Consider the following 62,782-nt stretch of genomic DNA (forward strand, 5'->3'; position numbering starts at 1 on the left):
TCGATCATAAAGTACGGAGGGATAATCAGTTCAGTTCAGTTATAAGTTATTAGGATCCAGTCCCTTCATTCAAAGTGATTCATAGATTACTAAGATTAGATTTTGTTAGAATTGGTAGTTAATTTATATGGTATTGGAAAATTGAAATAAGAATTGATATTTAAAAAGGCACCACCGGTTTCGATCCTATTAATTGATGGGTAGCAAAAACATCAAAAAGTAGGTATAGAGAAGTCAACATCAAAAGTCAGTGTGGCACATCCACGTACAAAAAGAACACCCACGGTGCATGCAGTGCCCACTTTGGAATTGACGCGGATAAGACCCCCATTTACAGCACCGCTGTCACCCAAAGACCCCATACTTTTTATGATCACATGCTCTGTCACCCGAAGAAAGGCCCCTTAATTTCCCTTTCGATCTGTCACATAAAGACCCTTATATTTCCATAGTTTTAATATTTTGCTCTCACCGAATGCCCATTAATGTAAAAGTGCCAGCCCTACACCTATATCCATTTCAAATTGAAGTGTCCCCCTCATCCCCCTCCCCGGGTGCAGTGCATGTTTTACACGAAATAATGTTTACGAAAGTCTTTTACGGTCTGTCTTTTGTGCTATTTTCCCCCCACGGTTTTCGACACATGGCGCTCTAGCTGAAATACAGTAAAGTAAGAAAATGTCAGATTGTAATGTAAATGGAGGCACCTGTTTATTACGCCTGATATTAGCAAGAAATTGATCTGATTTTGTGACCGCCATTTTTCTTTGTGGCACCCGCCTAAAGAGCGTCCGTCGGTACGTTTTGTTCAAATTTGAGATACCGTCCATCACTAGTCATGGTAAATGGTCAAACTTAGACGTGTGAGAAATCTAAGGCATGTAAAATCTTACGCGTCTAAGATTTCATTGGGCAATCATAGAATACGCTTACGATGATTGGCTGTTTGGGATTTCTTGCCCTGTGATTCGTTGATTTAAGTTTACCGCGAATTTCTTAGTTAGACGTGTAAGGTTAGGCGTATTATCTTAGGCGTATTTAGATGGTATCCGCCATCCATACTAATGAAGTGATTTCAAAGGTAGTCCAGGTGAGTGTTTTCTGTCGACTTCAAATACAAGACGTTCTGACCAGGTTTGAAGATGTTGTAGACGAGTAATAATAAGTAGATGGTGATGAGGAGAAAAGCCCAATAGTCAAGACGAGAAAGTATCAATGAACGTGCGGCATGATGAAATGTAGGTCGGTCTATACAATAGTTGCCTAGTAAGGAAGTAAGTAAGGAAGTAACGACTATCTCTTGACCCTTAATCGTGCCTTATGTATATTTTCTGTCTGTGGAATCATGGTGGAACATGCCGACTGACAGCTGAAACATTAGTCGCTAATCTCGTCACTATAGCACAGCAACAGAGACATGAGGCTGTACAGTTGCCATTGCATCGCTGTCCTCTCACAGTTTTCCATGTAACAATGAGAATGTTTCCTGCAAAATAGGAGAACAAATTCATTAATTGGCATCAATAATAATGATCATTTGGAACTAATAACAATACACCTTTTCAAGTGTTCGGTTTTGGTCATGATGCAGTCATGTCTACAGTAAATTCACCACGTCCTTTGCAGGACTTACTCGCCATTAAAAGCTATTAATCCAAGCCCACACTCATTGAAAACAGCTCAACTATGTTAAATCAGATCTTCTCTGGTTAAATCCACACACACATGTGTCTGTTTTGAGCAATGAGCTGGTATTATAGTTTCAGTTGGGTGAACGATTATAAAGCAAACGCAAGGTAACAATTACTGTGTGGCCTTTGTTCACGAAATGAGACAATACTGTGCATATTGTTAACCACATTCTTGAAAATGAGAAACATAATGGCTGTGGGCCGTAACACGGTTTGGAAATAATTTCTTCATATTTTTTGGTGTTATCTGTCGTTTACATATCCTTCCTAAAACACCAAAGTACGAATATTTCCAAACACCTAAATTAGCTAAAAATTTAGGACATGTTACAAAACTATATTTTCTAGAATTTCAGAAGAGTACTTTTAATATTGGCCGGTTATTTTCGCACAGCGACGTTAACTAGGCAATGTACTATTACCTATAACATACACTAAAACACCAAAGTACGAATATTTCCAAACATCTAAATTAGCTAAAAATTTAGGACATGTTACAAAACTATATTTTCTAGAATTTTAGAAGAGTACTTTTAATATTGGCCGGTTATTTTTCACACAGCGACGTTAACTAGGCAATTATCCATACTTCTAATATACGCTATTTGTAGAGGTTACGCGTCAATGGTAAGAGCATTGTGTATTGTGTATAGGAAAACGGACAGTAACTGCACTATGTTTCTCTCTACTGTTGAGAAAAAAATTAAGTTACATCAGTATCATAAGTATTCGTTTCAAATTACAATTTTTTTTAGTAACAACGGTCAGGATTTTTTTTTTGGAAAATTCTAAGACAAAATAAGTACAAGTTTCTATGGCTTTACTAAAATGGCAAAGGATTTTTGCTCTTTCATATGCTTTTGATCATACTATTCAAATATTTAACGCAAAATCATAGCCATCAAAAAGTGTGATTTATCGCAAACATAGCCAATGTTTTGGCTACAATAGAGGCTCTTTGACGCATTTATCAGTTTATGTAAAAACCATATTAAATTAAATTAAAGTTGCACATGTCATACTCCTGAAAAGTGACGCACCCAAAATCCGACATTATTGTGGCAAATTGATGACCTGTGACGGAACCATGAAATTATTTCGAATAGGGTGTAAAAAATTAATTAAAATATGTATTGTGTGAAGCATTATTATAGGTGATTTAATGTCTTAGTTAAGGGTCGGTCACCTACCTTTGCGCAGTATTTTTGTGGGACCTGAATGAGCATCAGACACACAAAATCGCATTCTAAATACCAGGATTGTCCTTCTGATATTAAATAATTTTGATTTTTTGAAATCGGCGATATAATAGAAATTTTATGCCAAAAAAATAAAAATCGATATTTTTGACATTTAACAATCCTCGAAGTAAACTTTATTAATCTAATGATATACACAACGATATCGTATGAACTATCAAAATGTGATTATACCTCTGCTCGTGAATATTAGATCACATAATAAGAAACATACTGCAGTTACTGTCCGTTTTCCTATACACAATACACAGAGCTCTCACAATTGACGCGTGACCTCCACAAGTAGTGTATGTTAGAAGTATAGGCATTTGCCTAGTTAACGTCGCTGTGTGAAAAATAACCGGCCAATATTTAAAGTATTCTCTGAAATTCTAGAAAATATAGTTTTGTAACATGTCCTAAATGTTTAGCTAATTTAGGTGTTTGGAAATAGTCGCACTTTGGTGTTTTAGTGTATGTCATAGGTAATAGGACATTGCCTAGTTAACGTCACTGTGTGAAAAATAACCGGCCAATATTTAAAGTATTCTCTGAAATTCTAGAAAATATAGTTTTGTAACATGTCTTTAAAATTTTAGCTAATTTAGGTGTTTGAAAATAGTCGCACTTTTGTGTTTTAGAAAGGATATGTAAACGACAGATAACACCAAAAAATATGAAGAAATTATTTCCAAACCGTGTTAAGTCTGCAAACCACCATGCTTCTCATTTTCAAGAACACTGGTTAACAGTAAGCAGAGTATTGTCTCATTTCGTAAACAAAAGCCCACACAGAATTGTTCTCTAGCGTTCGCTTTATAATCGTTCACCCAACTGAAACTATAATACCAGCTCATTGCTCATTACACATGTAAAACAGACACATGTGTTGTGTGGATTTAACCAGAGAAGATATGATTTAATCAGTTGAGCCGTTTTCAATGAGTGTTATCTTGGTTTAATAGCTTTTAATTGGGTTTAAGTCCTGCAAAGGTCGTGGTGAATTCTACTGTAGACATGACTGCATCATGACTTAACATTAGCAAAGTTGAAACAGTTGAAAATTTTTGAAAAAATAACCCCGCAAAAATTATAACATTTAAAAAAAATTACTATTTTTTTCATTGCTTTAATATCTAAAAGTACCTAAAACTGCTTGAATAGAAGAACGGCACTTAGAGCGTGTACACGGACACAGTGCTATAATTGGACGATTTAGTCATCGCCAACTAAGCCACATTAAGGGGACTCGATCTTTTGTGCGTAATTATAGAGGGCCAGGGATTCACTCTATCATTAAAAAATCATTTGAAGAAGTCAAAGAGCCCTGAGAATACAAACTGTGAGTGTAATTCACGCCAGACACAATTTCTTTATATGACAAAATTAATTTTTGTAATCGATCAAAAAACAAACGTTTTATATCAATTTTAAATTTATCCTGAATCCGTAAATATGGTACCTCTCGCCCTTTTTTAGGTCAAGGCTGTTTTTACCATTATGCAGCGAACCATTGTTGAAGCTATTTCACATACATGAAAACACTCTAGAGAAAGAATGATGCCATATACTGTTGAAATATCTTTTGTTGATTTCGAATGATAATGTCATGAAGTCGTAAATTTTAAGGTCAAATTCTTAAAACCAAAACAAAACATTGCGACGCAGATATTTCCCGACTTACGCAATTTCATCACCACATCAGTGGCTTTATTATTTGATTGAAACCTTTCCCAAACGTTCGTGCTCTTTATGCATAAAACGACTAATCTATCTTTACAAAACGCGTCTTTTTTAGTAAACAAAAGGCTAAAGATGGCATTATGAGATTTATCATTTATCATTACACTCCTCCACTCAACTGCCACCGTAGCCGAACGGTAAAGCGCTAGACGCGTAATCGAAGGAAATTTCGAATCGCTGGTTCGAATCCCAACGAAGCCTGTGGAAACCTTTTTTTTTCTTCAAAATTCATGATCGTATTCCGAAATGAGTCACTTGTCGGTAAATCCTGTATCGTATCCTTAACATTGGATAATAAGCAGGCAGCACGGGCCACCCAGTGTTTTTCTTCCAACTTTATTTCCAATCTTCCACGATTGTTGTGTTACAACTTGCCTGCCATATTTGCAACTTATACTTCGCACGGCGAGCAAGTGCTAAATTCAGGTTCTTCAGTAAACTTACCTACAGCTAGGAGCACAACTGATATGTTGACTAGAAGGATGAAAACAGTCATGAGCGTCTGTCTGTGGTCGCTGTAGGGAACCATAAAATATATTGCTGCTAACAAGTTGAAGAAAATGGCCATGAGTGACAGCATCTGGAGCCAGTGTTCAAAGTTATCTTTCATTGGCTTTACATATGCGTGAATTACAGTGTAAACAACCGAGATTGAAATTGATAAACCGAGGGTAAAAGGATCTTCTGAGCCCCACAAAACTACAAGCGATGTTTGAACCAATTTACGCGACAATTCAATGATTTCCCAGAACCAATATTTGGGTTTATAGTTCTCGCAAAGAAATCGAATGTGCAGTGGGTCACTGATAGGAGAAGGGGTGACTTTGTCAAGTAATGAGGCATTCGATCTATCACTCTCTGTTTTATCATCAATGTTATTGTCATTTGATGGTTGTCCGTTGATTGATAAGAGCTCTCTTCTTTCGTCTTCCATGACTGTTGAAGCCGTACTGCTTTCACCACGTTCTTCCGTTGTTTGAGTACTTCTAGTTTGGACTTCACTTTTTCTGTCGTAGAAACATGTGCCTTTATAAGGAATAACGTGCTAATTGGAAATCCGACAACGTATATGAGACCGATGTATGCTGCCATTTGGAAGTTCACATGCGTCGGACTGTTGCAGTTTATTGTGTAATGAGATCGTAATTTCGTAACATTGTACGTGCAGTTCAAGTTGGCAACAAGACAAAAGTTGTCGCAAGCGGGTGGCATAAGCCCCAAGATAACCTGACATACACTTGGGAAGGTTATAAACAGCAAGACGACTACAGCGAAATAGCATTTTGCTCTTTGTTTTTTCATCCAGTCATGGACTTCTTTCGGAGTGTCAGTATGACGAAAACGACAAAGGTTGTACAATTTTAGAAGTACATAAACCGTGTATGGCAAGAGGATAGCCACAGCACAAAATGTCATACCAATTACAAATTCACCATAAATGTTTAATTGCAAGACATCTAAGAAGCAGCTGGGCTTAGCTAAGAGCTTAAAGATGTTCAGTTCTAAGTATCGGAAGATGTTTGCTAGCTGTGATACTTTCAATGGCCATTGAATGTTGTGAATAGATGTTAAAATTGCTCCAGCAATTTGGTAGTAAACAAGAACAATTTTAAATCTGCCAACTAAAGTATCTAGAAGAGAACGCACTGATTTGTCTTTTTTCTGTAATCCCAAATTGCAACACCAATAATAGCAACAACAACGACAATGACAATGACTAGCTCCAAAAGCTAACCACGGCCACGACGGGCATTTTAAGCAGTATTCAAACCATGGGTAGTATCTCTTGCTACAACTAGAACACAACCATCCTTCATAACCGTCTCCGCATGATGCATTTATGCTATCTCCAGGACAGGCTTCAATTCCTTGAGGGCACTTGAATGGCTTAGGTATCTTACCATTAAATTTTGTGGTTTCTTTGTCATAGCTGTCATTGAAGGTACAAATATTCTTCACAAAATCTCCGTAGCTAGATAGGTTTATATAACCTGCTGTTTCATTCCCTTCAAAGTTCCATGTCCACCAGTACCCTTGTTTCAATTTCTGGTACTCCAAAGAACAATCAATACCTTCATCGGGACATTGTTCGCAAGCATCAAACCTATCTGTTCGGAAATATCCATCTAAACAAGAGCATGCGCGAAAACCAGCAAATTTAGTTTTTTCAGTTCCTGTAGGACACACTTGGCAATCTTCAGCTTTTGTCCCCGGCGATTGTTTTAACGGAACAAAAGTTCCTGGATTACACTTTTCACAGCACATATCATCGTAATTATCAGCATCTTGGCCAATTTTATCCTGGTAGAATCCACCTGAAAAGAATAATTCATCAAGTACGTAATTGTGATTTCTGCTTACTGTAATACTAGTAGTCTCCGAGCGCAGTTACCATCATGGCAAAAATGTTTTTACACAGTACAAACGATGGAGGGCAATCCGGCAACCTTAAATCAATATGGCAACAGGCCAAATCGATTTAGGTTGAAAACATTATTGTTTGGTAGCAACGGCCTGGCACTCACAATAATCCTGTTTGGACACGCTACACTTTATATGGCAAAATTAATTTGACACTATGTTTTCCCTCATCATCAATATTTCTCCTCATCTAGATTTTAAGTGTGCTCAAACTATATTTTGACAAAGCAAGCTAGTAACAATATATAGGTGTCTATGTATTGCTCAATTTGTTCGTCATGCAGTCTAATTTTGTGTTGAATTTGTTTATAATGATATTCCAAAATAAGAGATAAGGTTGAAGAATTCGGCAAACCTTTGTCCTCAAACAAGTCCCATGAAATTGATATAAGCACTCAAGCAATGGGTTATTTATTTCCTTTGTGAGCAGAGAGTGTTTAATATAAATTTAGTGTGTATGAAAAATAGCAGTCGTGTGTTTTCTATCCGATACATTTCTGAAATACTCGTGCATATATTCATCACAGGTTGTAACGAGTCACCAACAATTTAGGCCGAGTCAGGTCATTGGCCTATTTTTAGCTTGGTCCAATTCAAATCACTCGAGTCATTGTGCAAATTCAATGGGGTCGAGTCTCTGAATATCACTCGAGTCATTCGCCTCATTTTACATTGCGTCACAAGTCATGACTCGTTATATCTCTATCAGTATAATAAAGGAGTTTACAGTTATCTAGGGTTCACCAGATAGCCGTTGTAAGTATTTACCCAAGGGTGGTCTCTGTAGCCAAGGGGACGGGGTGTTGGTTTCAACTCCCCTCCATGAAGTCCCAAACCCCCAAATATGCCCTTGTTTTTGCTTGGTTTCAAACCGTTGACCCCTATTGGTAATTTCAACCTCCAAATGAAATTTATCAAAGACGACACTGATTTACTAAATATGCCCGATTTTAATAATCTGTTTAAAAGGCATGGCTTTGGCACATTTCAGGATAAAATAGGTAATAAATCGTAGCAGTATTTAAGGCTTGATATCTTTTATGGATTATGTTTCATAAAATTATTTGTACCAGACCTTTTTACACCTTTATAAGTTTACAAAAACATTGAATCTGTTGACAAACCAAATAGAATTGCATCTGTGGGAATAACGATATGCATTTGGGTTTTTTAGATATTCTTACCAACCTGTGGGACATGATGTACACGGCGCATAGAAATGAGCATATTTGTAATGTTTGGCATAGTATCCAACTCGGCATGGTACACATTCCCATACATTTCCTGATCGTGTTTTGGTTTGGTAGCAATCAAAGCCCGACTCTTCAAAGGCTTCAAAAACTTCAATATTTTCAATTGTCAATTTGGCATCCTCTGCGTCAGTACTAATAAAAAAGCTAATAACAAATATAGACAGAAAGCAAAGAAATATAATGTAGACTTAAAAAGTTTTTTAAATAGACATTTAAAAAATATCGCTCTATCTCTCAAGAAAAAAACCCAATAAAAGCGATCTAAAGTCTGCACAAAAAGTTACTCAGCTGTTACAAATACGCCTATAGATTCAGAACAAATAATTGTTTTCACAATATTTCAACATAGAGGATGATTTATTTACACGCATTTTGATACCCCATTAGTCAAATGTCGTTCAATATTAACAACACAGTAGTGCTTTTACAGAAAAATACCTGAATTTAAAAGTTGCAGTTTACAGCGATCAATGGTTATAATGCCAGCACTGTAAACACGTAAAGCCCGCCATTATCTTTGCGCTTACTTCAAATCAATAGAAATAACTGCAACTTTTAATTTGGTGTATTGTTTTTCTAAACACTGCTGTATTGTCAATATTGAACAAAATTGGACAAATGGGGTATCAAAATGCGTGTAAATAAATCATCCTTCTTTTTATGTTCAAATATTGTAAAAACAATTATTAGTTCTGAATCTATATATTACACCACAACATATACACCGAGCTAGTTACAGTGACCTAAAAGGCTCAAACTAAATATGATGATCAACTAGTTAATACCCTCAAGTTAGCATAATAAAATATGGTAAAAAATTAAAATAAACCTACTCAGAAAATTACATACAAAGTACCATACAAAGTTTGATGTGATGACAGAACGGGTGCGTGTGCTATGTGTGTTGGTCGTCTGTCAGGGAAAATCTGTTTGAGTTGAAATGAGGTATGTAGGATGTGCATGCTTGTGAATAATAGACCAAGCACCTTTGAAAAAAAAAGGGGGGGTATGTACTGACAAAGGGGACACGAGTGTTAGGTTCCTTCTTCTTGTATTGGAGAAGATCAGCCCGATTGATTTCCCTAACCGCTGGACTTGGCTTTTGATCTTGTCAGTGTATGGCCTTCTAATGCTCTAACTTAAGTTGGGCCTCAGAATCTTGAAGATTGGAGCATAGGTCCATAGAATAGTACGAGTGGTACACCATCATTGTTCATACCATCTAGAGAAAAGATATAATAGACCTAAAATTTTCTAGGGTCAAGAAGAGAATATGAGCTTTCTAGGAGAAACTTACATGGCAATGTCTGGTGAACATATCGGCCACTGGTATAGATGTTCACTAGATATATATCTATTAGTTGTAATGTGAGTAGAAAAACGATATATGAACGTTAAAGAGAATCCACGTTGTCAAAAAACAAAATTGGAAATTAGATCTTAGCCTTGATTGAATGATTGAATGAATGATTGATTGATTGATCGATTGATTGATTGATTGATTGATTGATTGATTGATTGATTGATTGATTGATTGATTGATTGATTGATTGGATTGATTGATTGATGGATTGATGAATTTAATGAATTTATTCGAATTAACAACATTAAAAGATAACAATACATATTAAAAAATACATAAAAAAACATCTTAAAAAGAGGCAGATTTCAAACGTAAATGTTGTTAAAACAGGATAACCCATGAAAGTCATAAATAAATAATAACGTAGTTCTAATGGGGTCCTAGAAAAGGGGCTAAAATTGAAAACAATAAGCAGGCACAAATTTGAAGAAAAAATATTAAACATCATAAACATCATAACTACTGTTAAATTGCACATACATTGAAATAAGTTAATAGAAAATGACTGATGCAGTTTCGAAAGTCAATGGATATTTTGCCAGATGGTTTCTGATTGCACAGTTGAAGTGATTTAAATGTTTTATTTGTTGTTGTTCTAGAAAGGACCCACTAGATAGCAACAACAACATCTGATGACGGCGTATATGGTCGTACTAACGCACCTATGGGGCCTTTCTCGATGGACTAGACAATTTCCGTAAACTGAAAATGTATAATTGATCAATCAATACGTATTAGATAAAGGGTGAGAAACAGACCATTATCAGAAATAATGGGCGTGTTGTTCATGACTGGTGAGATGTTAGTTGGTTTGAGGTTGACCGTTGGCCGGGTATGCATGATGCAGTCATGTCTACAGTAGAATTCATCTCGACCTTTGCAGGACTTAACCCCATTAAAAGCTATTAAACCAAGATAACACTCATTGAAACAGCTCAACTGATTAAATCGGATCTTCTCTGGTTGTGCACAAGTGTCTGTTTTCATGTGCGATATCGCAATAAAGCTGGTATTATAGCTTCAGTTGGGTAACCGATTATAAAGGAAACGAAAGGAAACAATGGTATGTGTACCTTTGTTCATGAAATGAGACAATTGCCTGCTTTTTGTAAACCAGCATTCTTAAAAATGAGCAACATAATGATTGTTGACTTAACACGGTTTGGAAATAATTTCTTCATATTTTTGGTGTTATCTGTCGTTTACATATCCTTCGTAAAACACAAAAGTGCGACCCTCTCCAAACACCTAAATTAGCTAAAAATTTAGGACATGTTACAAAACTATATTGTCTAGAATTTTAGAAGAGTACTTTTAATATTGGCCGGTTATTTTTCACACAGCGACGTTAACTAGGCAATGTACTATTACCTATAACATTAACTAAAACACCAAAGTACGAATATTTCCAAACATCTAAATTAGCTAAAAATTTAGGACATGTTAAAAACTATATTTTCTAGAACTTTAGAAGAGTACTTTTAATATTGGCCGGTTATTTTCACACAGCGACGTTAACTAGTCATATCCCCATACTTTTAACGTAGGGCTATTTGCAGAGGTCACGCGTCAATGGGAAAGAGCACTGTGTATTGTGTATAGGAAAACGGACAGTAACTGCAGTATGGGTCACACGCGTGGCTTGCTATAGCCGTTCTGCTGCTTGGCACCCGATGGTCAGTGGGTCAAATCACTGGCGGGGAAAACAACTTTTCTCTTCATCTTCTTTCTTCATTCATTCCTTTTTCCTTCCACTTAGGCAAAAAGCTCCTTGATTTATTATAAAGCAACATGTTCAGTATTTGAGCAGTTTACAAGGGCGAGTAACTTAAAGTGAAAGTAGCATGCCTTTTTAATTCGTAATTAACAGCATGTGTCATGAAAGGTGAAGAACTTATAACATGCAGAGCCAGAGTCATTGGTGAAAATAGATCATATATGGCCGCCATTTTTAAATTCCAGATGGATGTTGATCTCATTGTTCCCATATCAATCTAGCACCATGTTTATAGACTTGTTTGTATTGGCAATGTGGGTATTGCCACTAATATTAGACTCATAGGATATTCACAAGTCAAGTTATAGTAAAAAGTACTACACTCAGCACAGTGTTGTTCACTCTACAGCCTTTCCGTCCAAGGTCAAAACTAGCCGAGCGTGAGCTGCTATATTTAAAAAGGATGGTCTTACACTCAACTCTGTATTATAGACGCAATGGTGATGGGTTGAAATCAACCAAAGAACGAGCTTTCCTGTTCATATTCATAAGTATTTCCAAACTTATTACTAAATGAATATACTTTTTGGGCGAGAAACGCACATCTCGCGCTATTTGCGATGGGTTTTGGCCTACTTTCTCCTCACAGCGTTGCAGAAAATAATCGTGCTGTCTATGTAATCAGGAAACTACAGAGGCGATAGTGTACATTTAAATTTGTAATTATTACTTCATTTTGATATTCAAACAGTGCTATAAAGTCGTCTTAACAAGGAATGAGTTTGTATTAAAAGAAATAATTGTTATACGACTTGGATGAACTAGAATTACTTGTATGCAAATCCGAAAATTGCAACAGATTTTTTTCATTTCTTTAAGATTTAGCGGTATTGCCAGTTTTTACGTACAGTTGGGCTACATTAATAGCCTCATTATAGTTTTATCGATACTGGCAAAATACTTGATTGCATGTGCTTGCTGTTTTATCTATAGCGTATATAATCTGTTAATGATACGATATGTAAGAGGTAGAAACCTTATCACAATAGTATTATTAGCTAATCCCATAACGAGTCACTGTTCAAATATTTATAATACAAATTTTTTACGACGGGAATTCATAACAATTAGTGGGTTTTTTAGCGGGTTCGCCGTCGGACAAGTTTATAACTGTCAAGCTTTAGTCAGGAGTAGCTCTGACTTCTTCAGGACAAAGTACCTAAGAATGAGACATGTAGACTGTCCCTTGTCTCCTGATGACTCTGAAAAGAGTCGTTCACTGAAGACTGCCCCTTGTCAACAGAGAACAAGCAGATCTCGCCTATCTGCTAATAAACGTTTTGGTGGCTCTGAAAAGAGCCGTTCACTGAAGACTGCCCCTTGTCTACAGAAACAAGCAGATCTCGCCTATCTGCTGATTTGGTAAGTTTTGGTGGCTCTGAAAAGAGCCGTTTGCTGAAGACTGCCCCTTGTCAACAGAAACAAGCAGATCTCGCCTATCTGCTGATTTTTTGTAAGTTTTGGTGGCTCTGAAAAGAGCCGTTCACTGAAGACTGCCCCTTGTCTACAGAAAACAAGCAGATCTCGCCTATCTGCTAAATTAAAGGTTTGTTGGCTCTGAGAAAGAGCTGTTCAATGAAGACTGCCCCTTGTCAACAGAGAACTTGTAGACTGCATATACTGTAGTAGAAGTATACGGCTTACCAGGAACCGTTTGGCCACTCATGGACCGATTGATTGATTGCATGCACGATGAGCGTTCATATCACTTAATTGCGGACGTGGTACAGATTAGGCTCTGTGATTGGTTGTTTGAAAATAGAGAGCGCCACATACGATGTGATAAAGATTAGCGGCTCTGTGATTGGTTGGTTGAAAATAGAGAGCGCCACATACGACTGATGTCTTTGCCGTCATTTCTATTGATAGTATAAGTTTCATTAACTCTGATTTCAACGCTTCACGGGTCAACCTCATCCCCAAGTGAGAAACTTGTGCCGGTTTTGTTGTTTCGTCCCACAGAGGTTCATGACCTTCTTTGCAAGCATGTTCAGCTAATGCCGAGCCTTCTTCTTTCTTTTGTCTTGTGGCTCTTCGGTGTTCAGATATTCTGACCTTTAGTGGTCGCTTGGTTTGGCCTATGTATTGCTCACCACAACTGCAAGGTATAGAGTACACACATGGTGCACGATCCTTGGGCAGAGGATCTTTTGGGTGGCTTAGGATGTCTCTTCATTTGGCCGACCTAGAGTAGAATGTTTTGACCCCTGCACGGTTTAGAAACCGACAGATTTTGTCTGATACACCTTTGATATATGACATGAAGGTAACGCCTTTGTGTTCATCGTCCACCAATTCTTCTGATCGTTCTTCTGTCTGTTTCTTGATTGCTTTGTGTATGAGGTTTGAGGGATAGCCATTCTTGTTCAACGCTTTTTCAATGTGTTTGAGTTCGTCTTTTCGATGTTCTTCATCACACAGAGTCAGTGCTCTGTGAACCAGTGTATTGACAACGCTGTTCTTGGCAGACATATGGTGGCTAGAGTTGAAATGAAGATATTGATCAGTATGAGTGGGTTTTCGGTATTATGGCGAAACTCAAGCTAGTGTCAGATCTCTGCACTTTGACATCAAGGAAAGGTATGCCACCTGCCTCCTCAATCTCCATGGTGAACTGGATACACTTGTGTTGATTGTTGAGATGACTTAGGAATTTGACCAATTCGTCTTTGCCATGTCGCCAGACGACGAATGTGTCATCAACAAATCTGAACCAAGCAACGGGTGTCAAAGGATACGTATCTAGTGCTTTGGTTTCAAAGTGTTCCATGAAGATATTCGATGTTATTGGGGAGAGGGGTGAACCCATTGCCTGACCCTCTTTTTGTTCATAGAATTTCCCTTGCCACTTGAAGTACGTAGATGTGAGGCATAACTTCATAAGTTCTACGATCTCATCACTTGTCATGCGTGTTCTGTTTTTAATTATTTATTAATTATTTATAATACGTTCATCATCATCATCAGTCGGCTGCGGAGCAGGCGACTACAAGCTTTCTCCAACTATTGCGATCTTGGGCAAGCGAAACAATTTTGTTTGGCTGCAACATCCCTTCAGTATCTCCCAGGAGGTGCTGGACATACTGTAAGTACAGTGTGCGCAGCCGTCCCGGTTTCCTATTCCCATGTGGTGGAATGTAAATGGCATATTCTTTCACAGGCTCGTCGTCTTCAAGACGCAGTACATGGCCGAGAAATTTGAGTTGATGAATCTTGACTCTGGCAACCAGTGGAGTGGTGTTAGTCAGATTGTAGATGGTTTCATTTGGAATCCGATCCACACGCTTAATGTTTAACATGACTCTGTAGCAAGATGTTGCAAAGGCATTGATTTTGTTTTCCATGTCCTTGGTGATTACCCATGACTCACACACGTACAGAAAGACAGTAACACGAGTTGTCTCAAACAGCTTGATTTTTGTTTCGATTGGCAGAGATGGGCTTCTCCAAAGGCGTTCCAGTTTCCAGAAAGCCGCCCAGGCTAGTGCTTTTCTTCTTTTTAGGTCTCCAGCACTAGAGCCCATCTTGGAACCCAAGTACTTAAAGTCTGTGACATGGTTGATGGTACTATCATAGACTTCAAGTGCTGGTTGGGCGTTACAGTTTGCAGTCATATATTCTGTCTTGGGTGCACTGATGACAAGACCTAGATCTGCTGATGCAGTTGCAGTCCTAGTAAGCTGCGACTGGGCCCGGGCTGTGGAAGATTCCAACAGGGCAATATCATCAGCAAAATCCAGGTCATTCAGCATCCTAGCAGGATACCTGCTTGACCGACGTGGGTAGGTAACAATTCCAGCGTCAATTCCAGAAGTTGATATCTTCAGAAGGTAATCTACCAGGATAATGAACAGGAATGGTGCTAACACATCACCATGAAGCACTCCAGTTGTTACTTGGAAAGGCTCTGAGATACTTCCATCTACCATAACGGCACTATTGGAGTCCTTGTAGAGCACCTGGGTGGCATTTACCACAACCTTTGGTATTCCATAATGCCGCAGCACTGAAAACATGACGGACCTGTTGATGGAGTCGAAGGCTTTTTTGAAGTCCACAAAAGTGACTGTCAAGGGAAGTTGGTACTCCTTGAAGCCTTCCATGATCCTCCTCAAAATGTGTATTTGCTGAGCACAGCTGCGACCTGATCTAAAGCCAGCCTGGTTGCTTCTCAGTAGAGGATCAATGTGAGGTCGGATCCTGTTCAAAAGGATCTTGTTGTACACTTTTGCGGCAATGGACATAAGCGAAATACCACGGTAGTTTGTCATGAGAGAGAGGTCGCCTTTCTTTGGTAGAGGAATGATGCAATTTGTGACCCATTGACAGCGTTGAGAATACTTCCATGCATAATTTGAGAATCATATCAATCATGCTATCCCCTCCTCCCTGAAGTGCTTCAGCAGTTATAGCACAGTCCAATGCTGCTTCCTTGTTGGTCCTCATGGCTGCTATTGCTTTGACTACTTCTTCACGAGTTGGGGGCTCAGTGATGATAGGAAGATCTTCAACAGCTGGTGCATGAAGTTCTGAAGCTGCTGTTCCACTGTCGTTGTTAAGGAGTGAGCTAAAATATTCCTTCCATTCCTCAAGCAGTTCATGGTCACTGGTTGGGGCTGTGCCATCCCTCTTTTTGACTTTCACCCCTTTCCTTGAGTTCTTCCCAGAAAGCGAGTGTATGATTTTCCAGGTGGTGGTGTAATTCCCCATCTCGTCGGCCAGCTTCAGGTCTTCCATCTGCTTATTGAGGGTAGCATGTTTTAATGTCAACAACACCCCTCACTTAACAGACATTAAGTCTCAATCGGCAGGATCCATAAGTGCTAAAGTAAATATATTTTCTCTTATCCTGCCGTAGTTACCCCATACTCTTATTAAGTTCATGTTAATTTTATGGAGAAACCCCACTTATAATTCTTTTGTGTCAGTTCTTTGATGTTTAATGCACGATAAGCATATCTATGCGCAAAATGGTAAAATTTAATTAATCGGACATAACTTTTGAACCCAAGCTAGTAAAGAAACCAACTAAACGTCTTCTTTTAGCCAAGATATTACTGATTGTATTGCATATAACATTTGTGCCATAACTCTTTTAATTTTTCCTCAGAAGTCGAAATGCAATTGTATAAATTTTATTGTTACACCCTGTATAAGCAAGGCTATAGAGAGCATCTCTACTTCCTAGACATATTTTTTGAAAAGTTATGACTGAATTTCAAAAAATATAAATAAAATTGAAAAAACCTCAAAAAAGGAAGCGGGAGGGGACATGAAACATGCTAATTTTTTTATTTGACCTTATACGTTTATGAACATTAAGAAATAGATGTATAGAGGATGTTAAGCTTATGAACATGATTTTCAACATTGTTAACAATTGCTAGTATGTCAACAAATGAAAGTTCTGTAATTTGTTTTTCTTCAATACTAAATTCTTTTGGATGTCATCAAATTGTAAATCTCTAGTCAAATTTTCGATGCATTAACAACTACCTGTTATTAGTTTGTAAACACTTTTTTTTTCATAAACATCATAGTAGGATACCCAATGCTACTTATTATGCTAACAATGAACGTTCATTGACTGTTAGGCTAAGGGAACGTTACAGGATAATATGTATTTAATTTCTGCCTGACGGTTCCTGCTTAAATCGTGTTCAAGAATCAACTAAGAAGTAAGATTTATTTGGCCCCACCTTTTGCCAGTAAATTGGCTGTCCAGTGTATTTTTACTACGTGCCCGGCCTTACCAATTGGTACACAATAGCTCACCAATCTGAAAGCCTGTTTTAATCACATGGTCAGAATCAAATAGTCAAAATGATTCGGACAAATAGGCTACACTGTCCATACACTGTACAGTCTCATTGCAAGATCATAGTCCTTGTCATTTGAGGCACGTAAAACATACTCATTATGATCGATGCGAATTATGGAAACAGTTCAAACAATAAAATAACTACACCTTTATCTTGACACTTCCTCATTTGCTCGCCCTATTCCTTTTTAATGGAATTTTGATCTGCACCAAAAAGCTTTGCGATATTATCTCAAAGCGGAAACCATTTTTTATACTGTGGAAATGAGGCATACCAACATAGTATTAAATTGTCATTAAAGGCGACGGTTTAGACATGTCAAAAGAGATCTTGCATAATTAGAAAGAGTGGGCATAGCACTTGTTCAGTGCGTAGAGGACCGTAGAGGATGTCCTAACCTACGCGCTCGCGGTCGTTCTCTACTGGGCCCCTGGACTGGAACCAGTTCTAAGTGGCATTTTTAATCGCTAAAGTACCGAAACCTTAAAAATTTAGACGAGAAAAAATATTGATTATGAGGAAAAGAAGAGTGTCAAGTTAAATAGTACATGTGCCTGAAAAGAAGAGTGTCAAGTTAAATTTGCCATAGCTACACTGTATTGCACCCAGAATGCATTCTTGTGTGCGCTAGGCCGTATAACAGTATGTATATAGAAATGCAAAGAATAAGTTTGAAATGATTACTTACACCTTTCCTCCATATGCTAGCCAGTCAAATGAATTATCGTCAATTGTTGATATTGGATTGTAGTACATGTGCCTGCAATGATAATGGTTAATGATATTATGTAGAGTGAAACATATACCTATATAAAGTGTGACCCAGAGGACAAATTTGTATTTCAATATTAAATATATTTTGAATGTCTGCTCTTTGTTATGGCTATTGCTCATCAACTGACTCTGGCTTTTGTAAATAACAACACACTTGAAGGAAGTGCATTTCTGATATGTTTCGTAATCATCTGACATCACATTGTCATGGTCCTAATTTGTTGTCTCTTTCAATTCGAACAAATCGCATGCTAATCTTGGTATATCGTCACCTAAATCCCTTCGCCTTTCTTTCCTTTGTCTTCCTCTTTATTTCCTTTTCTTTCCCTTCCATTTTCCCATGCCACTTTTCTTTCTCCCATTTCCTTCACTTTTCGTCCCGTCACTTCCCTCGCCTTTACATTACTTTACATTTTTTTGAAATGGATACTTACAGTGTCGTAACAGATCGCATTGGTGTCTTTAGTGACGTGCTGCCAACGTATGAAATGTTGTTATCAAATAAATACCTTATATGGTGAATAAAATACTCAATCAATAAATTTACCTCCTGTTAGTACGCAACCCACACACCCCACATTTTCACGTGTTTGCTCTCCACCACGGACCTTTGGCAAAACTGCAACAAATATCAATTTGCAGCAAAAACTTATAGTATCTCTACGTCAAAGTCATTTTAACGTTAATCGCAGTCGATTGCAGCTATTGCCGGATAGGTCATCGTTTCACTCGCGAAAAAACTTGTCCGTCCTCGTTTGACAGCAAACACCAACATAAATAGCATACCATAACCCACACATACACACCCCTTGTACCGGGTGTCCCAAAAAAGGTTACATGAAGATTTTTGAAAATAATCTTTGTTAACGTTAACAAATATAAATGTCCTTTTCATTACATAATCTAGGTACCCTCTTCTAGTATCTCTACGAATGTCAAGTTCACACCGTGCGTACTTAGCTCGCATTCAACGCATTCCTGAGCAAGCTGTCTACGTGACATAATGTAACACGGGTTCTACCGTCACATCATGCATTTGGTGGGGCATTTGAGTAGGCCCAGCTATAGCACGGTAGATGCAGTATTTTATTCTGATGAACAGATAATAAAATTTGTGTTCAGTTTTGCTTCAAGAGTTCAGTCAGAAATAACACAGCGGGCCTAAATGCGAAAACTGTTATTAATTTCTGTGCAGAAACGCCTTTCACCAAAAACGTGTTCTTCTCCTATAACCATCTTTCTTTTTTGTTTTCTTTTTTGCCTACAAAATCGTTAAACAGAGAACTTTTGGCTGCATGGCCTCTCTACTACTACACACTCACCTGCTCGACGGCAGTAATGATATTATAGCTCTATTTTACACATAAAACATGGCCTACTTACAAGGTTTCCAACTTCGGCAAGTGTTTTAGTGTCGGTATTTCTGTAAGTCTATTTTGAAACAATAATCTGTCATAAAAGATAATAAATAATGATAAGAATGATAACAACAATAACAACAACAACAACAACAGCAACAATAATAATAATAATAGTCTTCTTTCGGCGTAGTATTTACATTCCTCAGGTCACATGACCTTTGCCAAGAAAGAACAAGCAAAGGAATTTTGGTTGGGCTGTTCTTTCTTTCTCTCATTATGCAAGTGTTTGGATCTGATCAATGGGTTTTTTCTTCCCTTTATTCGTGGTCACACACATGTTTTGCTTGCTTTTTATAAAGTAGCACTGCATTTTCTCACACTTGCGAAAGTGTTAGACTCGGTACACATACACCCCCCACCCGACACCCCCCCCCCCAACGCACACCCACATGTATCTAGTAATGCGGAGGTCGTTGGTTCGAGTCTTCCTGGTAGTCACTTCATTTTCATGATTTTCATGCTACGCTACGATTTGTTCAAATTTCTTTCGTCTTTGTATTTGTTTGTCGAGCAAATCAGCTTGTAGGGTTATTTACGTCACAAATTTCTCTCGTAAAATATATTGTTCCGTGAAGTAATAGAATCACCGTTAAAGAACACGGGCGATCGCCTTAAGTTTGCGGCATGTCACAGACAAAACCTGCATAGGTCTCGATCCTCGCCACTAGATGCTGTCATAGCTCAGTGGTAGAGCGCCGCGACTAGTAATTCGGAGGTCGTTGGTTTGAGCCCTCCTGGCGGTCAGTTCATTTTTGTGATTTCTTCACCCAAAATTTTCAACTTTCGACTTCAAAATTATTTTACTACTACAACTCTACTACTACTACTACTACTACTACTACTACTACTACTACTACTACTACTACTACTACTACTACTACTACTACTACTACTATTACTATACCTCATAAATATGAAGGCCCAATTGAAGCCATTTGTCATTTTTTAGATCAATTTTATTGGGTACTATTTTAGTTTGAAACAGCCGCAAATTGGTGAAACGAAAGCCTAATTAAAGCCATTGAAAAGTTTTCACAATTATTGTATAATATAAACAATTGTTTTAAAAATAACACGTGGATGTCCATAGCAGAAGCAAAAAGGAAGACTTGTCCATTTTTCTCCAATGAAGATCCAATTGAAGCCATTTGCATGGGGACTGTAGGGCCTATTAGGCCTGGGCCTATTGTGTAAAAATTTAGTTTTAAAAATGGAAAATTTGGACACTTGTTTTTGGTGCATCATTTTTACACTATTATTGCCTTAAACAAAAAACAAAGAAGACCCGAACTGAATTTGCAAAATTTAAAATGTTACACTGATCCACTGACACTTTAAGATATAAGACTTCAGACTCGTAATTTCAGGTAAATCATGCATGGATTGATATGTTAAAGTCAGTAATAGACCTAAGTCCGTCTTAAATACTGATTTTGGTGACAAAATGGGAGTACAAAATGTCACGGGCCCTACATATCGACGGGCCGGCAGTAATTTTCACAGGCTTTTGGGCCAAGGAACGACATTTAAAGCACTGCCTATAATAATCACAGGCCTATACTTAGGCTTACTATATACTATCCTGGGCCTACTCAATAACATACAATTTAACCTTTTCCATGTTTTCTCTTCTTTTTTCTTTCTTGCCAATCACTAAAACTGGTAGGAATTTGATATTGCGTCCTCTACCCTTCAGAAAGTGCCCCTCCCTCTACATGCTCAATACTACTTACATGCATAGGCCTACTAAATTACGTGCAATTTAACTTGTTCTCTTCTCTTCTCTCTTCAATTTTTCTCACTTTCTTTTCTTTTCTCTCCTTTCCCCTTTTTTTCTACTTGTCAGTCACTAAAGTACTGGGGGAAATATGATATTGCGTCACACACCCTTCAGAAAATCCCCCCCCCATGATTGATGCACATGTTCGCCATAGGCCTACATCCGGCACAAGCGCCTACGAAACCTTGCAAACACCTGCAAAACGAAAGAATAACGAACAAACCCAGGGTATATATACAGAACTGTACGAACACACATCGGACAACTTCCGAACATGTGTATTCGAGCACACTCCGTTTCAAGTTTTGTGCATGCACAAAACTTGAAACGTATTGTCGACGGACTAAACAAACATCACCTAACACGAAACGCATTTGGCGGATAATAGCAGGACATATGAAGAACATAAAACGAACATTGACGAACACTAACGGATTTGCTAAAATACCATCCGTTTCTTATACGGAAGACCGATCCGGTGTAGTGTGACACTAACACGGTCTGGGTCAACGTACATCACCGAATGCAAAAATATGCTATCCGGTGGTGAAGGCCTCACAGGAACGTATTTGCAACGAACACGGGCCGAGTGCAACGAACAAAGAACGAACATGAACGAAAGGAGAGCGAACAAACTCCGGCAATATTCAGCACCATACGAACACACATCGGATAAATACCGAACATGTGTATTCGGTACACTCCGTTTCAAGTTTTGTGCATGCCGACGGACTTAACGAACATCACCTAACACGAAACGCATTTGGCGGGTGATAGCAGGACATAAAAAGAACATAAAACGATCATTGACGAACAACAACGGATTTACTAAAATACCATCCGTTTCTTGTACGGAAGACCTATTCGGTGTAGTGTGACAGAAGCATAACGCCCCCGCTCCTGTTGAGTGACGGTTGTTCGGCTCGTACCCATACTGCTTCTTTGACTCCCCGTTCAAACCAACAGGGTTTACGGTCCAAAATGACAACGTCGTCAACGTCGTCAATGACAATGACCCTAAATCATCCACCCAACTGAAGGCCAAAGGTTTTGGCCGAAACGTCGGCGATTCCATCTGACCAAAAGTGAGTTTTTCTGGTTGACCAGATTTAATTATCTACTAATTGCTATTTGAGCTGGTACCCATTTGGTCCATAATACAACTCGTCTATTACCAGAAAGGCTAATTACCACTTAGTCTAATAATAGGCTAATGTCCACTTAGTCTAATATTGTTTAGTCCACTAATCATATAGACCATTTGGTCTAATATTTTATTAATAACCAGTTAGTCTAATACCATTTTGTCTTTTTGCGCATGCGTAAATTGAGATTAGTCTCTTATGTTAGCTTCCTTTGATTTAAAGTAGTTGTGCAGTGCCTCTTATTTAGTGCATTTATGATATAAAAAGTATACCATTGAATTGCTTTAAATGTTCACATTAAAAAAAACCCAGGGAGTACAATTGCCAATTTCGGGCAGTTTGTATGGCAATCTTAGCAAAACAGGACTTTTTTCAATTGAATTCATGAATACAAAACCCACCCAAGCCCATACTTTGGCCAAATTGATTTAAGCATGGGAAATTGTTGCTTATACATAGGCCGCTCATATGTATAAACGTTTAACCCAAATCCACCCTCTACGTGCGTCTACGTGCATGTGAAATCCAGTGTGGCCTATACCCAGCATATATGATACACATTTGTTTTTTCGTTTTCTCAGAATCACTTTCCATGAACTTGGGAGGGTTTTGTATTCAGGTATTCAATTATTTTAATTGCTTTATTCTTGAATTACAAAGCTTTTATCACATGATGTCCTTTATTATTCAAGAGTACTTATATGTGAGGGTAATCGTGGAAGTCACAGGGTGGACAGTTACCATAGCAACACTCATTTACGTCCATTTTGCTCATATATTTTATATGCCATTGAAATTGAACAAAAATGGCAGAAGTTTTTGTTGATGTGGTAACTGATTACCCTGTGATTGCTATATCTACCCTCAAATTGAAGTTTTCTTCTATCAGGAATAACAAGAAAAACATATGACAACTTACATTGAACCAACGAATGAACTGTTCGGACTAAATATTCTTCCTGACAAGTTTCGCAGACAATCGGATGAAATTGTACTGCAAACAAAAATTAAAAAAAAACCTGCTTATTAAATGCCAAAAGGACATGCTACAGACTATCATAGCATCGATAAAATATCTTTAATTCTAGACAAATGGCGGCGGAAGCATTAAAATGTAAAGGGGGCGGTCGGGGGACCAGCATAGTCTCTTCCGATTTGACTGGTAATTTTTGTGTGTTTTGCTACTTGATAGGTCATTGTGCAATTATACCCTATTTGGGCCCAAAACACGGTGATTTTCGTGCTAAAAAGGAAGATGCACAGGGCAATTATTGTTTTATTTTTACTTCTATTGTGATTTTTTAGGGGGGGGGCGTCAGACGCGCCCCCCCCCTTCCGCCGCCTATGTTCTGGACAAATAACATGTGTCTCATCCAATATATTATGGTGTAAGAAAAGTTAGAAAACGCCCAAATGACTTGAGGCAATCGTGGGATGATCGTTCGCAATCAAATGAACGAAAATATCGTAAACAATCATTTCACATGTAGGAAATGGTTCAGGATTTATTCGCAGTACAAATGTACAGTACAATAACAGTGCAATAGCCATGATAAAGAGTATAATAACAAACAAAAGAATTAAGACATTTCAAGAAGGCCAATACGGTCAGACTGAGACATATATAGCCATCAAATTAAGTAACAAAAAAGTTGCATTCCATATACAGAGAACAGACCACGATCTAGATATGCTGTGGCATAAAACCACGCAGCCGTGCCGTTTGTTTCCTCCTTTGACTGAAAACAAACAACATTGAAAATTAATATCAATGCAATTGAAGGGGTGGGTGTAATATAGTCCTAACCCTCATCTATTTTTCAACTTTGTTACTGCATTCAAAACAGTTGCGTTTAAAACACATTTGTAAAGCTGGTGTTTAGTTCATTATCAACAAAAATCATCTGATCATTGCGCTTATCAACACTATGTGCTATATAATCAGGAATATTAATGATTATCTAAGATACAGCATGTACAATCAGGTTTAAACGAGTCACTTCTATTTTGGGTTACACTATATTGCACCAACATTTCAGTGCAGTTTCTCAGATCATCTAGAAACACTGAAAGCTGAGTCTCTGTTTGGAAACACTAAGAACATGTTTGTTACATCCCAAATTTTTAGATTTGTCATTTTCTTATAAGAAATATCCAATTTATTTAGCGTTTCCAGGTCTAGAAAGAAGGTAAACAAAAACAACTATATTACTACATGATCTATTATGCAACATAGTGTTAACCCTCAAATTACAAGTGACTGGTTTCAAATTAATAATTACACAAATAATTCCAGCAACTCACATTATCTGTTGCAAAACCCATGTACGTTATGCTTTATGTACTTAATGCATCTGATTTTACAACTATGTGGTCAAAAAATGGTTTCTCTTAAAACCAGTAACATGTGTTTTTGGAGGATTAGAACTATATTACACCCACCCCTTCAATTGTGCAAGGTGCGCCACTGTACTAGGTCATTAAATATTTATGGCAGAAGATGAATTCTAGAAGTATTCAGTCTCATACCGGAAAAGACCTGTTAGTTACCGTTGACCCGAAATGTTGACCCTGAAAACCCCATAGGCACTAGCTGTCAATGACAATACATACCATCGGCCGAATCACTATACGTATTTGCAAAATACGCATTTCGAGAAAATCGAATTTGAAAATTTAGCGATTTTCATTTGCTGCATATAATCTTGATTAAAACATTATTGTCAATTAAAGGAGTGTTTCGTGATCCTAGCATCCTCTTTTTATGACATTTTCAGTACATATCCACGAAAAAAGCCTATTCCCAAAATTTCAGTTGATTCCGATTTTGCGTTTGCGAGTTATGCATGATTATGTGTATTACACTGCTCCATAGACAATGGGTGCACCAGAACGAAATTCAAATTTTACGATATCTTTGCAAAACGAATTAATCTGCAAGAAATATTTTGTACATAAACATTATGTAGCCAGAGGTTTCCAGTGATATAAAAATCTCAACTTTTTGAGAAAAGTGGGGGATGAGGCTGTGGATCACGAAATGCCCCTTTAAAACCGGGTTAAACGTAATGCAAATATACCACATTTTCGATGTAATTCGCTTATCACTATCGCTTATCACTATCAGAGCATAGCTTATTTAAACAATAAATTTTAAATAAAATACGTCATGCAAATACGTCACTATGTGAAACAGTTGCGCAAATACGTCAGTATGTGAAAAGCACAAATCACCAATGTTACCGTGCAATTACAAAGTCGCGCAAATACGTCACTATGTGATACGGCAAATTCTTCAAATTGCAGACACGACATACTGGGCTTGCGCAGTATAGATGATCGGCAAATACGTTGTTGTGTGATACACACATTTCAAGGTTTTGCAAATACGACATAATTACATTAATTAATATCTTACTAATTAAGCCACTTTGAGGCATGGTTTTTGGTGAATATATAGAGTAGAACATAACAAACAAGTATACTAATTTTCTCAAAAATGTTAAAAATGTCGGATACGTCACTATGTGATGCGGTAGACTGTGTACTATTATGCGACCGAGAGTGTTTTGGTGCGGAAAAGGCATGATTTTTGGCATGCCGGAAGGGAGGATAAGCAAAATTTTCAGTTTCAATATACAGTGGAATTTTGGCACAACAAAGCCGCTTTTACACCACGTATTAATACGTTCAAGTATGCACGCAAAATTGGCGGTTGCATGGCAAACATAGTAAAAAGCAAGGCCATTTAAGGTTTGGAATATACCAAAATTAAGCTTAAAGAATCCAACTTTCAGCAAATCTTATCATTTAATTATTATTATTTTAATCACTATTTTATTCGGTAAATTTTTTATTTCGTCTATTTTTTAAATGCAAGCTATGCTTGAAATATGTATCCTCTTGTTATCATTTTTATAACTTCTACACAGTCAGAGATCGTCGTCAGAGAGCCTATTGCCATAGAAAAATGGCGGAGTCTTTCCTATCTACGATATTTGGCTGCAACGCTCACTCAAGCCCACACAAGCTTCCTCGGTAGCCCTGATGTAATCATTGACACTGTTGTTTTCCGTTGCGACTGCATATTTCAAACCCTTCGCGAGTAACTGGGTTTGGGAAGTAGTCAGTTTATGCTTAGACTTATTTATTCAACCATTTCTTAAAATGCGCATTTTATTACTAATAGTGTTGCTCACATCCAATTGGGGACTCTTGCGAGATCTTCTTCAATTTTTTTGTAACCATTCCAACTTCTTAGAGAAACGATAGGACCATTTGGCTCTGGAATTCAAAGAACACAAAACTGAAGCGGAAGAAGCTTCACAGAAAGCATTCACCAACTCACAAAGACAGGCCCATTTGTTGGTTGAAGTGTGGAATGTATCAGTTTCCCAAATGCATGAACTGTTCAATATTAATCAAACCGTTTCTGTAGTGTTGTTACGACTTTCCTAAATGAGACAAAGTTTAAAAAGGTTGAAAAGTCACAAAGGAAAGTGTTGTTTTAACTTTGGAGCCTCTTGTACGTTTTGTAAAGTTTTTGGTAGATATTGATGCTTTAAAAAAACACCTGATTTTTAAAGAAACACATTGCACGTTTTAAAACTAACTTTGAAATAATAATATGACTGTTTACTAAGTGCTGTGTGAAATATTTATGGCAGAAGATGAATTCTAGAAGTATTCAGTCTCATACCGGAAAAGACCTGTTAGTTACCGTTGACCCGAAATGTTGACCCTGAAAACCCCATAGGCACTAGCTGTCAATGACAATACATACCATCGGCCGAATCACTATACGTATTTGCAAAATACGCATTTCGAGAAAATCGAATTTGAAAATTTAGCGATTTTCATTTGCTGCATATAATCTTGATTAAAACATTATTGTCAATTAAAGGAGTGTTTCGTGATCCTAGCATCCTCTTTTTATGACATTTTTCAGTACATATCCACGAAAAAAGCCTATTCCCAAAATTTCAGTTGATTCCGATTTTGCGTTTGCGAGTTATGCATGATTATGTGTATTACACTGCTCCATAGACAATGGGTGCACCAGAACGAAATTCAAATTTTACGATATCTTTGCAAAACGAATTAATCTGCAAGAAATATTTTGTACATAAACATTATGTAGCCAGAGGTTTCCAGTGATATAAAAATCTCAACTTTTTTGAGAAAAGTGGGGGATGAGGCTGTGGATCACGAAATGCCCCTTTAAAACCGGGTTAAACGTAATGCAAATATACCACATTTTCGATGTAATTCGCTTATCACTATCGCTTATCACTATCAGAGCATAGCTTATTTAAACAATAAATTTTAAATAAAATACGTCATGCAAATACGTCACTATGTGAAACAGTTGCGCAAATACGTCAGTATGTGAAAAGCACAAATCACCAATGTTACCGTGCAATTACAAAGTCGCGCAAATACGTCACTATGTGATACGGCAAATTCTTCAAATTGCAGACACGACATACTGGGCTTGCGCAGTATAGATGATCGGCAAATACGTTGTTGTGTGATACACACATTTCAAGGTTTTGCAAATACGACATAATTACATTAATTAATATCTTACTAATTAAGCCACTTTGAGGCATGGTTTTTGGTGAATATATAGAGTAGAACATAACAAACAAGTATACTAATTTTCTCAAAATGTTAAAATGTCGGATACGTCACTATGTGATGCGGTAGACTGTGTACTATTATGCGACCGAGAGTGTTTTGGTGCGGAAAAGGCATGATTTTTGGCATGCCGGAAGGGAGGATAAGCAAAATTTTCAGTTTCAATATACAGTGGAATTTTGGCACAACAAAGCCGCTTTTACACCACGTATTAATACGTTCAAGTATGCACGCAAAATTGGCGGTTGCATGGCAAACATAGTAAAAAGCAAGGCCATTTAAGGTTTGGAATATACCAAAATTAAGCTTAAAGAATCCAACTTTCAGCAAATCTTATCATTTAATTATTATTATTTTAATCACTATTTTATTCGGTAAATTTTTTATTTCGTCTATTTTTTAAATGCAAGCTATGCTTGAAATATGTATCCTCTTGTTATCATTTTTATAACTTCTACACAGTCAGAGATCGTCGTCAGAGAGCCTATTGCCATAGAAAAATGGCGGAGTCTTTCCTATCTACGATATTTGGCTGCAACGCTCGCACTCAAGCCCACACAAGCTTCCTCGGTAGCCCCGATGTAATCATTGACACTGTTGTTTTCCGTTGCGACTGCATATTTCAAACCCTTCGCGAGTAACTGGGTTTGGGAAGTAGTCAGTTTATGCTTAGACTTATTTATTCAACCATTTCTTAAAATGCGCATTTTATTACTAATAGTGTTGCTCACATCCAATTGGGGACTCTTGCGAGATCTTCTTCAATTTTTTTGTAACCATTCCAACTTCTTAGAGAAACGATAGGACCATTTGGCTCTGGAATTCAAAGAACACAAAACTGAAGCGGAAGAAGCTTCACAGAAAGCATTCACCAACTCACAAAGACAGGCCCATTTGTTGGTTGAAGTGTGGGAATGTATCAGTTTCCCAAATGCATGAACTGTTCAATATTAATCAAACCGTTTCTGTAGTGTTGTTACGACTTTCCTAAATGAGACAAAGTTTAAAAAAGGTTGAAAAGTCACAAAGGAAAGTGTTGTTTTAACTTTGGAGCCTCTTGTACGTTTTGTAAAGTTTTTGGTAGATATTGATGCTTTAAAAAACACCTGATTTTAAAAGAAACACATTGCACGTTTTAAAACTAACTTTGAAATAATAATATGACTGTTTACTAAGTGCTGTGTGAAAATGAGAGATTTCCATGACTTCAGGGCTGAATGAGCCAAAATTGAAGGCAAAAACTGCCCTTTTCAAAAGTCACAAAGTAGGCCTATGCTTGTCACAAAAGTTGATTCATGGCTTGTTACTAATGGGAAAACCCCATGTGTTTGAGTGCAGTTTAAAATCCTCACCAAGTGAACATTTACTGTAATGTGTATCGATTCTTGATCATTCAGCCATGCAAATCCCCTTGGTGCAGAGTTCAGCACAGCGAGTTGTAAGATGGTCAGTTCCATTCCTTGTCCCAATACGCCTTGCAGTTTATAACAAGCATAGGCCTACTTTGTGACTTTTGGAAAGGGCACTTTTTGTCTTCAATTTAGGCTCATTCAGACCTGAAGTCATGGAAATCTCTCATTTTCACACAGCACTTAGTAAACAGTCATATAATTATTTCAAAGTTAGTTTTGTTGGTACAAAACGAAACCTTACGATGTTATGACGACATGTTCAGAGGGGGACTTATTTCTTTTGAGGTGTTTAGTTCAAGTCCATAATAATCCTTCAACAAATGTCCGACTGCCTTTCTGATCATTACGTAAAATTAACTAGGCCACACGATGTTAAGCAGTCTGCTCAATGAATAAAGTGCCGATGTGATGATCACATGATTCAATTAGCTAATCAGAATCCCATTTCTGAAGAACTTTGCCGAAAACTGTAGTTTGACCAGGACAAAACTCACAAACATGATCTAATAATTCATGCCTTTCTTTTCAAAAGGACCAAAAGTTCTTAACAAAGCAATAGTCCACATATCTACTTACATATACTCAGCAACCGTAAAATCAAACAGCACAGGTTCAATATAACAAAGATCTGGTGCTCTAATCACTCTGAAACATAAATAAAAACAATATAAGGAGCGGTTGATTGGCGCTTGATTTGTTTGTTTGTTTCTTCTTCTTCTTCTTCGTTATACTGCTTAACTTCCCAGCGAAGAGATAACACAAGCAGGGATGTGGTGTGCGCAGTTTGTTTAGTCCTTCAGATGACTGTCCTGCTCACGCAGGTAGTCTATGGTGACAGCTTTAAATTGATCTGGGCTGGATATTGAGGAGATGGTATCAGGGAGATTGTTCCAATCCCTTATTGTTCGGTTTATGAACGAATATTTGTGGCAATCAATCCTAGCGTGTTGTTCAATATAATTATTGGTTCCAGATCTCCGTGTTTGCCTTTGGGCTGGCGTCAGGTAGTTTTGCACCGGTATAGCGAGGTGCCCCCCTATGGCTTTATGTAGAATTCCAAGTCTGTTTGCTTTCCTTCTAGTGGACAAGTTGTCCCATTTCAGCTCCCGTATGAGTCCCTGAACACTCGTCTTCCAGTCGTAATTTTTGTAGACCATTCTGGCCGCCCTTCTTTGTACTTTTCCTACTTTTTTAGTAAGATCTTGTGTGTATGGGTCCCACACAGCCGAGCAGTACTCGACTGTGGGGCGTACCAGGGTCTTGTAGGCTGAAGACTTGATCTCCTTGGTGCAGGAACCCAGATTACGACGAACAAAACCTACAGTTTTGTTTGCTGTTGAAGTGATTCTGTTTATATGTGTATTCCATTTGTTTGTTTGTTTCTACCTATCTCTGATTTCGTGCTTTAGCTTTCGAGCTCAAGCACTGGTTTATAGTCGGTTTCCCCGTAAGGGCAAAAATAATTATGTCTCAACCCTGGTAAGTTGTAAACTAGAATGCCGCAAAAGTTACGCGCGTTTTATAATAACACGAAGTTTGCAGTATGGTGCACTTACACAATATCTAAAATTCTTGGCAGGCCCTTCAGAGACTCCTTATGAAGGGACACCAAAGGAACATGGTTTAGATACCTGCAAAAACAACCCACAGAAGACACAGATAACTTCAACACGGTATCATCATCGAGGTTATAGGAGCATTTTTCCGTAACGGCGCTGTTCACTCAGTAGTTCTTTTCTCACTATTTGTACAAGTGTATTTCGTGATTCAATTCACATCAACAGCTAGTATCGGTTATAAGTATTTTCCACGTTCAATCTAGTTGGTGTAAACTGTATTTTTGTTATTTTCATTAATCACCTGTTCGGCAAACTCTGATTACGTATCATCGATGCGCAAAACTTTACTGCGCAATTTATGATAAAAGGGGGTCATTGGGGTAGCTGCAACTAAAAAAGGGGGGTCATCGGGCATGACTTAAAAAAAAGGGGCCATCGGGTATAGTCGACTTCAAAAGAGGGGGCCTATTGACAGGCACATACCGTCACTTCCAAATTTGAGTCCCCCCCCCCCCCGGATTAACATATCTTAAAGTAAACAAAGACAGAGACAGTTACAATGGGTGAGCAGAAAGATGTATTTCATTAGCTGGCATGATTTCCGCGCGTTGCACAGTGCAAATAGTGAATTGTGATATGTACCAGAATAATTCCAATCACTAATACCACTGGTAAGCTTAAGCTACAATTTTAATTTGCTACTTGAGTTTTAAAAAACCGAATAACGATACTTGCAATTTTCGGAGATGAGAAAGCCCTGTAAAAGCTCCATCTTGTAGTCGAACTAACGGATTATAAGAAAGATCCCTGTGATATGAATCAAATTATAATTATGTTAAAAACTAACGCCACATTCTTATGTTTGCTTGAATATGTGCATCTTCCCCGCCCTACATAATAATATTATGTGCAAGCATAGACATGTTGCAAACTTTGTCCAACATGCTGCAAAATAAGTATTTAAAATATCTGCCTCCTAAATAAACAGGTTAGGTTACTTACTGTGGAGCAGATTGAGATAAACAAATCACCAAGTCAAAGTACAGTATCTGCTTTGTAATTTATTTCGCCCTAGAACCTGGGCAAAGGTGCTATTAGCTCTCATACTAATAATTGATATGTTTGTACATATGATACATACATGTTTATAGGCTTTTCAAATGTAACCTATCCTATGCAACGTAATGAAACAACAGCGTCAGTTGCAATAAAAAAATAAACACTTGTCCTCTAATCAACGGGATAAAAAAAACGTAGAACGGTCTATGGAGCCTCAAAAGTCACATGCAGGAATGTCTACTTATGTCTAAATGTTACCAGTCCCTAAAAAAGCATTAATGGACACACCTCTAAAAATGGATATTAGGCTATATCTATAAACTTTAAATAACATACAAGTGAACAAGACGGTCACAGTTGAAGAAAGTTCCATTTTCTATTGACGATATGTTGTTATTCGTCAGGTCACTGTTGTAAGAATCAGAACAGTATATTAGTTATTAGTGTATTGTCCACATACATATCTTATATTCATTTGTTCTAAAACATTTAATACCATAGGGAGGCCCATTCACCACTGCATCTTTCACTGAAAAACTTGCATGTTTTGAATCGCCGTAAAATCGTAACAAAAAATCGCATTGTTGTAATTTTTTTTTTCTGTGCAAATAAATATTATTTCTGTATACTTGCCAAATTTTAGCTTCATTGATGGCCGGGAAGTATTTTAATTATTATTATAAACATTGCTAATAATTCTGTCAGCACCAGTGTGACCACTAGAGCGGTCAATTATCTCCCCGTAATTCCCCCGTTGCTCCTCACACACAGTACCGGTCAATTAATGCCTGGTTAAAATCCCAAATATAACCATGTTTTCTATTGGTCGGCGCAAAGAAGTTATTTTATTTAGGCCAATCATATTTGGCGTACTAAACGTTAAGGGGACGCCAATTCATTCACAAAAACCTGGAAGGTCGTAGGTCACTCCGATCCGAAGTTACAGCCTGAGAAACACGCCGGAAAAAATTTATCAGAAATTGAAAAATAAATCTCAATATTTTTCCAGTTTTCAATTGTGCCTTCGATATGAAGGTTATACCATGCAAATGCTGACATATTCTAGATATGTCTTGTGGATTTTCGCTACGATAGCAGAAGAAATGTTTGTGCGCCAGCCATTAGAAGTCAGGATGGGAGAGAAATTTTTCCATGAGAAATCGAAGAATCCATCATGTCGCCTATGGTTGCGCCGAGACGGCAAGGTAAGCTGATCAATCTCATTTCTTCCGATTTTGACACTCTAAATGTGAAATTTACCATTCAAAATATTGAGTTTAGTTGATACTGATACTTATTATGATAATATTTAGCGTTTAAATGAAACATAATTCATAGAAAAAGCATAAATTCTGGGGTTTACCGGCTGAGTAGAGCCTTATTTTACCTGTGTATAGTCGCCGTAAACAATGGTTAATTTCCACAGTACGGGGGGGTTTGTTTTGATTGTGGTACACGTACGGAGATGCAGTGACATCATTAATGACTCCCTAGCTTAGTAAATTATGGTACAATAACACGATTGGGTCAGAGGGTGGTAAATACGGGTGTGGAAGTGGTTGGGCCAGGGGTTGCAGGTCATAACATTTTATTACTGAATAATTATTCAAATATTTAAATGTGCATTTTATGTCTTTATAAAGTTATGGAAACACATACTTTTTAATTTTAAACTGCCTTTTAAATGTGTTTGGTCATATTTTTGGTCAAAAAAAAAAAAAAAAAAAAAAGAAGAAAGTTTCGAAAATGTTTTAAAATAGACTGATGTGATAAATACGCCTAAATTTATATGATAATAACAGAGATTAGATTTTAAACAAGTCAAAATTTTTTTCTAATCAAATCAAAGTCAGATTAAAATCTTGACTTAAGGTTAAAATGTAATTTCTGCTGTTAATGTAGGCCTATTTATAAAGACTCTATATTATCATGTACTTCTTTCAAACATTTTCAAATCTGCTCTTTTTTTTACTTTGTATAAAATGCTTTGAAAAAATTGTCGGTAAGATGATTAAATAAAATTAATATTTATTTTAATGTCGTCCTATTTTCCTGAAGGTCAAAAAAAAAAAAGGTTTGCCTCAAAGCTCACGAGAAATTTAAAAACAAATGCGAAATGCAATTTTTTTTTTTTTTTTATTCCCGACTTTTTTCATGGTATTTTGAGAAAAAAGTCTGATTTTCGCCGATTTTTTCTGGAAAAAACTAAAAAAAATTTTTTTTTTGAAATAAAAAAAATTTCCGCATTTGTTTTTTGTCAAATCGTGGGATTTTACAAACGCGCGCGCAAGCTTTGAGACGAACCTTTTTTTTTTTGGCCTAAGGCCTACATGTACATCAAATTTTCATTTTTAGATCGTACACTCACTCAGGTTCTGTTATTTTTATTTTCTTATTTTCTTTTTATTAAGGCCTAAAAAAATTGTTTGATTGGCGTAACGTAAAGGAAAATCAGGGTAGGTCGGTTGGCAATTTTTTTTATTATTTTTTTACACATGCGTTTTAAGCTGTAAATTCATGAATTATTATTTTTTGTAAACATTTTTTTTAAAGTCTAGGGTCGGGCCTATTTTTAGGATCGGTCAGGTTACGCCAATCAAACAATTTTTTTAGGCCTAATGGTAAAGATGGCTATCATTTTTTGTAGATGTTTTACTTATTTTGTTTTTATTATCATTTTAATCAACAGCAAATTTTCTCTTGACAACGTTGAAACATGTACAACAGTGCTTCTCCTTCGTCGTGACTTCCTTGTCATCAGAAACATACACGTCAGCTCACGATGATTCCACCAGTTCAGAGTTATACAGTGTCTCCAACTGTTTCAATTGCCAAACTCAAGTGGGAGGACCCTACGACAGCTACAGTTGAAGATCTCCTGATCATCTCCATTGCAATGACTCGGTATTGTCGATTGGTAAAAAATTACAACGCATGGGCTAAACGGAACGGCACAAACCAAGCCAAGGCACTTGAAAACTAAAATCTCTTTTGCTGGAGCTCCTTCAAGAATTGATCCCGGCATGTTCTTCTTCCAGTGACGAAGACAATTTGGAGTTAGCAGGAGTCCTTCAGGCAACAAAAAAAGAAAACCCTGTTCTACAGGCCCGACCGACCCAGATTTTACAAGAATTGGGAAACAAATTTTTCCTGTATTTTATGAATGCCGACCCAGATTTTGAAAATATCAGGAACAATTTTTTTTTTTTTTTAATTGCAAAATCAACAGATTTTGGTGATTTTTTGTGTCATTTTGTAAAAAAAAAAAAAAAAAAAGCCAGACCAACCGACCCTACTTGAAAGGTCCGTCCCCCCGTAGAACAGGGTTTTTTTCATCGCCTAAACATTTGGGCAAAATTGAAGCTTAAATTAAATTGGAACAATTACATATAATCATAAAGCCGTTGCAAAAAAATTGCATTTTTGAGTAAAAATACAAATTTTAATAAAAAGTGCATTTTGACCATAAAATACTCACATTTAATGGGAAATTATGATTTTAATTTGTTAATGATTATATGTTATATACTATAGTGAATACATAATGGTAAAAATTAATGCTCAAATGAAATTGGAACAATTATAAAAGCCATTGCAAAAATCAAATTTTGGGAAAAATGCAATTTTCAAAGAAAAGTGCATTTTGACCATTAAATCTCACATTTAATGGGAAATTGTGGTTTTCATTTGTTAATGATTATGTTATATACTATAGTGAATACATATGGTAAAAATTAAAGCTCAAATGAAATTGGAACAATTATATACAGCCATTGCAAAAAATCACATTTTTGGGTAAAAATGCCATTTTTGTAATAATTAGTGATTTTAGCCCATAATTTTCAGCATTTGAGGGTCACTTTGCTTAAATTTTTCCTACTGATAATGTTAACAACATCAGAAAGAGTAGATATGATCACATTAAGTGTTAAACAAAATAAAAGAACAATGGTTTTAGACATTTTAAAAAACACATTTTTGGGTAAAAATCAGAAATATAGGACAAAATGAGGAAAATGTCATGTTTAGCCTCAATTTTGTACCATTTTGCCAAATAAAATGAACCCTGTAATTGATATATATTGATTAATAGTAATATGAAAACTCTGAAAAGTATAATTACAGGATCTGTTTACATATCTTTGCTGTAATAGATTAATTCAAATGTTGTACATTGTTCTCTGTAAAAACTGTAAATATCATTATTTTTAATTAAAAGTGCTATTTTCACATTAAATTTCAGCTACCTGTGTGTACTTGTGATAAATCTTTTTGTTTTGTCTTGTTGAATCTATTAGAAACTGCTGCTGTAGGAAAAATGAGGGTCATAGTTGCTTTCATCTTTGAGATAAATGCATTTTAGAAATGGGATTTTTGGGAAAAAATGCATTTTATGCTTAAAACAGTCATAAAAGGCCTTTAATTACACCAATTTTATCATTTTTAAGTCTCGAATCAATGTTGTCTGGATTGGAATTTCTTATATGCATGGTATACTACCAATTTATAAGAAAAAGTGTGAAAAATAATACAAACAGTAAAAAGTCTTGGCCTCTGAAATTGAATGTTTTAGAAATCCACTGTTTTTATCAAAAATCATAAAATTGGCATAATTTCACCAAATATGAAAATTTTGGATTTTTTCTTTTTTATCGTTAAATGGCATTGTATGACACACTTTTCAGACAAATTTAAGTTCAAAAATGTTTTCTTTCAAATACCTGTCTTGACCTTCAGATGTTTTATAGCCAATATTCACAAAAAACAGTGATTTTGACCCAATATTCTGGCTTAAATACAAAATTTCACTCATCCGATTGAATTTTTCCTTGAAGTGTGTATTGTGAAGCTTCACTTTATTGAAAATTGGGACATCATATCCAAGTCATTAAAAAATTATAACCACCTGAAAAAGCACATTTTCACAATATCACCATATTCGTATATGGGCCTCCCTAAATACCACCTATGCCAGCGGCCCCGTCATCCGACAGGACGGTATATCGCGATCCTAATACACTTTGCCACATGCCAGTAAAAGAAGTTTCCAATTGAGGGTCTGTTGTAAGCCGAGTATACTTTAATTATATGGCTCACTTCAGCTTTAAAGATTGCAAACTTTGGCGCGCTTCGCGCGATTTTTTTCCAAAAAGTGCTATTGGAATGGGACAGTGGGACGGCTTAAAAATTCGGAGAACAGCTGTTCAAAAAGTGTCGAAATTTGCAATGTTGTGCCCCTTCTCGAAAAAGTTACGTCGTTGATAACCTCTGAAGTACCCAGAAGAAACGAGATTTGCATAGCGTAAGTAGCGACTATGGCATAAACGGTTTTGCAGTGCACACATTATAATTATAACATCGTCCTCATTATGATACAAAGGCAGTCTCACTCTCGCTGATGAAAGATGGAGTACCATTTTAAAAATCAGAGGTAGGAATTAATTTCTGTGTTTGGATAAAAGTTTAAATTTAGTTCCTAAATAAAGGAGAAACTCACAACGATTTTATAACAAACATATTCTTATGTATGAATTTTACACCCTATTTTGACCCGCTTTTAGGGCATAAGTACTTATATGAATACAATTCAAAATATGAAATTTTAAGCTCACAGGACAATTAATTTGCATACAATCCAGGTTAGATTTTGCGTCCAGGTTGGCTTTTGGGTGCGTTACTTTTCCGGAGTATTACATAAGCAGAATTAATTATTATAATGTTTTTGGTGGGGTTTTTTTGCATAAATTGATATATTACGGTAATAGAGACGCTTTTTGAGATTTGTATCCAAAATATGGGTATTGTTGCGATAAATCACAATTTGCCATATATTAAATAAAATGCATATTAAAAAAATAGGTACAAAGTGCCAAAAATGGTTTCGAAAATGTATCTGGTAATGAGCTTTCTACTATGGTTCATTATGGAGATAAGCCCGGGAAAAACGCAAAATGGTCAATTCAAAAAATCCAGAAAATCGCATCTAAAGTCTAGAAACAGCAAATTTTATATTATGCAAAGTAAATCGAACAGTATTTTTTATCCTAGACTGATGCCCTCAGTCGTTAACGTTCTGGGTTGACAACTTAAGGGGGACTATATCGTTGAGAGTGCAATTTTTTAACACCTGAATTTTGTTCTTTTTTATTCTTGGTGGTAAGTTGGTTTTACATATATAGTAACATCAAACAGAATTGAATTAAAAATACATTGCATTTGATGGGCCACATGACCCGTTGCTATGGTAACGGCCGCCATCTTGGATCGACAAATTCCGCATATTATAGGTTTGCAAACAAGATTTCTCAAAAACTACAAATGCTAGAGACTTGAAATAAAAAAGTAAATTAATCTGCACTTTCTTATCTACAAAATGAGCCTCAATAAAGAGGTTCATGTACCCTTAAGTAGGGTTAATATAGGGATGACCATCATAATTTCATGTTGCCCCTTTTGCTACAAAAGATTGTTTTCTGGAAAGAACTCATCAACAGAAGTATTTTGGTGGTTAAATGGTCAAAATCGGTCAAAAACTTTTCGAATTATGAATTTTCAAAGTTTCCCATTCTGACCGGTCATTGGAACGAAATAAATTTGACAAAGTCTAAATATAGCAATGTGAGCAAAATTGGTATAAGCATATATTTACCTTTTTATATTTCTTTATTTTAATATATATGCAAACATGAAACAAGCATATTGTGAAAGTATCAAAGGGTTTCTTATGAAATGGCACTTTACTAGTCAATAGCATTAAGTATTTCTTCAAACCGAGGCACTGAAATCATGCTTTTAGAAAACATTTGCCAAAAATCATCCATAATGGCCAAAGTGGCACAAAATCAAAAGTCCAGGTGAACTTTTTTTCCACAACAATATACACTACACATAAGAAAAATACTAATGTACTACAAGGGATTTTCAACATAGGAATCCAAACAATCAAGTACCAACATGCACAGCTTTATCCTGATATCACTTCTGGGGTTTTAAGAAAATGTTTAACCTCTATTGTGATTGGCAGCAGCATAAGGTATCTCTTTGATAGCTGATAATGCCCAGCCATTCAGCAAGTGGCTAATAACAGACCTTGATAGGCTTGAATGAATACTGTCATGTGCTACAAAACCATCACATCCAGGGGCTGGTCACTCCATATGCTATAGAGAGCACAGTACTTTAACAATGGAGTGAAAGACTCATTATTGATTAGGGGCGTATTTTAAAAGTACAGCTCCTGTGCGTGTATAGCAACAAGTCAGTGCAGATGGTATAAATATAAGAAAATGTTTAGGGTTGAGATCAGGTGAATAATACAACAAATGAGCCATTTATGTTCAGAATGGTGTCTATTTAACATGATTCGAAAGGTGTTTGGAAATTCAAAGGGAAGCTGGTGATTTAATTTTAACTCGAGATCTACTTGTCCGGTTTTTTTCCTTTTTACAGAGGGTATGATAGAGGTAATAACAACAACTCTGCCAAATTACAGCTCAGTAGGTCAAGGTGTTCACCTGATCTTTTCATCTGAATATTTTGTGCCATTCTGAGCAGTGCTGCACTGGGCCACTGGCAATTAAGCGCACTGTGGCGATTGACCAATTTTGACTCACACTTACAGAAAAACCAAATAAGTTATGATGCTGTAATTTGCAGGATAGTTACAAAACATAATTGGCATTAACATCTCCAATTTTTACAGAAAAATTATGAAAAATAAAAGAATGAGCTCAATTTAGAAATGTCTGTGCAAGCAGTGCACAGTTGAGCTCCCTGCATGTCTATGGGAGTGTTCTAATCAAGTTGATGGTTCATTGGTCATCCCTAGTTAATATGTGACCGTCCACGGCGAATGAGCCGTAAATTCCTCCCCCGGTCAATTTTGTTTTATTTCGCGTTTAAAAAATAAACATCATAAACTTAAAAATTTGACTTCAAACGATATCCAGAAGCGGGGTTATGGTTTGTTAAACTTTGCTCCTTCAACAAAATTATAACTTTTTACGTTTTTACATGTGTCTCTTTTTCCACATTGTTGTCAATAAATATCAAATAGTCATAATTGGCGGTCATTTCAAATCATCCCCAAGTCAACGAGGTTTAAGAAAGTTCTCTCATTGTTAATTGTTGGTTATGCATACCTGTACAAAATACAATGCCTGGTAACCCACCACTTGAACAGGATTTAGCAATATAAGCAAACAAAGACCAGAGCTATTAAAAGTTCTATAGCCATCTAAGGTAGAAGCTTATTATCCACTTCAACAATAGGATTATTGATTAGTTTTTCATTACTATCGAAATGAGACGGATGTCGGGCCAGCTTAAGTTACCGATGAATATGACCTTCGTACACATTTTACACCAATACAATTTAGGGAATTTACGGCTCATTTGTGCTGCCTGGTCACATATTTGATTTAGTTTTTTTCATGAAAAACAATAATTATTGATTTGGTCAAGGTCATTAAAAATATGTTCCCATTGGAGGAACTTAATTTGTTTGGCTCATTTTATAGATGTTCCCATGGAAAGAACTTAATTTTTGGCTCATTTTATAGATATCAGTGATAGCAACATCTTGGCCAAATTTGAAGGTGGTAGCCCCTATACTTTTCCAGATAGGATGTCTGCAGCGGTGTCACATGTTCAAAATTGTGTTTTCGAGTTTAATTAGTAAAAAGAGTGTGTTAATTAGCATTAATTAATAGTACTTTTGAACAATTTTATCTCAAAGTTATTGCAAATGGATGAATACACATAGTTACAATGTAAAAATTGTTATTTTGCTGCAAAAAATGTGAATTTTAATTGCAGAAATTGGAACAAACTACCTGAAATTGGCTTATATCAAAAACAATACAATACATGAGATAGAACAATAGAATACAAAGGAATTCAAAATATATAGGAAATACATAAGACATTTACCGCATTTTCACCATCCTTTCACACAAAAGTTATTGTAACTTTGCGAAGGAAGATCCCATTTTAATCAAATTTGAAGAAAAAGAAAGATTACATTTTAAGCATTATTTTAAATCAATAATCTCATTTTGTCATTTGAAAACATATTCAACGATATATTCCCCCCTTAAAAACCTTGTATTAAAAAAGTGTCGGACTTTCCTCCAGAATCTGGGGAAAACAGACTGCACAGTTGTGTCCGAGACTACGCATTGGTGTCCAATTTAACCTTTTTGTTGTGTTTTAACGCGTATATTTTAGAACAGCAATCACAACGACACGGTAGGGCACGGGCTCACGACCAAAGTCGCGCAGGAATATTTTCACGAGTCTGAATAGAAACGATACGAACGCTATTGTTTCAGTCGTTAATTCAAGCATAACAAATAAGATGAGCAGTTGTAAGCGGCGAAGGATTCAGTTTACTTTTTATCCATTGGTTTGTAAATCACATGAATTTAAGTGTATACATATTACACACTGGTATTCATTTTGACATTGTACCATGTTAGAAATCACCGGGTGGGAAAAAAAGCAATTAGGAGTGTATATATATTTTGTTCAATTTGATTCTTACTGTTTGAGATCAGTAATATATAGCAAAGTGAAATGGATGACATCTTTTTATTTGAATGGATTATAGAAGCATATGAAAGAGAAAATGCTTTTTCAGTTCATTGTTCTTTTTTTTTACCATGATGTCATCTTCTCTTTAGATATCTTTGAGAAATGTAAGCTCTGAATAATCAATACATTTATGATATGCGGCAGTGCATTATCCACGCAGTAGTACACTATTCGCTTCAAATTTTAAACATAATGGTTATAAAAACGTAATTATACTTTAATAACAACTAAACTTACACTATTTCAATATGAATCGTATTATTGAACATGCCAAATATATCTGTTAATTTGTTGTTTTGACCATACCTGTGGATGATAATAAAAATGGTACAAATCAAAATAGTGATGATAATCATAATGCTTATAACTTATATAAGCTAATAATATAACTAATATAAGTACCTGCTGGCCTGCTATTTTTATGCCTTGTTAATATTAGTTTAATATTCAAGTAAACGTCATCTTTTGTTGATTGTTAAAGTTTGATAGTGTTATAATAGTGTAAGTGTATATTGGAATCTGTGATTCACAATACGCTATATAAATGATATTTTATTATTGGTTTAGCAACAACAACGACAACAACAACAAAATGATTTAAAAAAATTGTAATAATAATAATAATAATAATAATAATAATAATAATAATAATAATAATAATAATAATAATAATAATAATAATAATAACATAATAATAATAATAATAATAATAATAATAACACTAATAATAATACTAATAATAATAATAATAATAATAATAATAATAATAATAATAATGATGATGATGATGATGATGATGATGATGATAATAATAATAATAATAGTAATACTATAACGCCTGTGATGAGCAATTAGATGTCTCGTGAACACTGACGTTTCTACAGGTTGTATCAAAATGATTGGTACCGAGAACTTCTCATTTTTACTTATTTTTTTTACTATTTGCTGTACCCGTTTAGGGTAAATTGTTTAAATATTTGTAATTATAGTAGTTTTATCTTCTCTAATAATTTTTGATCATAAAGATAGCACATTCTGTTCAGAAGTTACATGATTATAAAGGAAAGTAGGTGGTTTTACACTTTTCATCGTAACGCTGGATCAGTAGCGCACCATTTTTAAAGCTCTATTTTACTACAAATACCTTGTATGTTGAAAATCATGGAAATGTTTATTTTTTTCCTTCCTTATTTCTTCATTCATAAATGTTATAATCAATATTTATTGGTTGAGAGTAATATTATTGACTTGTATAATTTTGGTGGGGTGAAAGAGGTTTGTGTATCAATACCTTCCAGGGCGGTAATATAAATTGTAGTATATGATGCAATGAGATTACTAAGTAGATGGTGTGGCAGAATGGCTATAGACTGTAGACAGTGTAGGTTAGACCTGGTAAAGGTTATTGGAATGGCTCCACAATATTCCACACTTTAGCGAACATTCATAATAAAGAATTACTGGTTGACACGAAGCTATGGCGAAGTGCAGTGCAAGATTTAGAAGACAGTTTCCAAGAGCAATGAGTATCCCATGCAAACATGCTATAACTTGCAATGTTTCAATAATTTGATATGGGCAGTTACAACATGGATCCATCCCAGGTGTTAAGTTCATTCAAGATAGGGCTTCACACTGCCAAAGTATGTGTAAAGCAATTTTATGTTATGTAGACTGAGGTGAGATATTGAAGAGCATGTATGCAATAAATAGTTCAAACAGTGAACCTATCCATCTTGTGTTGTGTAAGTAACACCATGATTGCGTCGATCTTCGTTTGAATGACAATAGCTCCCAGATGCATTAACCTATTATCTTCAGATTATTAGATCAATAAGTTAACATATGCCTCTTTCTATTTATAGTACAAACACTATATTAATTAGCCATTTTGTATTTTTGATATATTTTTGAAAATGTCACATAGCCCGGTACCAATCATTTTGATACACCCTGTATGAAAATGTCCGCTGATAGCCAATGCATTGCCCATCAGAGGACATGTATTGTCCATTAACGGAAAATTACAGATAAGGATCACTACTTCTTCGACTAGTACTTAATAATAATAATAATAATAATAATAATAATAATAATAATAATAACCACTACTACGGTGATGATGATAAGGATGTCGACGACGATGATGCTTGTAATGTTTATTATAATAAGATACATACAATGAGGTAAGTGAAGATGGTAGCCCGTACTGCGTTGCTATCGTGTTATTCGTCACGGTCCTAATGAAAACAAAAAAGAAACCAAAACAGGTTCAGAGCCAGTGGCGTAGCGTCACAGGGGCACGGAGGGGGGGGGGGCACGTGCCCCAATCGATTGCAATAATTATAAATTCCCATAGGAAAACCCCACCCCTCAATCAGACCCGGTGCAACCCCATGGTCGGTGCCCCCCCCCCCCCACATGTGATGGCCCACGCTACGCCACTGTTCAGAGCTGACACGTTTCGATCTCCTCCTCTCAGGGTCAGGTAATTAATCTGTTTAATTGCTAATTAATCACGTTTCCCTACATGATAAATTAGTGGGAGCAAGCTATTTCTGACAGCCCAATGAGTATCCAAGCCATTCCCGGCACACACACTAAATGCAAGCTTTAAGTTCACCAAGGTGACGCGGCGCCGAAATTTACACATTGAATTTTAATAGGTGACGAAAAAAATCCCTGTTCTACGGGTCCAGACTGACCCAGATTTTCTGTTTTTGAGATTTTAGTTTTAATTTGCTGTATGCATGTAAAATCAGCCGGTTTTTTCCCAAAAATTTGATTTATTTTGACTGAAAAAAAACAACCATGTACAAAACGAAAGAAAAAATTGTAATTGATTTACAAATTTTGGTGATTTTTAGAGTCAATTGTGAACAGTGGCCTAACTATCGGATTGCAAGGGAGGATACGTCTTAGGGGGCGACGTCTTAGGGGGCGTCGAATTGACCAATTTAGTATCGATGGCGTGCCCCCTCCAAGCAGTGAAAGTCAAAATTTCAGCATAAATAGTCATTAGAAAGATCAATTTACGACCGAAATTCAACTTGATTATAACCAAATTAGTGGTATTTGTTGTGCAAATTGTAGCGCGCTTCGTGCGCAGTTACTACAAGAATGTGATGAGGCACCATTACGTATCCTTGTCACTGGGCGCCACAACCCCTAACTGTTTGCTAAAAAGCAAACAAAGCAAAACAAAACAAAAAGAAACAAAAAAAAAACACGTCCGATCCTACTTGATAGGTCTGCTCACCCGATGAACAGATTTTTTTTTTTTCGCCTTACTTCCCCTTTCCCCAAAGGTGATGAGTCATTCGCGGTTGGCGATATTGTGTGCCTAGTCAACAGTATAATTATAGAAACCACGTAAATCCAGCAAAAGATAGTTCAAAATCAGAAATCCTCAACTTGAGAGCTCATTTCAGAGATTTCCGTGATTTTTCATTCGTTTAATTGCATTTCCAAGCTTTTTCCAGCCGTTTTCAGGAAGCAATATTGGAAATCCCGACATTCTTTCATTGAACAGTTACTCCTCTATAGGGTGTGTGCACTTATATTCTGGAATAGCCCATTTATAGGTTAATTCGTCGTCCGTATTCCATAGTGGCGTATAGTGGGGCGCCGCGAATAAACACCTTTTCAAGAAAATCGGGTTTGAAGAAATGCCAATTTAAAAATCGAGTTGTGTAAATCAGACATTCATTATATTTTGTAAATGATGTGAAATTTCTGTAGTAAACTAAATAGATTTGATTGTTATATATTTTTCAAAAGAAATAAATACATACTATTGCTGGCAAACTGACAATAAAACTATACGTCACTATGGAAAACGAACACAACGCAATACCCTAACCTTACGTTAACCGTACGCCACCTCGGTCGCCGTGTAATCCCTATGGCGTTACTTTTCGTCGTTCGTATTCCATAGTGGCGTATAGGTCCGATACGCGTACGCCACTATGACATACGATGTTTTCATTTTTGCCGATATTTCATAATTATAAAATGTGTATAAAAAGTGGCGTATGGTCGATACGCCACTATGGAATACAAAAATGTCACTTTGTAACTATACGCCACATTTAATTAATTAATTACTAATTAATTAGCTAATTATGACTGATGAGACTTAGAAAAAATGAAAGAGAACATCATTAAAAACATATGTGCCAATTTTCAAAAAAATGACCAAAAATCACTATACGCCACTATAGAATACAGCCGACGAATTATTGATAGCAGGCTATACTATGCATCGTGTGTATTCTGTCATTAATGCCATCTTGTTGTACGACTGGTTTTATAGCATGATCTGTGGGGCTATTGTGAATTTGAACCAAGACGAGTTTCTTTAAATTTTTGAATGTCAGATAATTAAAAGCAAAAATTAACACCAGTACGTGGACGGAATGGAGGAAGCATCAGAAGTGTGTTGGGCCCAAAGTCTTTTATCTTTCATCAGTAATGATGGTTGTAGGCCAATATCACTCTTGATGGTGTCAGGGTATTGAAGTGGCTTTATGCCTCTATTTGGTTCCCACCAGAAAGGGTCCAGAAAATCATTCGGGACACAGGCTGGTCAATTGTGCGAATGCAGTGACCAGCAAAACATAAGCGACGTTGTCTGATCAGTGATTTGGAATGTGTTCTCGCCAGCTGACATTTAATACCCGACGCCACAGTTGAGTGTAGCATACATTGAGTCGGTAAGAGCCTCCATTTTCTTAGTAATGGTCCAAGTTTCTGACTCATACAACAAAATGCTTTCAACACAGGCCTTGAAGAGTCTACCGCAGTGTTTTTCATTTTTGGACTGGCGCACACCGAAGCATACAGAATTTTGTGTCGTCGGACTGGAGGACTGTTGGACTAGCGGTGTGTCTGACTAGCGGTGTGTCGGACTAGCGGTGTGTCGGACTAGCGGTGTGTCGGACTAGCGGTGTGTCGGACTATCGCAATCTAAACCCTACCCAATGTACCCAATGTAAACAATGTAACTACATAACTATACAAATGAACTTACAATTTCCAGAGCACAGGTAAATTGTATAAAATGTTGCCAATAAACTCAATCTGGTTGAAAGAAACATCCCTGCATAATGATAATATTAAAACATTGTCATATGAAAAGGTTTTTATACAAAAACGATTCTCTATTAAACCATTTAATGCACAGTTTCCACCTTGATACAACTGAGCACAAATCTTCGTCCTAGAGCTTCTAAGCAAGCAGTGAATTGTCTCCACACAGTCTTTGATTACACTACACGGTTGAGTGCATAGCATCGTAAGAGCTGTGTGAACTTTCTAGCTGGAAAATAGGCCTCTGTGATTGGTTTTTGTCAAAACCTCAAGTGTTCCCTTCGTCCAATCAGATCTTTTTTTATATCGAACGAAAGCTAAAACTTCCCCCTAAAATCACTCTTTCTCATTAGGTCAACAGATAACGCAATTTAATGTTTATAGCAAGGCGAATGTGGTAAATCGGTTGAAAACGACCTATCCCAGCACAATTTTTGACCAAAGTGTAGGTTTTAAAAGTCAAAACCTCAAGTGTTCCTTACAATTTTTTTCATTAAATGAAAGAGCACACTTATATTGTCCATACTAGCGTCATTAGAATGAGCAATGGCCAATTCTCTTTAAATTGCATATATTGTGCAAAAAGTTACTATTTTCGCCTCATTTGTTAAAATTCAATGAACTATGACTTTGCTAAAGAGCGCTTACAGATTGACATGGATAAATTTTTAAGAAGCACGTAACATTATGCTTTACAATTATTACGAGGGTTAGGAGATGGGATTTTGGAATTTTGAAAATCAAGGTGAAAATCACTTGTTCGTGGGATTTTTGCCGAAAATCAATTTTGCCTATACTTTTGTGCATACCCAGAATAACCAAATTTTTGTTCTTACGTTCTGAAATTATCGTGAAATTAATATTTTGATACCACTGGATAGTAGATACTCATGATAGCTATACATGTGCACCAAATGAAACAGTATGATGGCGTTTAACATATGGAGGGGTTGCTCCTACCCGGAAGGCTGAAGAAAAGGTTAATCTTGACGCCCCTTTAACAGCCCGAAACGGTTGTAGATGGTTTGGGAAAAAACAATAAGGATAATAAACGCAAGCAACCTAAAAACAAAGGAATGTATATAAAATTCCATTTGTTTCAACATTTTTCAATTATTTTGACAACTTTCCGGCCTTTTTTCTTTAATCATCATCATCACCGTCATCATTTTTGTTTTCATCATCGTCATTATGTTCATGGCTATCCTCTTCCTTGTCGTTGTCCTCCTCCTCCACATCATCATCTTATTCATCATCATCGACATAATAGGGTGCACCATCGACATTATTTATAAGAGGGTCACCACTAAGTTGCTTCACGGATATAAATGTATTGTTTTGAAAAACATCTGATTTCGAAAAGTGATTTTTTTATAAATAAACTAGGTATGCAGATTAAAAACACACTATTCTACAAAGAATAAGATTTAATTTGATACTAAACTTCATATCACAAGTATTGCACGTCACCATAAAACTGAGTCATCATCATGGCCATCGTTATAATCACCATGACTTTATTTTAAAATCATCGTCATACTCTCAACATTATCGATGACGAGGTGTTTTTAAAGACCTCTAGCTTGTACAAGGAGTACTTACAATGTGTCAGTATCATTCGGGATGTTCTTAGGCAACTTATGCAAGTCACCCAGTTGAGCTGAGCAATCAACAACGTTATCTTGGCAATGACACATCTCACATATCGTCGTATTCAATGCCACAGCTGGATAAAACATCAGTATCAATATCAAACACTGCAATCCCTTCAGTGGAGACATGTTGTCATCAACTTTTAACCAACTGCAGAGCGGTAAGACTTGCTTGATTCAATCTTAAATGCAAAATATGTGAAACGACATTCGTTGAGAATACTAATATCGTTGTGAATGTGCTATTGCCGAATACTATTATATAGACATACCCAGCAAACACAAAACGTTTTTGACATTATTTCCAAAAGATTAGAAAATGTTGTCAGAACACGTTTAAATGTCAGGTTAGATAAAAGGAATACAACAGGTATAAAACGTTTTCACAATATTCAAGAACATTTTTTGAAAACTTAAATTGTAAAATATTCTAACATGACGTTATTTAAGTACAGTGGTAACGAAATATTTGGCAATTAATGTTTGCAAAAAATATTTTACAATAATTTTTTAACAACATTTTAAACATTTTGTTGTAGTGTGTTTTCATAAAAAAAACGTTTCAAACACGTTTTCATCAATTTGTATTTTAAATAGCTTTCAGCAATAGATACAAGAGTTCGTAAAGTTTATAAAGAACTGCACTGCACACCAGGATAAAAACATCAGAACTGCACACGAACTTTGACATCATGATGGCTGGCTGCAACGACAGTGTATGGTCTATACAAAACTGCTACTGTTTTTTCAAACTGCATGCAAAACAATCCTTGTGTGGGATGTACAATACCTATTATAGAAGTGTGTAACTTTAATATAATTCGACAATGTCATTCAAACGTTTTTACCAAAGCCAAAATCCAACAATAACCTGTTTGATACGTTTTGTGTTTGCTGGGTATTGTATTATATTTCTTGTCAACATTGGGCGAGGCTACCGTTTATATAAAGTTGAAAATTAAAACCGAAAGGAAAGGAAGGGAAAAGGAAAGGGGATAAAAGGAAGAAGGAGAATGGAAAGAAAGGACCCAAAGGGAACATAAAAGCAAAGAAAACAACAACAACCAGGATGAGAAATAACATGGGTTGGAAATGAACAAGGCCATCATCCCCTCTTTTAACTGATTTATAATTCACAGCAAATGCATTGTTTAATGAAAATTATAGTATGGGTGGACAATAGTTTAACATGTAAAACAAGAAGAATAGCAATCTCTGTTTTAGAATCATACTTATTACATGTAAAACAAGGTATAATAATTTTTATATTTAGCCTATACTCTCATCCCAAAAGTCTTGCCTCATGTCTCATAAAGACCAATGTAAACTTGCATAACCCTTTGTGTACACAAAAGCAATGGCAATTTCCAAGACGGTGCTGGTTTTACCATTCACTAACTTCAGGAACAGTTGTGATATGCCCTGAGTAATTTAATTATTTTTCTTTGTTTACAACATAAAGATATGTCATGAGAATATGAGACAAGGGGAGACCTTGGAAGTTATCATGCAAAGGCTTGTGTGTAATGGCATGTTTTGGGGAAAACCCCTTTGGTTACCCTAAACAAACACAATCAGAGTTATTAATATCATAGGGGATTAATTCCCATATTGAAAATATGGACTTAATTAGTTTGGCAAATCCAAAAACAAATTGTTGAAAATAGAGAACTTTACGATGAAAAAAAAAATAGATTGCTCACCGAGGAGTAATAAAAAAAGTCTCACCGAAAATAAATTATCACGACCCCAACTACTCTGCCCCCTTGATATCTAATGGTGCGTCCCTTATACTAATAATAGTGACAATTAACATCCCCTGCAAAAATGGATCATTCACTCCTTTTGAGATGCCGAAATGCATTGGGCTATTCCATTTGCAATCCATAAGAACCGCATGCAGACAAGAGACATGTACTCGGGGAGCTAGGACCACTTTCTGTTCAAATAAGGATAGGATTGTAATATCTTGGATGCTTCGTTACCTAGGTAACACAGCAAAATAGGTCAAGTAGGCCCTACCATTGAGGCCTATTGACCTTGACCTATTTTGCTATGTTACCTAGCTAACGAAACATCCAAGATGGTGCAATCCTTATTTGATTTGTTTCATCAAAACAAACATTTTGACACCTCTTTTGGCATAATCGGAGCACTTTGATGTTTTCGACCCCCATAGAGGTAACGTGACCTTTGACCTTTTTGGTTATAACTCAAGAACGGTACGTCCTAGATAGGTCAAACTATACATTTTCTGAATCCATGTGACTAGAGGAATACATTGGAATGGTTTTCAACACAATTTGAGTTTTCAACACAATTTTAAATTTTGACCCTATGCAAAGTTCGATGACCTTTTACCCCCCTTGGGGCCAGTTTATATTTTTGGGAACATCCTGATTATGTTTTGGGGTCATCTCAGGAACCTAAAAAAGTTGGTTTGGTTTGGTCCTGTGGGGGGTGCACAGAAAGTGGTCCTAGCTCCCCGAGTAAGGCCAAAAAAAAAATTTTTTGCTTGCCCTCGAATGGATTTTAAAAATTGGGTCGGTCGGTCGGGAAAAGTTTTTTTTTTTCTTCTTTCCGTTTCCCAGAAACAGACATGGCGAATACCGAATGCAATTAATGGTTCAAGCATTTCCGTAGCAGCAACATCACGCCATGGTCCAGCATCTGTGCTCGCCACTTGCACCTTAAACAATTGTAGCTCTTCTACATGTAGGCCTACGTTTAATGAAGTGTACAATTCTCCTACATGTAGTGTTTTCTGCTTTTCAAAACTATCATATTAATCAGCGTGTTCGGTCCCTTGCTTCACCTGTACAGCTAGCGCTACTCGTGTTGTGTCCGCCATGTTTAAAGTGAAATCATATTTATACCGAGCGATTTGTGCTCTTAATAAAAGTAGCCTCAACAAACATGTTGAAAAAATAGTGCAATGTTACTTCCTAGTCGATACGAACAAATATCATGAATCTAAATATTTATAAACAAGAAATGAATATCTGGTACAACTGTTTTCAAATATTATTGTATCTACTTTTACCATATTTTAACATCTGCTATATTGTATCCATTCTTGCACGATATGCACGGTTATATTTTGCCTGTAAATAAACTCATCCCTAGATGCGCCGTCCGAAATGTGCAGGTGGATAACAAATTGTATTAGAGCTTAGACGCTGAGGTGGTATACGAAATTGCGGAACCCGACAGTCAGGTACAGCCGGACACGTAAACATGCAGGATATGGTATTTTACAACGTTTCTTTTAAATCATCGGTTTTTCAGACGAAAAATACATGCCATTTTGGGAAAATCGCAAAAAATACTTTTTCAAAAAAAAAGTTCTACGGTCGGGACGGTCGGTCGGACGAGGGCAAGCAAACAACTTTGTTTTTGGCCTAATGGTGTTGCAATAATTCTAGAAGAATTTTAGAACCATATGAGGAAGTATAGATTCTAAATTCAATGTAGCAAGGTCACTTGGAAAAAACAGGAAGTCACAGTGTCACAGTTTAGAAATGGGCCTATTACTAGTATAATGTGAATGTGTACTATAGCAATGCGATTTTATCATTTATTAGTTTTATGTCAAGGTTAAATAAGACACATTTATTTTTAGATTTCAGTCTTTTACATTATGATTATGACGCACATATAAATACAACGAACACAAAAATGATATAGACTAGTGCCATTTTGGAAATGCTTATTTAAATATGCATTCAGCATGTTTACGTAGAATCTGGTTACCAACTTAGGTTGGTTAATTCCTGTATGCTGAATATCTTCCAAGCTATATTAAATTACCAATCACCCTAAAAAGGACACCAGCAGTACCACTAGGCTCGTACAGAGTGAAAAAATATTTTAAAACATTCTCCAGTTCACTAACAATAAAACTATTTGCTTGCTCCTAAAAATGCAAGAGATTCATTTTCACGAAAGAATAGTTTGCACCATCTTCGATGTGAAGCGCAGAAGATAGATGATAAATAAAAGAACAAATGCTATTAAAACATATTGAATATTGCTGACATTTCATCTCTTTGCTGGGTAACATACAAATAGACATCGCAGATAGTGCAGTCTATTCTTTTTGGAGTAACTTTGACTTTTGACCCGTATAAAACAAGCAAATCGCCTTTTGCCCTATATAGGTCCTAACTTCTAAACGCATACAAACTTAACATTTTTAGGGTCCTTGGGACCAAATAATTTGTCATGTTTGAAAGTGTAACTGAAATGTTTCCCCTTGTACGATCTTGTGTGACCATTTGTGAAGGTGTGTGTGTGTGTGTGTGGGGGGGTGGGTGGGGGGGTGATCTGTTTCAGATTATTAAGTAAGCTTACCCTATTTAACAAAAATAAGATGGTTCCCCTCATTTACGCAAACATGCAAAACGCATCGCGAATTTACCAAAATAGAACCAGTCTACATTTTACGAACATTTTTATTCAAAATAGGCAAATAAGAAAGTGATCATATACTAATAATGACACCAACCTTTATAATATGTTCCTCTGTCCCATGCGATACTAATATAACACAAATCCAACGACGTGACACAACGTGCACCCGTGTTGTAGCTGATAGGCGTCAAAAGCTATTCCCGTATCAATCATTTGCAGTCCCTACATATAGATCTGTATCCTATGTTTACGGCTCGGATTGAGTCCAGCGAAATATTTCCCTCAACATGCTTAAATATCGGCAAGCGCAATAATAGTGCTCAGCACTATGTGAAGTCGTGCAATTTTTGTTGTTGTTAAAAGCAAACTTTTACTCGATTTTGTCTCTTTTGGGAGCATATATTGGAAAAAAATATGTTTCCATTATTTCAGATCGGAGTAAGTGGTAAAATCCAAGATGGCGGCCTAACCCCCTTAAAACTGCCTGAGGAATGTAAAAAGCCACATATCACTCTCAAAATATAATCAAAATATACATTTAAATAAATTAAACTAAGTTCCTTTGCATCACACACTCAAATATTGATTATAGATATTCTCATAAATTGATAAATATTTTATATGGCGTCCAAAGTGGCCGCCAATATACTGCACGCTAGTACTTAACATAATAAAAGATATGGTGAAAGTGCATGTATGAGTAATTTTTGTTTTATGATCAATATTTTAGGTGACATATGTCTTTGGATCAAAAGGACAATGTTGTAAATGTATTTCCACCCCATCTGTTAAATACAAAGATGACCGCCATCAGGTATATTCGTACTATGTTACTTATAAACAGATATATATATATATATGAGGCATAGTGCCTCCAATAATAATTCATCATTGTTTAAACTTATTGTCATCTACTTCTTCAGCAAATTTTCCGGTTATCCCGTAAAAACAACAAAATTACGGGATAACCGGAAAATTTGCTGCCAGTGGTGTCCCCGTACTTTTACGGGGACCAGTAAAATTACGGAATTTAAATTTTACTTTCAGTGTGTTTAAGCAGGAATAAGTTAGTGATACACATGGGTTTGTAGTATTACATGTAGATGTGTGGGTGGGTGTGTAGGTAGGTAGGTGGTTCGAATCACAAAGTGCTGTTTTGCTTACGGCTGGTTCCCGTAAAATTACGGGAAATTTCGAAATACGGGCGTCCGTTAATTTACGATAATTTTTACAGTTAGGATGGCAGAAGGATACTTCTATCCTGTATGTATTAAATTCATGATATACCGTATAATTCCGTCTAGAAGCATATATGCCTCTAAACGAGGGTTTTTTTTTTAACGAAAGATATGAAAGGCCAATACCCTTCTCAAAAACATTGCAATAGATTGGTCTTACAAATATACAGCCGCCTTTATCAGTAATATAGTTGTTCAAACTCCAAATAACGTTTTTGTTGAGAGTGTCTGCCTCTTGTCTCTTGTGTCAAAAACATCTCGTTTAGAGGCATATGCTTGTAGACGGAATTTTACGGTATTGGCATCGCTTTGGCTTAGTTATTACAATGATAACACTTATCGTGCTTACTACTTTGCGTTGATATGTTATTAACTCGACCATATCTACATTCACCAGCAGATTATGGTTGGGAACTGACTGATAGACTCTTTGTTCCGGTTAGATGCTTTTAAGCATTTACCATTTTAAAATCCACCTGCACCAAAGGTTATCATTGAACTGTTGAAATGCAGTTACAAGAATGGTGAGGCACTGCAACCACACTGGATACCGTAAAATTCCGTCTACAAGCATATGGTCGAATCCAACCAAAAGTGTCCACGGGCCAAAATAAAAGTCCGAAATAAAAATGTCTCCACAATTTTTTCCTTTTGCCCATTGATTGATGACATATTGGCCTTATAGGAACCAAAAGTGCCATTACTAATCTTGAAAAATAAATCCAGGATGTGTGATAGTAAATGTGATATCAAAACCCAATGTTACCTACGAATACCACTAGGATGCTTTCACTATCGCAATACTAATCAACCTAAAACAAATGGAATATTCCCATTAACGCTTTTTTCGTGTAATGTAGACCACAGGGTATCAGGAAAATGCTAGCTCAACCAGAAAATATTTGTTTTTATTTTTAGAACGTGATCAATATGATCTTAGTCAATTTATGCTAGTTTATTTTTGAAAATGAAGTTTAGGTCAGTTTCTGCATTTTATTTATCAAATGAGTATGAATCAATTTACACATTGTATAAGAACGAGTAGGATATATGTTTTTAAGAATATTAGGAATTATACGCATACACCTAACGCTTTATACAATGAAAAGGTGAAGAAACCCGGGTATTCGTAGGTAACATGAGCGATTTAACAATATCTATATTGAGTTTAGAGGTTTAAATTTTGCTATTATGGTAATGAATTAATAAAATCGTAGTTTTTAGATCTCTTTCAGATGGTACGTCCAAATGAATAAATGCTATTACCTTAGATCAAAATTTTTTTGATGCTTTTGCAAGATTTTGACCACTTCATTTTGATATACAAGTAGTTAATCAGCAATTTTACATAATAAATAATTGTTGAATGAATCCGTATATGATTAATAATAGTGTCCTGGGGTACCGCTTAAAGTTTTTGACAATTAATTTCCATTGGTAGGGACACTTCATTACACATGTCATGTATTATGCTGTATTCGTAAGTAACATTTCAGTATTTGTAGGTAAGAATTAGACTTTTGGTGGATATCGCAATCAAAACTTCATTTTATAAAGCACTTTGAATGTATTATTTTCTTTATGTGCGTTTATTGATACTTTAGACCCTATCATGTATTAATAATGTCGGTTCACAGCGGTTGAAAGAGGATTGAAGTAAGAAACAAAGGCACTAAAGTGACTTTAATTTGCTTAATGGCACACAAATCGCTTAAAACAGTTATTGCAGACTTGTGAAGTCCATCTTGGAGTCAGTTACGTCTTGTGGCCTTTCGTTTGAGGGCCACTACAATTAGCTTTATACCAGGGTCCATCAATGTGTTGTCTAGATCATGAGACAATGAGAACAGTCGTTTTTTCCATGGTATTCGTAGGTAACCTTAGCAAAAACGTCAAAAGTTACCTTCGAATAAATCAATTTGGACACAAATTACTCAGAAATCAGAAGGTCGGTAAACATTTAAAATGAAGCACACATGACAGTTGACAAATCCAAGTATTTATCCCTTCTAATCTTCTTTGAATCTGATTTTTCTTTCAAATGAGCAGACCGTCGTCTATTTCAGTACATATTTTTCAACAATTAAGCCGTATTCGGTTTTGCATGGTGGGCATATGTGAATTCGCAACTTTCATTGACATATGTTTTGATAGCAAACATACAGGCCTTCGTTATGTACCAATATGGGCATTGGCATGAATGGCGGTGTTTCACAATACTGTCATGATGTCAAATTGTATTCGTAGGTAACATTCGGTTACCGAAATTTACCTACGAATACTTGCTTTTATTGTTGACATCTCAGAAATATTTAAACGCAGGCTATTGAAACTTGGTAGAAATAAAGAGTGTATTACCCTGCACCTATTGCTTAACTATTGTTTACTATTCTCTCAGTTTGTGGAAATGACACAGCTTTTAACATGTATTCGGAGGTAATGCATATTTTTTACCAAACCTACCTTTGTGCCATCCAGAATTTCTGGCAGCTAAACACAATAATAAAGATGTCCGAAAGCAATGCATTTCAGTATTGGGCATATCAAAGCTTGTATCAATTGCGCATTTATTAGTGATTTCCATTTTTAAAGATATATCTAGTGCTATGAAAAATTGTATTCGTAGGTAATGTAAAAAATACCACTCAAAAAATTATCACAAAAAATTCATAATTATATACAAATATGTGAAAAATTGAACAGGCAATCTTTGAATACACACCTTTCAGGAAATCAATTTAGATTCAATCCAATGACTTCTTTTCATAACTGATTTAGATGTTTTTAAAAATACTTTAAGAAATATTTTGAAAAAATGGGTAAAAATAGCATGTTTTGGGGTCTCTGTGTCTAAGTTTTTCACAGAAGGGGTCTTATTATATATGGCGCGAAGCGTATGATCAAGGCGAATAAACACAATACAAAAACGAATGCCAATTGATTAATACTTTTAAGTTATGGCCCTGAACATGCCGTGTACACTTTTCGTTGGATTCGACCATATACAGACTTGACATTTAATATGGAATATTTTTTTACAAAATTCCAAGACTGGTCTAGAAGGGGTCTTCATAAACCGCACGGGCTAAATATTAATTGGGGTGTGGCGGAAGATGGTGTAAAATAATTGTTTGATAGAAAACGTGTTTTCCATCGGTTTAGATTATAGTGCTCATAATGTAGTGAATTTGCCAAAAATGGCGGATTTAGGGAGGCCGAATTTGAGCTTTGTTGGGGACACAATTTCGGACTTTATGCAACATTATTCTGCTATTATCAAGTTTATATGGGTTTGAGGTGATATTTCCTAAACTTCGTCAGCAATTGGCATTAATCACAGCTGAAATACACTTGCAATGTATCAATTTTTTGAACATGGGAGGAGCTTAAAATATGGCTCTTAAAATGGTACGTACTCAGAAAATTTAAATGGCCCCCATGGGGTCAAATGGTATACACTTATGGTAGAAAAAAAGCTGCTCGGATTCCTGGTTGTCCAATGAACTCACGATGTTTCTTTGTGTACAGCAAGTTTATATCATTTGGCCCCAGGAGGACATTCGAAATTTTTGAGTGCGTACCACTTTTAAAAGCAATATTTTTAAAGCTCCTCCCACTTTCAAAAATTGCAGATTACAAGTACATGTCTGTTCTGATGAACGCTTATTGGTATTTAGGTTCAGTAAATATCACCAAAAACCTCAATAAATTTGATAATATCAGAATAAAGTTGCAAAAATTCAGAAATTTACCCTAACAAAAATAAAAATTCAGTCGCCTTAAATCCGCCATTTTAGGCTAATTCTCTACATTATGAGAGCCATAATGTCAACTAATGGAAAGCACATTTCCTGTCAAACAATTATTTTGAACCTTCTCCAGACACACCTCGATTATTATTTAGCCCGTGCGGTTTATACACACCCCTTCCAGACCAGTCTTGGAATTTTGCGAAAAAATATTCCATATTAAATGTCAAGTCTGTATATGCCTCTAAACGAGGTTTTTTTGACACAAGAGACAAGAGGCAGACACTCTCAACAAAAACGTTATAACATGTATATTTGTAAGACCAATCTATTGCAATGTTTTTGAGAAGGGTATTGGTCTTTCATATCTTTCGTTAAAAAAACCCCTCGTTTAGAGGCATATATGCTTCTAGACGGAATTCTACGGTATTGCATTTACGCATTTAGGGTACGCTGTGCAGAAACTTGTTATTGCCTACAGCATGGGTGCAAGAAGTTCACACAATTTGCTGAAAAAATAATGAACAATTATGAACTATAGTATAATGTTCTTTTATTGTTATGTGTTCCCAGATTTATACAATATTGGGCCATAGGAGAATAGGTTCACAAACATGACACATTAGAGAATGAATTTAGAGAAAACCTGATGATAATTACAAACACTCGCTGAGCAGCAAGACCTTCCCTCTAAGCTTTTAATCCGATAAGCTGATTATCTATTTGTTTTCATGAATTGGAAGACATTTTTGGATGTATCTGAGCTCAATCATCTGAAATTACTGGAGCGCGAGCCACCCAGGCTGATGGCTCAGCATAGTATTTTATTGTCAGAAGGTTTTCTCCAAATTCATTTCCTAATGAAAATGAGATGAAAGAAAAAGTAGATCAATTTACTTATGGGGGTGCAAAATATATAGATAGTTTATAGATATTATTTAAATGGTCAATCAATCAATCAATCTTTTATTTTTCATCAATCTCATTAAGCATACAATGGTCTTAAACAAATAGTTCTTCAAAGTTATAAATCCTTTTATATCATTGTCTTACCTAACAGATGAATCTCTGCATCCAGATTGTCATCTGGCATAATTGTATAATTTTTAATTGATTCGCTAATAATGTAGTATTGAGCAAATGTTTTAATTAAAGAACAAAAATAAGTCTTTTTAAAGTATTAAAAGGCGAGTAAGAATAGGGAGCACGGTGGGCTAGCGGAACGGGCACTGACTCATGATCGAAAGGTTGCGGGTTCGAGCCCCGGCGACGCCATCGTGTTGTGCCCTTGAGTAAGGCACTTTATCTCGATTACTCCTCTCCACCCAGGTGTTTAAATGGGTACCGGCATTCTTAAATGCTGGGAAGGTAACAGACTCGCTGTAGAGGAGGTGTAGCGATCCCCCTATAGCAACATTACATGGATGAGTCTGGCCCAATCGCCAATGAAAGAGAGATGGACACTCCGATCACTGTTTATACAGGATCGTCTCCTTTACCTTCTTTTTAAGAATAGATAAATATCCTGACGAAGGAAACAGTAAAGTTATTGTAAAATATTTCGAAAATAATCGTCTTATAACGAGCTTGTGATACATTTGCAGTGTATTTTATCACTAGTGACATTATTATAGTGCTAATGTTTTTGATGGCGGCCATCTTGCATTTCACAAATGGGATGAAAAATTATGTAAAACATTGGTTTTATGGTTTAAGACATGTCATTTAAAAATATTGATTATAAAAATAAAAGTTGTTCATTATGCGTATACAATTACCATCTCTTTCGACTACTACGCGCAGTATATCGGCGGCCATATTGAATATTATTAATATTACTAGAATATAAATAATCTATATCTGAGTGTTGGATACAAAAGAACTTAGTTACATTGTTTAAAATGTTAATTTTGGTCATATTTTGAGAGTGATATATGGCTTTTTTACATTCATCATGTAATTTTAAGGGCTTTTGGCGGCCATTTTGCATTTGACCACTTACCCCGATCTAAAAAAAATGGAAACATATTTCTTTCCATTATTTGCACCCACAAGCGCCCAAATCAAGTGATTTTGCTTTTAACATGAATATCGCACGAGAGCCCCTTCGTCAACGTAGTGCTGTGCACTGTAATACTCTGTGCGCATGTGCGTCATAATTTGATTGATTCAACTCTTACTTACCTCGACCCGATTAACTGTTTTTCGTTTCGAAGGAAATACAAATATTTACAAACAATGGACAACGAAGCTTTAATCAAAGTATTAGGAAGGCAAATCCCTTCGCCGACTGCAAAACAATCAAATATTTATGCAAGGGAGAATGGATTTACATCTTAACATTCCCCCTCATGGTTCAAATAATAAAATCAGATTCCCACCTCAAGACCCCAAAGAGTTTTTTGGATTCCTCACCCCACCCCTCAAAAATATAATCGATTCGCCCATGGCGTAAATATTGATCGGTCCATAATTAAAGCCATACATGTTATAATATTATGTAATTTGTTCTACAACGGCGACCTCATTTTTTTTTCGAATTTCTATTTTTTGCATGATTGTAATGCTCAATGGTGTACTAAAATACCACGAAAGAATAGTAATGACTGAATTGCGTTAATTACAGTAAAATCTAAGTTTTTATATTGAACCCGGAGTTTAGCGATCGAGTAATGGCTAACACATCTCGTGTTCTTGCGTATGATTGAATCAGTGACGTATAACGTCTTATTTATACGTCCCAGCTGCGTGAATCTCCGCTCGATAATATCATACGATCGGCGAGCTAGCACACGCATTGTAGGCGCTGGAATGAAATAGCAATTTTCTTCGTTTTGCCTCATTTGTATGGCTCGAAATTAAAAGCGGACAATGTGACCAGTGCAAACAAACATTTAAATAGGCATCTATTCTTTATACAAATCACATATTATTGCTTTATCGGAAATTTAGATAACTGAATACGTGAGTGCAGAGACTCATGATTGATGGCCTCAGCAGAATCAAATACAATGAATTTCCGATCGCAGTTGATGTGACACCAGATAATTTACCAATTTCAATACCAAGTAGATTATCCTACACATATCAGTATCGGATAAGTCAAATAAATCATAAACGTACCCTATTTTTTCTAACCTCCACAATTAAGTCTAAAAGTATAACGTATTCAGTATAAATTATTATGAGCGATGGTTACTCAATACAATGTACGAATAGCTGCACCATTATTATGTATAAAATCATTTAGTACTATGCTTGGGAAAGTTGTATTATTGTTTTATAATTTGGCAGATAATGAACTAGATTTTTGATATTTTGTAAGGCTCATATAATATAATAATATTTTGTGATGATGTTATTCCATCATGAAGACCGTTGCAATGATCAAGCTGGCTGACGACGATGGCTCTTACAACGTTTTTATTCAAGAAACGTCTGACGCGCCACAGATTTTTCGTGTGCAAAATTACTGTCTTTGCGATAGAGTAAATCTGGTCGGACATATTCATGGATGATTCAAAGACAACTCCAAGGTTGTGGACAGTGCAATGTAGCTGAAGGCAGGATGTTGATGCCATCAAGTTGAAGAGCTGAGATAAATCCTGTGTATTGGCAGCAGTAAAGTACTCCGTCTTGTTGGAATGATAGATGGAACCATTTGATATGATATCCTCAATGGGTTGGACTTAGTGAGCATCCCAGGTCCAATCACATAACCTTGTGACATCCAATACTCCACTGTGGTAGTAGCTGACAATTTTCCCCCAATACAGATATTATTAGTTCGAGATGATAGGTATGATCTGGCCTAGGAGAGGCCAATGCCATTCACATTGAGAACAAGAAGACGTTATGGCCCGCCGTGTAGCGGCTGACAGATGAGCATCACCAGAAACAGATACAAATCACAATAAACTGCACATAAACCAGCCGCGAATATTAATATGCTGGCCCACGCGATTTCCCGACCACGTCACCTCAGTTAGATATGCCCAACATTTGGTTCATTGGTGCTTTACTCTGACACCATAGTCAATATTGTGTGATTTTTTACCTTCTTATAAAAGCAATAATTCATGCCTGGAGCCTAGTACCATTATGTCTGATTAGTAATACTTGATATCTTTTCACACGAGGATATGAATACAAACACACATGCAATACGTCGCCATGATATAAGGTCACGGGATGTGTTATAGTTGTATGTAATTCGTCAATATTAGAAAACCACAACAAATTACATTAACGTTGTATTTATTCATATAGCATTGGATTTATTTCCAAGTATGTCAGTACTATTTACAATGCATAATCTTATTATTAATCTCTTTATCTTCATTTTATGCAGGCTATTTTTAACACGGTTATTCTTAAGAAATAAAGTTGGCTCAATCTTTAAAGCGGTACGTGACGATGCGCGCTCGAACCCTCGTATCACCCTTTTCTGTTCTCTTGAGCTTGAGCTAGCTTGAAACTCTGGAGAGTATAACTTACTAATAGTTTTCTCGTATTCCCTTTACGAAATGTTTGGAGCTGATTCTGGCTGCGATGCATCTAGATATATACATATCACGTGATACGAGCCTCTATACAATATAGTTTACAAAATACATTTAAAACACAGAGCAATGTTATGGAGGAGTTGAAAAAAAACGGCAATCATAATGAACTGAATACTAATTATCAAAACAATCAACAGCATAATATCCCACCAAACACAAAAATGTTTTTAAAACGTTTTAAATATGTTATATTTTGGGTTTTGGTTTAGATTAAAATTTTTTTAAATAACATTACATGTCGGGTTATTTAAAGGCCATGGAAACGTTTTAAAACGTTTTGCATAAAAACACACTACAACAATATTATTAAAATTGTCAAACATTTACAATTAATTGCTCCAAAGAAATACGTATTTTGCATTTCATTCGTTTAATTCATTAA

At 36.2% G+C, this 62,782-nt stretch overlaps 2 protein-coding genes and 2 long non-coding RNA genes across 4 annotated transcripts; 1 reads left to right on the forward strand and 3 right to left on the reverse strand.

Moving 5' to 3' along the window:
* Positions 1-6,303: 6,303 nt before the first annotated feature.
* LOC140157873 (uncharacterized) lies at positions 6,304-19,525 on the reverse strand. Its single transcript, XM_072181121.1, has 7 exons — positions 19,466-19,525; positions 18,517-18,591; positions 17,997-18,068; positions 9,644-9,700; positions 8,282-8,490; positions 6,411-6,987; positions 6,304-6,334 (listed from the first exon to the last, which is right to left on the reverse strand). The coding sequence occupies exons 2-7, from the start codon at positions 18,534-18,536 to the stop codon at positions 6,304-6,306; spliced, it is 966 nt and encodes a 321-aa protein (XP_072037222.1). The 5' UTR covers positions 18,537-18,591; positions 19,466-19,525.
* A 3,824-nt stretch (positions 19,526-23,349) lies between these two features.
* LOC140156376 (uncharacterized) lies at positions 23,350-31,111 on the reverse strand. Its single transcript, XR_011859541.1, has 3 exons — positions 31,037-31,111; positions 30,057-30,125; positions 23,350-23,422 (listed from the first exon to the last, which is right to left on the reverse strand). It is a non-coding gene; the product is annotated as an uncharacterized lncRNA (long non-coding RNA).
* A 626-nt stretch (positions 31,112-31,737) lies between these two features.
* On the reverse strand, positions 31,738-53,134 carry LOC140157874 (uncharacterized). Its single transcript, XM_072181124.1, has 7 exons — positions 52,943-53,134; positions 48,386-48,617; positions 46,725-46,793; positions 43,873-43,932; positions 41,930-41,998; positions 32,435-32,506; positions 31,738-31,846 (listed from the first exon to the last, which is right to left on the reverse strand). Exons 2-7 carry the CDS (start codon positions 48,562-48,564, stop codon positions 31,738-31,740), a joined length of 558 nt encoding a protein of 185 aa, XP_072037225.1. The 5' UTR covers positions 48,565-48,617; positions 52,943-53,134.
* On the forward strand, positions 33,040-35,148 carry LOC140157193 (uncharacterized). The gene is made up of 2 exons (XR_011859648.1): positions 33,040-33,303; positions 34,788-35,148. It is a non-coding gene; the product is annotated as an uncharacterized lncRNA (long non-coding RNA).
* Positions 53,135-62,782: the final 9,648 nt, after the last annotated feature.

The sequence above is a fragment of the Amphiura filiformis genome, chromosome 7, assembly GCF_039555335.1.
Source record: "Amphiura filiformis chromosome 7, Afil_fr2py, whole genome shotgun sequence".
Classification (NCBI taxonomy): domain Eukaryota; kingdom Metazoa; phylum Echinodermata; class Ophiuroidea; order Amphilepidida; family Amphiuridae; genus Amphiura; species Amphiura filiformis.

Excerpts from the sequence above, each read along its gene's own strand:
- LOC140157874 (XM_072181124.1), bottom strand. The coding sequence starts at position 48,564 with ATGTCTCCACTGAAGGGATTGCAGTGTTTGATATTGATACTGATGTTT. Across the intron at positions 46,794-48,385 it reads CCGAATGATACTGACACATT|GGATGTTTCTTTCAACCAGA; the intron begins GTAAGTACTCCT and ends ATCATTATGCAG. Across the intron at positions 41,999-43,872 it reads CCATCTTCACTTACCTCATT|GTATGGTCAAAACAACAAAT; the intron begins GTATGTATCTTA and ends TATCATCCACAG.
- LOC140157873 (XM_072181121.1), bottom strand. The coding sequence starts at position 18,536 with ATGCGATCTGTTACGACACT. Across the intron at positions 9,701-17,996 it reads CTAGCATATGGAGGAAAGGT|ATATATATCTAGTGAACATC; the intron begins GTAAGTAATCAT and ends TACAACTAATAG. Across the intron at positions 6,988-8,281 it reads GTGTACATCATGTCCCACAG|GTGGATTCTACCAGGATAAA; the intron begins GTTGGTAAGAAT and ends TATTCTTTTCAG.